This window comes from Mytilus trossulus, chromosome 8 (genome assembly GCF_036588685.1).
Source record: "Mytilus trossulus isolate FHL-02 chromosome 8, PNRI_Mtr1.1.1.hap1, whole genome shotgun sequence".
NCBI lineage: Eukaryota > Metazoa > Mollusca > Bivalvia > Mytilida > Mytilidae > Mytilus > Mytilus trossulus.
In genome coordinates, this window is record NC_086380.1 from 235,970 (window position 1) to 307,950 (window position 71,981).

Genomic DNA, 71,981 nt, shown 5'->3' on the forward strand with positions numbered 1-71,981 from the left:
ATAAGAGTATATTGACCTATAATGGTTTACTTTTATAAATTGTTATTTGGATAGAGAGTTGTCTCATTAGCACTCTCATCACAATGTACCTATATCTACATCATATAAAATGTATAATTGAAACCTATAGTTATGATTAAGGATCTGAGTGAACTCAAATGATCGGAATAACTGTCTAGGCTGTGCTTGTGCATAAAACATAAAACTATGAAGTTAAAGAGAGCTAATATTGGTATGTCTTTATATCTGATGAGCTGGATTAATTTTGATTCTCAAATGCCATTTGAAGGGAACCTTCTTATTATTTTTTTTGGTTTCTTGGAGGAATATTTCACAGTATTTAATGTTGTACGATTTAAAGTAGAGATGAAAAAAATTACTGTGTTAGTTTGATAAAAGCAATTTGACCATGTTCATTTTATTCATATTACGAGTACGTAAAATGTTACAGCTTTAATATCACTTTACAGCTGAAAGTATTCTAAAGAGTTTTTACTTTTAGTACACGACCTATAAAGGTCGTGAGCTTGTAGGTTTCGAAATAATAAGTGTTCTCTGAGACTAGATAAACAGTTCACTGATAGTGTTAATAATTTACTGTGTTTAATACGATGAACGTGTTTTTCCTGAAGATTGTTTTTATTGACTGTTCTCGGACTTGTATAGGAATTGACCTAACAGACGCTTGTTTAACAGAATATAGAATGTTGAATCAAAATATCACAATGTAACTATAAACACTTGAAAACATTATTGACAGAAGAATTCATTGGAGATAATTTCAGTTTGATGCGTTTTTTAAAATAACATTACATCAAATAATCGCTGAAGACATTATGGTTCTGTTTAGTAAGATTTTATTACACAACGATTTAAGTTGATATTGGAATGCAAAGACAAGAGCAAGGTAAACGGTTTGGCAATAAAATCCCATCAAACTGAAACATAAATTTCAATTACCAAATGTCAATAATGTAAAAGAAACTGCATATTATTTTTTCTTAAACGGGTTCATCTGTTTTTTATTATAATTCATTCTGAATAATCTTAAGTTTTCGTTGTAACTGTCTATCTTGTCTCGTTACATTATTCTTATAACACTCTAGCTACAAAGAGAAGTTGCTTAAGCTTTGTCCGTCCGTATAATTAGCCTGTTTCATAAGATAGTTCTAATATATTCAATATTTCACTGGATTTTTTTGCCTTTTAGCGAAAAACGCATCGATTTGCATTATGTTAACTCTTGGATATTGTATGCAATCATACAAACGTATTGAAACAGATTAAACCAGCAGGTGTAGACACGTGCGATGTAAATAAATACAGACACCAAAAGAAAAAAATAATTACATGCAGAAGACAAGATATGATGATATTAGGGAAATAAAATATAAAAACATAGAATTGAATATGATAGAGAATATTAAAATACTTTAAACAACACGTTTGATAATTTAATGATTTTGAAGCGTTTTTCTTTATTTAATTTCAGCAGGAACGCTAAAAGCCAAATATTTGAAAGCTGAGGATGTACTAGTATCGAAACAGTTGAAGAGCCATATGTACCTTAAAAAAAAGCCAAATCCATTCATCTAGGGTCAACTTTGTCTGAGTAAGTTGAAAACTTAATAATTTTGAAATTTATAAACGGACAATTTTAGAAAAGTTTGTAAACAAGTATCCGTCAATCAACCTTAAAGGACAGTAACTTTATTTTGAAAATCTCCTTTAACATTATTTAACAGAACAGAAAGAAGTGACATGAAATGAGACAGTCAGTGGAGAATCAAGAAGAAGTATGGCGTCTGCAGTCTATACATGGAATAAATAAAGAAGACAAGAAAAGCTTATATCAGTTTTTACAACTGTATCGATTAGTTTTATGTCCTTTATAGAATAGCATACATGGATTTCATGACAACCTATATTCCATTCAATCCCTTTTCAATATTTACAAGCAATTTAGTAGTCATGTCTCTTCTCTATTTTGAGTGGAATCTATATTACACTCGGTAATGGTATAAGACCTTGATTTAGTCGTGTTTGCTTCGTGCATACTACAATACAAAAGTACTACACTCGAACGTCCGACGGTCTTATTGTAACAATTGTATGTGATTTTTTCTTGTGGTACACACATTATTTCGAGGTTGATCACAACACATTCATATCTTTCTTTAGTTTTATCCTACTCAATAAGAACGTTAATTATTATAAGAGTACATCATATAAAAAAGAAGATGTGATATGATTGCCAATAAGACAACTCTCCACAAAGGACAGCAATGACACAGAAATTAACAACTATAGGTTACCGGACGGCCTTCAACAAAAAGCAAAGCCTATACCGCATAGTCAGTATATATAATAAGAGGCCCCGACATAACAATGTAAAACAATTTAAACCGGAAAACTATTGGCCTAATTAAATGTACAAAAAATGAACGACAAACAAATATATTACACATAAACAAACGACAACCACTAAATTACAGGCTCTGACTAAGGACAGGCACATACATAGAGAAGGTGGCGGGGTTACATATGTTAGCGGGATACCAACCCTCCCCTAGCATGGGGCAGTTGTATAACAGTACAACATCAGTTTGTTTTAAGTCAAACTGGTTTCACACTGCTTTAATTAAAGTGTCATCAATTGTTGGCATTCAATTGATAGGAAGACTTACACCATCTCCGATACAAATATATTTTTGATGGTTTTATAACTGAAACCTATAGCGATGATAATGGATCTGAGTGAACTCGGTTGATCGGAATAACTGTCTAGGTCGTGCTTGTGCATAAAGCGTAAACTAATGAAGTTATAGAGAGATGTCTTCTTTTTTAAATATTTGTATGTCATTATATCTGATGAGCTGGATTTATTTTGATTTTAGTTTTCTTGAATGAATACTTCAAACTTTTAAATGTTGTAAGATTTGAAGTAAAGGTGAAAATCAAAATGACTGTGTTGATTTGATAAAAGCAATTTGACCATGTTCATCCTAAAAACGATACGCTTTATGTTACTAGTACGTACACTATTACTGATTTAATATCATTTTATTCTAAAATTGTTTTTATTTTCAGTGCAAAAACTATAAAGATCGTGAATTTGTAGGATTCGAAATAATGAGTTTTCTCTTGGACTTAATAAACAGTTCACTGATATTCTAATTAATTTACTGTGTTTACCCCGAAGAACATGTTTGTTCTGAAGATTGTATTATTATTGACTTCACAGAAGCTTGTTTAACAGAATCTAGAATTTGTAAGGACTCACAATTACATGAACCAACCAGTAGAACTACAGAATTTAAAAACAATATTGACAACAGAGTTTATTGGAGATAATTTCAATTTGATGGTTTTTAATTTCATTATATCAAATGGTCGCTTAGAACATTATGGTTCCTTTCAGTAAGATTTAATTACAAAACAATTTAAGATGAATTCGGAATGTAACATAAGAACAACATCCAGGAAAAGGATGTGTCAAATAAAGAAAACCATCAAAATAAAACTCAAATATCAATTAGCAAATGCTGTTGATAATTTAACAGAAACAGCATATTCTTTTTATTTTTTGTATGGGATTTATCTGTAAAATCTTACGTTATCGTAATTGGTGTCTACCTTATTGCTAAAATAAGATTATTGCTATCCTATTAGTTTAAACATATTTAGTAATAGTAGATTTGGGAATAAGTTATTGCAACTTATATAAATTCCTTTCCACTTTGCCTTAGCAAGTGCTGCCTTGTAGCTGCATTAGCCTGCTATTTTACGAAATCTTTAAGGCTGTCTTTTTTTATGTGCAAAAGATATGGCTCTCTCTTAACACGGGTCAGCAATTTATCATCCCCTTCCTACCGACTATGATCGTTTCCCCAAGACCATACTCGCAATTGGTATCCAGGGAGAACAGAAAATGCAGGCCCTGAGATTTCACTTCCCGGAATGGGGATCGAACCATGAACCTCAAACGAAAACTGTTTAGTTGTTATTTTTAAAACAATTATTATAAGCACTTTAATGTAAATTAAAATGTGTTGCAACAAGATAGAAGTACATTTGTATATTTGTATTATGAATCCGACAAAAACTTTTTCGAAAATCTGATAGCTATGATTACTTTTAATCATTGATGGAGTAGTTACAAAACGTAGAATTGCTTGATTTTTCCCCCTTTTTACCATATTTAGCAAAGTGAAAGTCTGCGGAACGGCATTGAAAAAAGAATATCTCTTATAAAGTCGTTGATTTATTTATATTGATTGCTGATATGTATAATGTCTCACCATTTTAAAATATCTTTCATAATTAAAAGGGAAGTCGACAAAACATAACTCTATCTATCATTTTGATGTGTAAAGCAGTTGGCACAAAGCATCTATTATTTTACCACCTTTTAACCATAAGACCAAAAATGGCAACAAGTAAAAACTGAACCTATACTGTCATGCATGTTCTGATTAACTATAGTTGTTTATCTCATTTCACATTGTATGCGTCTTTTTCGGTTCGTGTGTTTTAGTATAAAACTCAACAACAATTATACAACATCTAATTGAACAACATGAAATATTACATCACATCATCGCTGTACTTTAACAATGGTAACAAAATGTCACAAGTCAAACACAATTATGTTTCATTATGTAACTTTCTACAAATGACTATTTGCGTAGAAAGATGGGATACATTCTATGTGTAGTTAACCTCCTTAAAAATACATAAACTTTAAATGATGGAAAAGACCAATTGACAAAATAACTGAGATACAAATAGATACTTCTTTTTCCTATCGAGCGATGGAGAGACTATTTCCGATACTCAGATACTCAGATGAACATTAGAACGTATGAGTCAATAATATAGTGACCGTGGCGATACTTCTGTCTCCGACCGAGCGATGGAGAGACTATTTCCGATACTCAGATACTCAGATGAACATTAGAACGTATTAGTCAATAACATAGTGACACCACCACAAATCTATCGTTCATAGGGATTGATTTTCAAATGCATATTTTAACTAATTAGTATATCTATACAGGCTGAGCTATGAACATTAAGTAGCAGTCCAGCTAAGAATCATGCAAAGGGTGATACATCCATAGTGAAGGATATCCATCTACTATAGTTTAATTGATTCAACTTGAGGCAAAAATAATATAAATGGCAATTTGCACACAAAAAATCAAGCTGTTGCTATGGAAACGGCTGTTCTTAGCAACAAGGTGTTTAATGGCCTTAAATACCCAAAATTTGTATATTTTTTCTAATTGGAAAAAGTGCAATACTGATGAACTGTATGAAAAGTATATACCAGATCCTTCAATCTATAATGTTCAACTTAAATAGGAAACATTTGAAAAGATGGATGCAAGAAGGGAAACTTGGTTACCATGACAACCAAATTAACAAATATTTTCAAGTTGGAAAATTGTCAAAAATTTGAAATTTTCAAATTCTATTATCTCCCTAGACCCTGATGATAGAATTGATGTGTTTGATCATACTATTTCAGTTGACTCTTGTCTAAAATATATCAAAAATAAAAATATGTAGCCTAGTACAGAATTTTTGTAAAAATGTTGATCATGTCGTCACGTTTTTTACAATATTTATGCACTTTTTTCTCAAAAATGATATAAATAAGCTTTCTATAGACAACCTTATTTACTTTTTATTGCTAGTTTAATGTGAATAATGTTTTTGAACCATTTTAAAAGATAGTCTGTTGCATTTTGAATCAAAAGCATATATATTTTTTGTGAATATGGACTTTTTAAGGTAAATACGATCCGGTTTTTTGAGAAGTTGATTTTCAGGTTCATGAAGACACTTAACTAAGTAGAATGGTACAAATTTATGTGGCTACACTTATTTAAAACAACCTTTTCTCAATAGATGAATTGAAAAAAGAGCATGTCTTTACATCTTAAGAATCAATTGCTGGAGGGGGGGGGGGGGGACTTTCCTGAAATAACTTAAATTCATCAGTACTTGGACGTGTCAGAAGCATCATTGTTTTTAATACAAAATGGAAAGATAACCAATTGTCATACAAGTGGCAGGTTAACTTATGCTTGCTATATAGCTAGGTTTTACTCAACATTCTCTTTGAATGATATCTGTATCATGCAAAAAAAGAAAGAGCAGATCCTTAACCCCCCCCCCCCCCCCAAAAAAAAAGGGGGGGGTCTAATTCAGAAAGCAGAATATATATTGTATACCGGTAAGCGGAGAAAAATTACACATTTTTTAATAAGATTAACTATATAATAGCAAAGTCAATTCATGACTTTCTTTGAGATATTATTTTGTCTGGGAGATGTAATTGATGCCCCCACAGATGCAAAAGTGTTATTCTAAAAATAACTTGAACATGTAATCCCTTATATCCTAAAAAATGACTCCCGCTGGTATCTCTCAGAAGATTAAAAATCAAACACTGACCACATGCACATCTTCAATATATATGAACAAACAGAAAACTTCCTAGATTTCAAACTTTAGGAGGAGTTAAGCTGAAAAACTATGTACCCATAAAGGGACGAACATGGGTATAACAATATGCCCCCCCCCCCAACGTTCAGTTGCAGGGGCATACACATATTTATTTTCCATGGTATACGCCATCTACCCAACACATGACGATTATCTGTTTCTGATTGTTAGTTTTTAGAACATCCAGTGGCAAATATTTCATGCGTGTTTCTGACAATTAATTTTAATGAAATATGTATGATAAAAGAACGACACTTAGTCTTTTTTTAACTGCAATATGTGCAAGCTGACAAGTTGAAAGACTCCACAAGAAGAAAAGTACCTAGACCAAAGTATTTTTCTGACTCCTAACAAACATTATTTAGTACTTATATTTGCTTCTACTCTAAAAATTTCAAATACTCTGTCTTGTCCCAGCTGGAGATGGAGGTAAGTAAGTACCCGACAACTCTCAAAATTATACACCTTCTATTACCTTTGGTCTCTAGATGTGAGGTGTCTCATACCACCTCTTCTTTTTTTTCGTAACATATATTTCAACTCATAACACTTAAGATGCTGACCAAATATAGAATTCTGTTAAGTAGCGACGAAATTATTATTAGAGTAATCATGGCCATAAGGAAGACTAACAGAAGACGGATTTACAAACGTATGGACAACGTTTAGAGCACCTTGCCAAGGGTATGATTTTTGAAAAATGCACAAAACATGAGGTGAATTTTGAGGTTTAGACAGAAGTTTATTCATGCTGTTTGGGTCAAATTACAATTTAGTTAAATATTTGACACAGAAATCTAAAAAAAACATTACTTATTGTTAGATCTGCAACTTCAAAACAAAGTCGATACCTATATTTTAGCATTGCACAAGCTTGTGTTTTTCCCTGACTGTTTAAAACATCTATATCTGTCCACTAGATTCATTGGATGTGTTATGTAAGTGTACTGACTGATATTTTAGTCTTTCATACATATTTTTGTACTTATTGTTATTGGCTATAGTCTAGCTCTTAGCAAGTGAGTATTCTCAGATCTGTACTGATAAATACTGATTGGCAATAGATATAATTATATTTTTTAAACTGTACACACTGTACCAGTGACCAGACTTCGACCGTTTACTTTCAGTATCAAACAAATCTCTATTTTGTTGGTGATGAGTAGGCAGATGCTTTATCTTTCAGAAATGACATGATATTTGGAAACTAATTTTTTCGGCTTAAGATTTATATGACCATATCATTATTTGTTTGGTTCCACTATGTTCCTAAAATTTGAAAGTGCTATTGATGAAATTGAGTGAAATATTCTGACTAAAATAAAGATATTTCAGTTTTCTTGCTTTGACATTAGCGGTCTGATAATTGTATCAATACAATTTGTATGGTATTCAAAAATAATTGTGACATATTTGTGTTGTTGAGTTGCTGTCTCCCTAGTGTATACTTCAGTTGTTAGGATTATCTCTTTTTCTTTTCTACTTTAATACCTTCTTCATGTTCTTGGTACCTTGTAAAACTGATGAGTTATCAGTATTAAGGTTGTTGGGAATAACATTGTTAAAAAAGGGAGCCACATTTTTTTGTATTAAACCAAATACATGTATCACTCATCTATTCAAACCATTGCCTTTCTCAATTGGCTTTGTTGTTTCATGATAGATGTGCTTGTGTTGTTTGTTTTCTGTTTCATTGACTTATACATTACAACCCACATCTCCTTTCTTTCATATTGACTTGATTTTTTTATTAGTTGTTAGTGGCTTTGAACTAGCCGTCAGATAACTGCAAGTACTCTCAGATCTGTTCATTGTGTCTTTTTGTGTCTGGATGTATAATTACCCGGCCACGTTCACTTGTATTTATGTCTATCTGATGAGTTAAGCCTTTTTCGACTGATTTTTATAGTTGGTTCTTATGTTGTACTGTCATACAACTGTCCCAGGCTGGGGGAGGGTTGAGATCCCGCTAACACGTTTAACCCCGCCACATTATTTGTGTATGTACCTGTCAGGAGCCTGTAATTCAGTGGTTGTCGTTGGTTTATGTGTTACATATTTGTTTTTCGTTCATTTTTTTTTACATAAATAAGGCCGTTAGTTTCCTGGTTTGAATTGTTTTACATTGTCTTATTGGGGCCTTTTATAGCTGACTATGCGGTATGGGCTTAGTTCATTTTTGAAGGCCGTATGGTGACCTATAGTTGTTAATGTTTGTGTCATTTTGGTCTTTTGTAGATAGTTGTCTCATTGGCAATCATACCACATCTTTTTTTTTATATTGAAATAACAGCAAATGCCAAATGGTGACAATAGCACCTTTGGTCAGTTATGTAAGGGGGTAAGGAACAGCCAAGTACATTAGCTATAGCTTACAGCTGGTATTGTAATTGACTTTTCTAAAAACCCATTGCAGTATACAAAAGTCATGTACAAAAGATTATTCAAAACAAGAGGAAATGAAAATATGTCTTCTCAAAAGATTTATTATTCATTTATAAAGTTAATATTTTGATATATTTTCAAAACAATGTGAGCAAAAATCTTTAAACATTTAACATTATATATTTATATATCTATATATATTATATTCAAATATCAGACAAGTAAACTTTCAGCTTCATATTTTTTTTGTAATGTTTGCTTTGTATCTATAAGAATTTATTCTTTTAATTCTTATTCTGTGTTCTTAAGCTTCATTCAAGCAATCCCTCAATGTTCTGTGTACTGTAAAATGTACATCATTTGTAAATTGTTTGTAGATAAAGACAAGCAAGAACTTTCTCCAACAAATCACTTCTTCCTCTCACATGAACCAACATTGTGTGTGTGTGAAACCTGAAATAAAAGACAGAATTTCCTATTATAAAAGAATAAAGTCAGTGCATAATGTATTTATGTAACTCCCCTTTAAGATATATGAAAGTAATCATGAATGGGAAAACAAATATATCTTGATCAAATGTAAAGAGTAGTAGATTAGAAACCTTGGTTAGCAAAGATGTTACCTAATGAAAACTGAAGAAATGTATTAACTGCTCTCAATCTCATACATACATGTAAATACATACAATCTCCAAATTTAGAGAGAAAGTTGAGAAAATCAAGTGATGCTTGAAATCCAAGGATAGATGTACAATATTTTACATTACAAAATTCCTAACATGCTTTTTAAAGTTCATTGCAAACATGAACAATGTATAAACCAGTTTTGTTTTTTTTTAAATATTAAGATAAATGTATATGCTTTAATGAAACAATTTCACTGTATACATTCATGACATTGTAGGTACCTGTACACATGAATTGCTGAAAAATTGACCATCAGTTATAATCCATTTAAAATACAAGTTTTCATTTTGTTTAACAATGTTAAAAGATCAGGATGATTTTCAATCAGTAAACACAATAATTTGTAATTATAACATTTATTACATAACAATTAATAGAATTTATAACATACATGACATATGGGGAGGTGGCTTTTAGTATTTAGTCATTAAAAAAATGTCATTTGAGTGGTCATGGTATAAATTTAATAAAATTTCAATCAAACAGTTGTAAATCTCTCCAACAAAGAAAGGTAATTTAAATTAGCCAGATTTTTTTCTTTCCCACAACTTTTAAAAATAGCATCAATTTTGTTGCTATGTTAGATGGGTAGCAGTTTATTTTTTTAATTTAATGACAGGTTCTGAATTTCATATCCATGCACAACTGATGTACATTATTAGGTATTATCAGACCTGTAACACTGTTACAGAATAAACACCTCACTTGATTTAAATATTTTTTCAAAAGGGGTAGAAGGTTCCTTTGTAGCTATTTTATTTGTTTGTTTACATTTATTTAAAAAGGAAAAGTTGGATGAGGGGCATTTGATACAATACATGTCATGCATGTTGTTGTCAGAAGGGGTAACCCAAATATGCAAAACTTCAAGAAAATGATTTAAAACTTTGACACTTTGATATGATTATACATGTAATGTACATATATATAAATTTATTGTACATGTAACTGGTAACTGATAAATTTTTCTTAAATAAATTATTTGATAAATTGTAGCTTATCCATGCTGTAGAAAAACATGTAGTTCATTACATGTACATTTTATACCTAGTTATTTCTTTAGAATAAATGCAAGTAACTGTTAGTGTTACCAGAGACATATAATACATGTATTATATGTCTCTGGTGTTACTTTACATTTTATTTTATTATATTATGGCATGTATGGTCTGAAATATAGTTTGGAGATGAGTGAGGTTTTGGCAATTATAAGATTATTAGGCTATACCCCATTTACAAAGTCAGGCTAAATCATATACATGTACAAATGTACATGAACATTTTAGTCACATTTTGCCAATTTACCTTTTTTTTGTGTGTGATCATGGTGCTGGTCAACTCCCACAAAGTTTTAAGAGGTACATGTAGTTTCTAGTACTTGTTTTGAGATGAAATATAGAAAATGGAGGGGTTGGGTAATGATTTACAGTGTATAACACATTTGTTTTAGTTACTGTATGTAACACTAAGTTACATCATTATTATTAGACCTTTTACTGCACTCTAATATCATTTGAATTCATTATCTCAATATAAATCTATCCTCCATAAAAAAGAATATTTAAATTAAATTAAGTTAGTATTACTATTACTTACTATATATAGCTATTACTCCATAGTCTAGGGATCTTTTATGTTTTTGTCATGCCTGGTACAGTCAAAAGACAGTCAAGGGAAAAGCCACACATACAAAAATGTCTTTATAAGTTATCAAGATACATGCTTCATTGCTTGCTCATGCAGTCATGGACATTGACAATGATATTGTCTATGTAATCTTGGTACTTCTTTACAATGTATGAGTTGCTGTCTTATTGTCTGACAAGCTGGTCTACGTTGGGATGTCTTTTATCATGATACAGTTCTGATAAATTGAAAACTACAACAGGAATTCTCAAGCTTCTTTACTGGCATCGGACTCGGTAGCATGGTATACACATCAACAAGGCAACATGACATGCCACTGGAAAAGTTGTGAAAGGACTCGCCTCTGTCTAAAATTGTTCTAAAATATTTCCACATCATGCACAGTATCTTCTTAAAGAAGATATGGACTCACGTAACAGGGAAAACAGAATAAAACTGTGTAATATCTAATGAAACACAGCAGATGCAAAATCTTTGCAAACAGGAAATGAGTAATTGTAAACATTGCAGTTCAGGGGTGAATTAAGAAAATATAGTCTTTATACTATTTATTCCTTGTAATTAAATAGGAAGCACTCTGTATTTTCATAAAAAGATAGAAAATGGTACAGCTATGTTTAATTCTATTAAAATAACGACTTTGGATGTTTTTTCAGTCACATGGCAACTGTTGTTATGTAAGAGAAAGTAATGTTTCTTTAAAGGAGTTATCTCCCTTAGACAATTTTAAATAAAAAAGAAAACAAATTTACTCAAAATCAGGACTAGGCTACATATTTTATTTTTTGATATTTTTTAAAGAAAATTATTCTCTTTAGGTTGCATATAAACATTTTCCTTAAAACATCCGGTCTTAGGAGAAAATAGTGAAATTCTTATACTGCAATAAGAGGGGAAAGTTCATATTTGTCCAATATTCAATAAAGCACCAAGAAAAATATACTGTGTTCAATGGTTTAATATTACAAATTTAGCTCTTACTTCACAATATCTTTCAACACAAAAAGTATTGTGGATTTCTGTGATACAGTGTGTATCACTATTTCATCATTTTGCATGATTCTTAGCCAGACTGCTACTTAATAAGACCTTTTACTGCTAAAAGCTGATGTTTGTAGTGTGAACATATGTCTCAACTCTATCTCCAATAAGTCCTTAAATATTCCGAACATCGCCTGGACTTAGAAACGTGTGATTATGGTAGATATAACTCCAACCCTTAGCATTTACATCGCATTATCTGCGTTCAGTTTGTTTTGCTGATGTACGGTCCAATAACAAAATCCTAACAATTACATTGTATTATCTTGTGCATCGCCTCAATATAGAAACATGTGATTGTGGTGCTTATAACATCAACTTTTAGCAATTACATTGTGACATTCAGTGTTCTTCTACACAGTTTAGTTTTAATTAGCTGCTCAAGCGTATAACATCAACCCAAACAGTTACATTGTATTTATTTCAAAACAGTAACAACTCATGCGTGTTATCTAACAAGTTATTATGATTGTAAAGAACGATATGTTGACACACAATGAGACTTAATTACCCATAGGCTTTGTATAGATCTTAATTACGCTTTACAGTGCTGTTAATATTAAACATCAATGTTTGTTGTCAGAGTTGATTCCGTATTTCCGGATCAGAAGTATATATTCTTATCTTTTACATTTCAGAGACGAACTTTCAATAATGCATTCGTTAAGCTAATAAACAACAAATCAAATAGTTATTTGGTATCTGACAATTGTAATTTAAGAATGTTAACAAGTTCTGTAAAGACATTTCTCAAGAGAAATATAAATTGTCAGACTTGACATGTCGTGCTCAAATGAATCCAAGGGTTAATATTGAACCCATCAAACTGGTTATTCCATGATTTTGTGTTGGTAAATCGACAGTACAGAGCAACAGTTTGTGTTGTATCTCTAAACATGGAGTAGCATTTTATTTTTTATATCGATACATGTAAATTGTTGAAGTTTTGATGTTATTTGTCCTTTTGTATCATTTACTGTTTAGTCTGGGTTATTTTTTTTATGATAAGTGCCTCTGTACTTATACATCCCGTCATTGAGTTTTTGTTCAATTATTATTTTGTATTCTTGTCTTTCATTTTTGGCTATGTGCTTTGTGTTTACCCATTTTTGTGTTTCTTTTATACATATGACGTGGTTCTGTACTTAACATTCCGTTATTGTGTCATTATGCAATTGTAAATTTTCGTATTCTTGTTTTTCATTTTTGCTGATATGCTTTGTAGATATGCCTTTTTGTGCTTTTTTGTTAAGTATTTGTTTATTTTCATAGAAATTAAGATTATAAAACAATGTTGAAATAAATCGAAACGGAAAGTCCCTAATCAAATGGCTGAATCAAAAGCTCAACACTTGAAAAGGAACGGGTAACAACTAATATATTCCTGACTTGGTACAAGCATTTTCTTATGTAGAAAATGGTGGGTTTAACCTGGTATTATAGCAAGTCAAACCTCTCACTTGTATAACAGTCGCATCAAGTTCTATTATAATGACAACGATGCGTAAACAAAAACATAGATATAATATAGGTAAAAATGACAAAAAGGGAATTAATAACCATGGTTGCTGACATCATTGAATACCCGCGGATTAGTAACCAAGGTTAATAAAATACTCCACGACCCGGAGGGCATTAGTAACCAAGTTTTTTGAATGCATGGAAGACCCGAAGATAAATACCCAAGGTTGTTGACCCGAAGAGAAGTAATAACTAAGGCTTTAAAATATAGCACGATCCGAACAGGATTCGAAGACATGCCTGTTGACACCGTGATCAGTCCAAATGGCATAAGTAGCCATGCTTGTTGACATTTTACACGACCTGAGGAATTAAATAGTCGTGCGTGAAATATATTTTCATAAATGCGTTATCAAAGTACTGCTGAAGGAGAAAACTCCTATACTATCCTAAGAAATCTATCATAATATGCCTGCCATTCAAAGGCAGTTAATGGAAAACAATACTAGTTTCTCATTTTGTAAACGCTTTTGTTAATTGATGAGTCACATAATGATGTGGGACTTTCCGTTTTGAGTTTTCCGCGGAGTACTGTATTTTTGGGATTTTAAATTTTATCTAACGCCATCATGAGTTGGTTGACCGTTATGGAATATGTATGTATCAGATGACCAAATTCCTTTTTTCCTCAATTATGACAATCACATCGTAGCAGGATATGCTTATCTTTCTAAAGCATATGCAGTCACCCTTTGTTTGTTGGTTTGGTACATGTTGCTCAGTATTGAGTTTCTTTTATTTTGAAGTGTTTTGTAGAATGTTGGGTTTTTTCGTCGTTTATTTAACTTTTGTCACGGTGTTGTGGGTTTTTGCCCGACCTTTTTTAGTGTACCTACTTTTCTTAATACAGTGCATAAGACAATATTGATTTGCAAGTCAGAGTCATAAACATGTAATATAGACTAATACTATTAGTGATGTAATTTTACTTCATGTTATTAAATAGGATTGTCATCTGGCAATAAAGTAACTTTGCCTTCCTTATTAACTTCGTGGTTTTGTTCACTTCCGCCACAAATACTAATTCAGCTATCTGCTTGGATGCCATCTCACTAACACTAAAACCAACACACATTCCAGGGACAGGATAATAAAAAACTTCCAGGTTCAAATAATAGAGTAGAATTGAGGTAAAGCTTGTCCATTTCCTTTGATCAAATCTTTAACTTTACTAATGATGACTTCGTATAAACCTTTTTCAATTTTCTCAGTTGCAGCAGCATTATGTTTTATTTTCTCTTGAATCAATAATTGGTCCAATATAACCTTATCAAGACCTTTACTTTTTGCAATGTCATAAACTTTGGCTAACACCGAACAACAAGCTATAAAGGGCCCCCAAAAAGACCAGTGTAAAACCATTCAAACGGGACAACCAACTGTCTAATCTATAAAAAACGAGAAACCAAAAACAATTATAAACCATACCAATAAACTAAAATTAATGAACATCAGATTCCTCGCTGTGTTTTATTGGTTCTTCCTTTTTTTATTACCAAGAATAAATTACTTTTCAATTTGACAGTGTTGCTCCAGTGCAGTATCTTTGAAGTATACCCAAAAAGATATTTCAGTGAGATAAGACAGCATTTATAAGTAAATTTTATTAATATAACGTAACAATGAAACAACATGACAAATACTAACGATACTTGTACATTTAATTATTGCTTCGACACGATAAAGGCCTGTTAAGCCTTGGAGATCATTATACAACAAATCATTTTATCAAGCTATTCACTACTGGTTCTACGTGTTCTAGTTTTATGCAGCTAAGTATCATCATGTATACTATTGTAAAGGTTATGATGGTTTAATCATTCCAGATCTGGTTTACTATTTGTACTATACGTAAATATGCTATATAACTGTAGTTACTAAGCTCATCAGCAGTAATGTATAAGGAATTATATATAAATGACTTCTCAATTGATCATTCACATTTATACCTTCTCAAAGAGTTTACCTTTCAAGGTTAGTTATTACTTGTTCGGTTTGTATTTTGTTTAATGCTTAGTCCTTCCTAATAACTCCCGAGAATACCGATTAAGACATTATGTCGCGCCCTTTCATGTCTGTAAACCGTGACAGAACTGGACAAAACATGGCTAGACACGTCCCTGTTACAGCCAGTACGAAACTCCAGCCTATAGAGCAATCGTAGGCCTGGTACATTATGGACTTAGATCCACAGTATTGTCTTATAAACGATGATCCAAATCCTAGTGGATAAATAAATAATCCTGCAATCATTACCAGAACTGAAATAGAGAAAACAGTAGCACATTATCAATATGGAATAGGACAAGATAATTGACAATGCAAAATCTAAATTTGATCACAGACATAAGCATTAAATTGACATGTTTCCTTGTCTGTTTTAAATTTTCGTTGTTTCTAGACTCTATGTTCCATACAAAATATAAATGTGATCACAGACATAAGCATTAAGTTAACATGTGTCCTTGTCTGTTTTAAGTTTTCGTTGTTTCTATACTTATTTCATCCATTTCTCAATAGGTTTTATTGGCTTTCTTTTAGTTGTTGTACAATTGTAGTTTTCCTGCTTTTGTTTTTTTCTTTTATTTGAATGGGGTTTAATATGATGTCTTTTTTTCTGTGTGTTCGTTAATATGAAGATAAGCAGATCCTAAATCCAGAAACAAAAATACAAACATAAAAGTGAACACTCGAGGATTCCAATCTTGGTAATTTGGTTGCTTGCCACTGGAGTTTATTTAACTTCAGTTAAATTCGAATCAAGAGCAGAACGTTTGTTCTAATTCATTAACAATCTGAGATCCTGTCATTGTTATATATGTTTTTTTTTATTGCTTGTTTTGACTTAATTAAAATTTCCTTCCAAAAATTTGGAAACGAATAATTTCACACAAGATAGAATTTCTTATTTCCGGTTGGAAGCAATGCATCATCTACCGTTTCCGTTTTTTTGTTTAGAATAATTGATAGTCTCTGGATGTGTTTGTTTCTGTTTATTTGTTGTATTGTTATTAAATTAGCAAAATTTTCATAGGTAATATATTTCTCCATGTTTTAACTGTTTTAACAATCGCAATGACTAATCATTAAAGAAATTATCGAAGGAACTATTTTAAGCCCTTTTGTTCAACCAACTCGAACCACACATTTCTTACACCACCAACCCCTCAAACCGACACCCAGATTTAAATGACTTTCAAGCTATTTTACCGGTTCAATGTGTTTTAATCCAAATGATAGAGACTAGGTGCAAGTCGTCAATATATGAATCAAACTTTGCTGCATGTATCTGGGGTATCTATTATTTCGAGTTCTATAGGATGGAGGCGTTCAACAAGTCACATGTATCTGGGGAATCTTTTATTTCAAGTTCAATTGGATAGATACGATCAACAAGTCACATGTATCTGGGGTATCCTTTTTTCGAGTTCTATTGAATAGAAGCGTTCAATAAAGTCTCAAAGTCTGAGTCATTATCTATATAGCAGATTGTAAAGATCAAGATAATGCTATTGAAAATTCTTTTTTTACTATTTGATGTTCATGCAATTTGTAGATGAAAATAAATCACGAAAATTGTATACTGATAACGTATCACAAACATTGTCAGTAAAACGTTATCTGTGTGATACAAGATATATAAACTATCAGATATGTTTTACATAAAACTAAATATCTTGTAAATACTGATACGGGTTACACCATTCAAACGTATGTATGTTTTCAAACGTTATAAATTTAACGATCGTAAGAGGGTTACTGATGAGGGCGAACAAACTGTAACTGAGTGATGCAGTATGTATGTTTTGTTTTATTCACATAACTGCCATTCTCTGTTGCAAGGTTTTGCATGTCAACTTGTATTTGTTTTTGTTGTTGTTGTTGTTTTAACAAATAATCTGTAGTAGCCCAGACACTATGTTCTGTTTGAGCCATTTTGATCTTTCTGACACGCGATACATTTTAACTATCTGAACAAAACATTGTCAAAATGGATAGCAGAAAAAGCATGAATTACTGTTAACGTAGGGTAAGCATATCTGCCATGAGCATCTGAATAGGTATTGTCTTATTTGCATAAAATCAAACTTAAAGAGGCGGGAATACCAATGGGACAATGAACTCTCAAACATTGTGTCAAGTGTCAATATTCTTTTTCGCAAGTCAATGTAAACACGATTCTCAATATTAAGTAATATGTAACTGTGGTGAATATGTAAATATTGCATGTTATGTAATACCAATCTATTATCATTTTCTTATGATTAACCACTCAAACAGACAAATAAATCAATCATAGAAGACATGCAATATTCCAATATGAAAAATATACCTAATTATAGAAACCTAGATTACATAAAACTAAGAGTTAACAACCTTTCCAACTTTTGTTTACCGATTAAAAAAAATCGTTTATCAAATACTGAACTTGAACGCTTATATTGTGGATTTACTTGTTCTTCGGTTCCTTTCTCTATGTTTTAAACTTTAATTGGGTGAGAAAAACAAATCAAATGTTGTGGAAAAAATGTTGAATGTTTTTTTTTCTTTATGTATGAGAGATTTAAGTGTGTTTGTCACATATTTTTTATAAATCATTATTAATTTTAGAATAAAACAAATAATATATACTGTAACAGATCGCCAAAACTAAACAGTTGATTTGCTTGACGTATGTCGGATGTATAAATGTGCAGCCATGTCTAGTCGGAATTGGGACTCAAACTCGATGCCGTTTGGGATGGGTTCAATAATCTTTATAAGAATAAGGAGATGCGGTGTGAGACAACAGAGTTCATTTGAAGTGAATATAAGCAATTATGGGTCACTGTGCGGCATTCAACCATGATAAACACGCAGACCGTATAGTTGGCTATAAAAGGTCACGACGTGAAAAATATAAAATATTGCAAACGAGACAGTAATGGCGTAAATCATAACAATCTCAGAAAAGTCTTACATTATAACTAGCTTGTATTCGTCCGGTTGATTTACTTAATTGGCGATAAATTAAACTTTCCTTTTGCAGACTATAAACTAACTTAAAAAAAAAGTTTATGAACTGTGTATAATAACGTTATTTTATATCTTTAGGTGCTTGAAATTCAATTGCTAATTACTATTGATAGAACTCTTTTATATTTTTAAGAACTCCAATTATTAAAACTCATTTATCAAATAGTACAGTCCATTGTAAACCAAATAAATAGATTCTTGTAAAAACACTGTAATGACATTGATTAACTAATAGATTTAGGTCGTAATAATGGAATAGGGGAATATGATATAAAGTATCCATACGCAAAACAAAACAATGCAACGTTCACTTGTATTCTGATATCTAATTTGTGATCAAAGTATTTAATCATTCCATTAAAACGCAGCGAACTGTTACACACAAACGTTGGGTTTTAAAACAGAGATGACAGAGACCCCCAAAAGATTATCCCCTCCAAATGTCCTCCTCCGAACTCAAATTGCAGGAAAATTTTATTTTTTAGCATAGAACTATAAATCTGAAATAAAAAAGGTTCATTCTGTTTACTGAAGTTAAGGTCGCACACCAACTAACCTCACATACTCAATCAGCGCCTTCTTTTCAAACACAACACTATTGAGTGTAAAACAAACAGATGATAAGACAATAACCATTGTTCATCTAAATTAAGTGCTATTTTCTCGCGAAAAAAGGTATAATTATAGTTCATCTTTGTTTTTTATCTTCAGAGTCAAGTTGAAAAGATGCCTATCATATTATTTTCAAAAATCCCAAATTCAAGGCATTGTTAATCTATTTATCATAAATCTACCTCACATGTTATTGTGTTATTAAGCACATACCTCGTGTGCGTTTTTTTGTGTCAGTAAATATCATGACTACCTCACGTGTGTCAGTGAGTATCTACCTCACGTGTAAATTGTGTCAGTGAGTATCTACTTCAAGTGTTAATTGTTTAGTGAACCTACCTCACTTGCAAAAAGTGTCAGTTAGTTTCTACCTCACGCGTAAAATGTGTCAGTAAATATCTACTGCACGAACCAATTGTGTCAGTGAGTATCCACCTTACATGTAAAGTGTGTCAGTAAGTATAAACTTAAAGTGTAAATAATGTCAGTGAGTATTAACATTACGTGCAAATTTTGTGAGTGAGTATCTGTTTGATGTGTAAATTGTGTCAGTAAGGTTCAATTTGAAGTGTCCAATCTTAATAAGATACCGGTAATTATGTATGCTTTTGCATTTTCAACTTAACAAATGGTACAATTTTACAACACTTTGCCATGAAAACCTACCCTTGGCACTGATTACAGTAACATTACATAAGGTTTATTTCAACATATAGTTAAGTAATTGGTGTTACAATTAAGTTACAAAAAACGTAGACAATTCGCTGTAGCAAATTGTTGTGTTAACGATATCGTGAAAAAATTATTACATTAATGAAATTGTTATCTCATGCGTTGTGTAACATCTTCTAGATATTATTTATTTTTCTTGCAATCCAATAAACTAGATAAATATTGACATGTATATACAATATCAAATGGCAGTTATTTGACCTTATTAAGATCAACCGATGTTTCTCTGACTTTCTCATCAATCTTCCTTTAAAGCAGAGTTAATATCATGAGTAATTGTTTTGGGTTATGTTTACTCAATCCACACGATTACAATATTTGTCATGGGTGTTTAAAACGATGATGTGTAACTGGTACCATGTGAATTGTCTAACAGACCTGTTTTACTTTAATGTAACATTCAATTGAAAAGTTGTTGCCTAGGCATCGAATAGACTTTGGATCTAGAGACTGAGTGATAACTCAGTTAAAAGTAATTTGAATGATCACTTATAACGTATTTTCGAAAATGTACTCTTCTTTAATAAGTCCGATAGTAGAGTATTGTGCTGCTTATGGGAACAAAGAAAATGCATGTGTATTAAATCTCTTTAGCACAAATCACGTATAGGTTTCTACACATTCAATAATTCGGCAATCAGCTGTGACCATTGTAGCAATATACAAACCATAACAGTAACGGTTTTGCAACCTTTCTGTTTCAAACTGGCCATGGTTTTTTGTTGTTGGGTTACAAATTTGGTTTCCTTTAATTATTTATTCTAAATACATAAGGCCACTAGTTTTCTAGTTTGAGTTGTTTTTCATTTGTCATTTTTTGAGAATTTCATAGCTGACAGCGCGGTTTGGGCTTTGCTCATTGTTCAAGGCCATACCGCCATATGTTTGTTAACTACTGTGTCATTTGGTTGGTTAATTGGCAACAATACCATTTTAACTTTGTTTATATATACCCTTCCATATCTGTAACCATTCTGACAACCTTCAGCTAGAACATATGACTATAAACGTTACTGAGAACTAACCTAACAAATTACCTGCTACAAACTGTTACAGTCCTAACAACTTACCTGCTACAACCTGTACATATCCTGCCATAACTGTAACAGTCCTAACAACTTACCTGCTACAAGCTGTACATATCCCGCCATAACTGTAACAGTCCTATCAACTTACCTGCCACAAACTGTACATAACCTGCAATTACTGTAACAGCCCTAACAACTTACCTGCTACAAACTGTACATATACCGCCATAACTGTAACAGTCCTAACAACTTACCTGCTACAAACTGTACATATCCTGCCATTACTGTAACAGCCCTAACAACTTACCTGCTACAGACTGGACGTATCCTGCCATAACTGTAACAGCCCTAACAACTTACCTGCTACAAACTGTACATATCCCGCCATAACTGTAACAGTCCTTACAACATCACATGGTATACACGATGTACATACAGCTAAGAATGCTCCACATGAAAGTAGAACACATCCTGCACCATATAAAACACACGCCGCCTGCCATGCTCCAGACGGTAAGTTTCCCAAATTGAAATATCCACCATAAAACTCACATTCTTGTTTTAAGTTTCCTCCGGGAAATACTGTTCTTGATAAACACAAACTTATCATTCCAAACGTATCTAACAGATTGGAACCAACAAGCCACACAGGCTGAACGAATGCATACGTGGTTAAAGCGGAAACCAGAACTGACAGAAAAGCCCAGATTATTAGAACCGGTGATATCATGTCCTTAGTAAGATCATCGTTGGCTTGTTAAATCATCGAACAATTATTCCATAGTCTGTAAAGTTAATTGAGCAATCATTACATCACTTATAAAGTATAATGAGCAATTAGTATATAGTCTATAAAGTGAATACATGAATCAAATGTTGTATGTACAATATCATAATGTGAATGTGCCATATTTGTCATTGTTAAATTAATCAAACAAAGCAAAGTGTTGATTCCCCAATCATCCCACGTGGTGATTTCCCAATCATACCACGTTGTGATTCCCCAATCATCCCACGTGGTCATTTCCCAATCATACCACGTGTCGATTCCCCAATCATACTAAGGATCGATATAATTGTTGCATTTTTCTCAGTAATCTCGAGTCTAGCTGTTGATTCACATAATATGTAGTCTGTATTCGATAATCAACGAGGAATAGATGATAGCATTAATAGAATCTAAAAAGAAGATCGCTATTTCAGGCTCATGTTTTCTACTTTAAATACAGGGACATCGTATAAAGTACGGATTATTAAAGAATGATAAATGTTTTACTTATGCATAAGAATGTAATCATCTTGTTTGGTAATTCAGCAATCTGATTGACAGATTGAGTTATAATGGAGATAGATGGCATGCTATGCTTTATAATTCAATTATTCTGGAAAAAAACGAAGTCTGTGTTATCAGGCATTCTTAAATTAAAAGTTCGATAAAGTCTCCCAGCGATTGTTTAGACTGCATGGTTCTGTAAATAGAGGTCGCGAGCTTTCTAGCGACTAATGTCTAGCATCGATAAGTTTGGCACGCATAATCTTCAGACGTTATCAAACCAAATGACATTTTAAAACAGAGGGGTCTATGAACTCGTTTTTAAGTTAGATAAGTTTGAATGATAAAAATCAGTCGAAAACTGCATCTTTTCCCAATACGTCATAGTTTGACATCGCTAAAATAATAATTAACATTAGCAACGTCATTACCTCCCCTGTAACTGTATTGTATGCCCTTAATTATCACATTACGTTAATATATTCTCGTCCTGAATATGCATTTGAATTGCCGCCGGACACAAACTTCACAGCCATTCATCATTATCATTTAGCGATCGCCTGTAATTGGCAATAACATATTAAATATCGTTGACTTTTTCTTCAATTCTAAGATTTCATTTGATATATCGGGCTTTTCCCCTACAATTTGATTTGTCTCTAGGACTTTTATATTTAAGCCTTTTCTTTATGTGTAATTTGATTTAAATTGCAAGTCCTTCACATTTGGTATTGTAAATTAGAGTTGGTTTGCACATAATAGTGCTAAGTAAATTGACTTTGATAATTTCCAGCTATATTATGCAGGATAATTATACGTCCCTGGGAGAATGCAATAACTACCTATAAACAGTAATTGCATTTACATGAATACCAGTAAAACAGTCAAGAAGTGTCCCCGAGGTCATCTATCTACAAGTAATTCTTTATTAGTATTGATTGGCGCATTGATAAAGTTTCTTGTTGGCATCTTTAGAGTTAATTTGATTTGTCTAGAGATCTGTAAATCTTCAACCAAATTAAGTCAACTATATAGATATAAACTTGAAAATGGAAATGGAGAATGTGTCAAAGATACAACAACCCGACTATAGAGCAGAAGGTCATCAACAGGTTTTCAGTGTAACGAGAAATTCCCGCACAGGGAGACGTTCTGCAACTGGCAAATATATATACCAGTTTAGTGATAATGAACGCCATACGAAACTCCGAATTGTACACAAGAAATTAAAAGTCAAAATAATACTAGACAAAAAAAGGCCAGAGGCTCCTGACTTTTGACAGGCGCAAAAATGCATCGGGGTTTAACATGTTTGTGAGATCTCAACCCTTCCCTATACTTCTAGCCAATGCAGAAAAGTAAACGCATACTAATACACACATTAAAATTCAGTTCATGATTAGTCCGGGTCTGATGTCAGAAGATGTAACCAAAGAAAATAAACAAAATGACAATAACACATAAATAAAATCAGACTACTAGCATTTACCTGACATGACAGCTCCAGACTTCAATTAAACTGATTGCAAAATGATGTCTTCATCATATGAATATCAGGCACAATCCTTCATGTGAGGGGTTTAGTATCATACCATCATAACATATATGAGAAGAATATAACCCGTGTCATACCAACAACTGGTTTTTATATAAATGGTTTTAGTTCCGATGCAAAGACCATATAAGTGAATAAATATCAAGGCCAAAATATGCAATCTTTAATGACCTGACAACAGTATCGTAGCTATATCCCTTCTTAATAAATCTATTTAAAGGTTTTGTTAGCTTCTGAGGTGAATACTGATATTTTTGTGCTTTATAAAGAATATTTTAAGAAAATTTTGGATGTGAAATACCTAAACGTATAAGAAGTCTGCATGTTGATATATGTGTACGAATGATGTCTTTATACTGATGATAAAATTTAGTAAATGTTTTGACTAGTTTGTGATATCGAAAACCCTGGTGTAATAATTTTTCAGTAATTTCTCTCGTTAAAATCTAAAACATTGTTAAATACTTGAGCGAACTGTACAAGATGAGATATATAAACACCTTACTTGTCCGTACTGTATACATATAAACTTGCCCGTAACAAATTTATTACTTTTTCGATCTTCTCAAATGATTGTCTTGTCGGTTCAAATTCATAGTTATTAAGTCGCTTATATACATACAAACTTGTTCGTAAGACACATTGTTATGATTCGGTCGTCTCATAACAAATTACTGTCCGAAGAAAAAAAAATATTTTGACTGTTCATAAGACTCTTCTATACACTTAAACTGTTGATGGTTATGAATAATTATTTTAAGTAAAAAAACAAATGCAGTGAAGACCCATTGGAGGCCTTCGTCTGTTATATTCTCTGTGATTGGGTTGTTGTTTCTTTGACCAGGAAAATATATAGATATTCTATTCCGAGCTTTGACATAATCCCAATTTCATTTTTATGCTCTTTACTGTTTTATGATTCGGTCATCGATTCAATTGTAAGTCCCTGTTTAATTAAATGTTTAAAGATTTATCCTACTGACTATTGGTCACTGATGCGTAATTTTAATAAAGTTTCGGCTTTTAAACAGTCTTTTATTTGAGAAAGATTGGGTGCTTATACAAAAGAAGGAAGAAAGATACGAGAGTGACAGTCAAACTCATAAATCAAAAATAAACTGACAACGTCATGGCTAAAAATGAAAAGGACACACAAAAAATAAAAATAAGCTGCCCGGAAATAGGAGCACTTACTGTTATAGTTTTCCGATTATTTTATTATCCAGAAAAGACAAATGTAAACGGACGATTTTTCCTAACCGTTTTATGATATTGTATATCATTGATACTTTATTCACTATGTATGTTTAACTCCCTCAAGAGAAATATTTCGTGGTATGTCAATTGAATGTAAAGATCTAGAAAAATTATAAAGTCTGTGTTCTAGTTGTTTACACTTTACAATGTTATTGTTTCTTTGCGAAACAAAGCGAAAGAAATGTCCTAATCACTCAACTATAGAATACAATAATTGTTTTATGTAATTAGCAATATCTACTTTTAATTGTCTTCGTGTAAACATTTCGAACGTAGTTAAAAAGTCTATCTTACTCTAAATGATTAGAGTACAAGAAAAGCAATTAAAACGGTTTTGAGTAATTAAGTTGTTGACGGAAAGCCAATATATAATATGTCAACATTGACATATGTATGTGGTATAAAGATATGAAGAAATTTAGTTAATATAAATGTTACTTTTACTATCGACTATATGTAGTTGTATATCGTTTGTTTTCTATGTTTAGAGCCTGAATATTCGCATCAACCCTTCCATTTCCCTTATATACGAATTACCTTACTGAAGGAAAACTACATCATGAAAATGAAATTCGATACATATATGTACCCTACACGTATAATAATACTAAAATGTCAACGATACCAGACTAATAATGTACTGTAGAAAGCCTTATAGTCTACAAACACTCATCATCCTCTGATCAAAACAATTGAAAGGAAAGTTTAAATACGGAAGTAAAGAGCAATGAAGTCCATTACTTAAAAGTTAAACTTAACCAAGAAATAGAAAAATCTAAAAGCTTCGAATAATTCAAATTATAAATTAAAATTTTTCTTGAATTGGTTGTTATAATTATATTCCATGTAATCAAATAAGAGCCACCTATTGAGCTAGTAATACCCTATATGGTTTCCCTAGCCTGTATTGAGAATTGACTTAATCTTCGTCCTCTAATAAACTATCTGTTTTATATCAAGCACAATCAACAGACATTTTTGGTATTTGTTTTGCTTTGCTTTTCTTTTTTCTTTCTTCTACAGAATAAATCAACAGCCGAAAAGTATAAGGGAAAGAAAATGATAAATGTATAACAGAATTAGATTTGATATATTTTATTAATTTTTGATTGATATAGGAAACATGATTTACAACAATTATATATAAATAACGGATATATTTGAAATAAACATAAAGCAAAAAAACCTTGTGCACTTGAACTTAAGCAGGTTATTTTATATTAGTAAACAGCTAACGTTGTAGACAACTCTTGAAAGAAGAAAGACATACGTGTTTAATTTGTTATAAATATCCTACCTTGTATAGACAGATATAACTGATCCATTGATGCTGTGAACAAAACCTTCAATATGTTTTACCAAATAATCATTATATCCTTAAAGCGACAGAAGCGACTTTGAATGTTACTAACATGTTTTTAGAGCCTTTTAAATCCAGTTATACGTTTTAAATGAATGACGCGACTTTGAATGTAACTGACATGTTTTTAGAACCTTTAATATCCAGTAATAAGTTTTACAGGAGAATTGTAGCTGAAGACAAATCAATAAATCCGCGGGAAAAAAACATTTGTAGCAACATTTAGAAGTAAAGGATTCAATCATAGCCTTTTAAATGCTAAAAGATTTTCAATTAAATTTGATAAATTGATAATAGTCGTGTACAATTTGCATTTGAAACTTCTCAATCGACTTATTTATTGAGATGCAGGAAATAATCGAATAAAAAGGCGAAGAAATACAACGTTTCTTGACATTATTATCAATCATACAAGATGTGAAAACAGATGATATTTAATCGTTCAATACCCTTTACTTACAACATGTAAAATAACATTCATTCAATAGATGCCCTTTACTAACAACATGTGAAAACAGATAACATTCAAATAGTTCAATAGTTACCCTTAACTTACAAGATATAAAACAGATAACATTGTAATCGTTCAATAGACATAGTTATCCTTTACTTACTAGATGTAAGAACGGATAACATTCAAATCGTTCTTCAATAAACATAGGTACCCTTTACTTACAAGATGTAAAACAGATAACATTGTAATCGTTCAATAGACATAGTTACCCTTTACTTTAAATACAAGATATAAAAACAGATAACATTCAAATCGTTCGTCAATAGACATAGGTACCCTTTACTTACAAGAATGTAAAAACAGATAACATTGTAATCGTTTAATAGACATAGTTACCCTTTACTTACAAGATGAAATAACAAATAACATTCAAAAAGTTCAATAGTAACCCTTTATTCACAAGATGTAAGAACAGATAACATTAAAATCGTTCAATAGACATAGCTACCTTTTTTAAATACTTACAAGATGTAAAAACAGTTAAAATTCAAATCGTTCAATAGAAACTCTTTACTTACAAGATGTAAGAACAGATAACATTCAAATCGTTCAATAGACATAGCTACCCTTTTGAAATACTTACAATATGTAAAAACAGATAACAGTAGTATACCGCTGTTCAAAAACAGATAACATTCAAATCGTTCAATAGTTACCCTTTATTCACAAGATGTAAGAACAGTTGACATTCAAATCGGTCAATTGACATAGATACCCTTTACTTACAAGATGGAAAAACAGTTAAGATCCAAATCGTTCAATAGATACCGTTTACTTACAAGATGTAAAAAGCAGATAACCTTCAAATCGTTCAATAGTTACCCTTTACTTACAAGATGAAAAAAAACCAGATAACATTAAATTCGTTCAATAGGCATAGTTACCCTTTACTTACAAGATGTAAAAACAGATAGCATTCAAATAGTTCAATTGGTACCCTTTGCTTACAAGATGTAAAAACAGATAACATTCAAATCGTTCAATAGTTACCCTTTACTTACAAGATGAAAAAAAAACAGATTACATTAAATTCGTTCAAAAGGCATAGTCACCCTTTACTTACAACATGTAAAATCAGATAGCATTCAAATAGTTCAATAGTTACCCTTTACTTACAAGACATAAAAACAGATAACATTCAAATCGTTCAATAGTTACACTAAGTCTAATCAGTTATTAAACTTTTATCTAATTCAGATATTGCTGTCTTTTATGTCACACAAACCATAAACTAAACATGAAAACGATTATTATTTATATGCTATATAAGCAATCGTGTATAGTCACTTCAAAGATAAATTACCTCGCCTCAATACAAAATACGATTTTCCAATTTAACATGAACATTTAACTGACCATGCTAATTTAATGTCTCTATTAGGAATATCGGGAAATATGAAAAGGAGTCACTTAAAAATACTATGGATCGTTTTTGGATAGTGGATAAGTTTTTTGTATCAGTCAGTATCAAGAAAAATTCGTGCAATCTATAATACTAAATAAATAAAGTTGAAATTAGGTGCTGCGTTTTCTTCTTTCACATAAAATCCACGAATTTTATTGGATACAACAAAGGGGTAATTACCTGCGTAGTTTATTATGTGTTCATTCCAAGATCTCATGGTGGGTATTTGGGGTTTAAATCGAAGTTCGGATTGGCCGTCTTTCACAACGTTCGGACTACAAAATGTACGTGCCATTATTATTTGCGTTATCGGTGTTGTCGGTTATTTATTCGACTTTTTCTCTCTCTGAAACCTCTTTTCTCTTTTCTACCATTATAGAGATACAAAAGTACTGTGATGGCGTCGATGACTTTTCATGCTGATGAGGGTCTACTAGTTTTTTAGTTTTACAAGTTTAATATTTTTTCATTGATTGATTGGTTCTTAACATCCAGTAGCAAATATTTCATGCATGTTCCGGACAATTTAAGATTTAATTGTAGGGTTATATATTGTTGCTATCATGTGCGCTATGTGACACCAGATGAGATCGGACCTTGCATTTTCATATAACCAATTTTCTTACTTTCTATTCTACTGACCATCAGTTTTCTATTTCTGTTTTTTCCATATCTTTATTCATAAAATCGCTCTATATTGTCTAATATTTTGTGATAAGAATCAGATCAATGGAGATATGACATATTCCCTGTAGTTATCCGATTTAATGGTTGAACAAATGTCACGTGACATTGATTTGTGTGATCAGCATATTACACAGTTAACAAGTATAAGATTCCACAAACTGATTACATTTGGAATCAAAGGGAATGGTCCTGAATGCAATAAACATGTTTCTCCCGCCTTTTATTCTCAATAACAAGTTTAACATGAGAATTAAATGGTATCGGAAGGAGGATCAATAAATCCTCAGGAAACCCATTTGTTAAAATATCTGGGCGAGAAAAGATAAAATCAAAGTCAAATGCGAAAGGATGTCCACTTCATTTGACAAGCAAGCACTTATCAAGTGAAACTTTGTAAAACATTATTACATTTTAGTTGCATTAAAACATGGATAAATGATGGTATCAAAGATACATAAATGTTCAGTTTGCAAACACCATATAAATGATAAAGATACATCATTATGAAACGGACATGCACAAATAATTCTGATGATGTTTTTATATTTACGGTCGTCTTTGGTTTCAACATGAACAAAAAGAAATTGATCTAACTTTGAATAACAAAATCGTTGTAGTGTTTTAACAGTTCCTTCAAACCGTCCTTCGTTTCGTTAACATTTTACGACTGGAACTGATTTTAAGTTTTAAACAACTTAATACACAGAATTTGTAAGATTTTATGTTTTATCAACTTAATACACAGAATTTGTAAGATTGTATGTTTTAAACAACTTAATACACAGAATTTGTAAGATTTTATGTTTTAAACAACTTAAGACACCGAATTTGTAAGATTTTAAGTTTTAAACAACTTAATACACAGAATTTGTAAGATTTTATGTTTTAACAACTTAATACACAGAATTTGCAAGATTTTATGTTTTAACAACTTAATACACAGAATTTGTAAGATTTTATCTTTTAAACAACTTAATACACATAATTTGTAAGATTTTATGTTTTAAACAACTTAATACACAGAATTTGTAAGATTTTATGTTTTAACAACTTAATACACAGAATTTGTAAGATCTTATGTTTTAAACAACTTAATACACAGAATTTGTAAGATTTTAAGTTTTCAACAACTTAATATATAGAATTTGTAAGACTTTATGAAAAGATGGAGAAGTTACCGAAGTAAGAACCAATAGCAATATGTATAATGGATCACGATTAAAATTTTTGCAATATTAAAGCAACGTACGGACCAATCAGAGAGTTGTTACAAGGGTTTGTAACGCAAAGAAATCGTGAAACTCTCTTTGAGGATGTTCGGTTGTCATGTATTGGGAGTTTTGTCAGATTTTCGAATTCCTCTTGTTTATCCATTTGAATGCCTTAAAAACAATTGTCCATTGACCCCGATTTTACTTTTTATAAATCTTTTACATGTATAAAGATAAGCCATCTGTAAAAGTCTCAATTCTACCCAGACGTGGCTGCGTACATCCATCGCAACCACCTTGACAAAAGATTTACTACTCATTGAAAGAAGAACAAAATGACAAAATTTTCGGAGATACAGTCATTATACAAAAGTGATTTCCCTCTCAAAAAGTGTCCTATCATTTCAACTAAAATCAATACTTTCAAAACAATATTACCAAGTAACTACATGACTGATTTATATCAAGTAAATACCATAAGTTGTAGAAATGTTCACAGTTTTATTGTTCATTGTTCATGATATTATTCATGCTCAATATAATTTTCTGACGTGGTGAATATTTCTGGAAAAGTTTTCTATGTATTCTAAGCATATTAAAATCATTAAAATTTGCATTTTAATGTTAAACCCATCAGGAAACGAAAACGACCCACACGAAAATAATGACCAAATAAAAAATAAAGCTTAAGACATTTCTACATCTTATGGTATCTAATTTATAAATATGTTGATTTTAGTTTACATGATGGGACATTTTCGAGTGGAAACTCACTATTGTCCAATGAATGATATACTCCAATATGCAGGCCCTGCTAGAAAGAAGCTTTAGAGAAATTGAAAGTTCAACACGAGGATATCGAAAGAATTTGTTTTGTCGTAAGGTTGAAATCGCAACCAATCCGGAGAGTCAATATTTTTTTTAATTTAATTCAGGATGTAACTTAAGAATTTATATATTTAGTCAATGAGCCAGTAGTATCCCTAATATTTAGTTTAAGGGGATACTTACTTACTTGAAAACAATCAACAGTCCGCAGTACAGCTGCAAATGAAGTAGCTTCTTGTTTTGTATGCTAGATTCGCGTTTCGTATACGAAAACTAAAAGCATCGAAATGCCAAAAATAAGTGATGGCCATGGTCCAAACCTTGCCATACAAATCTGGCCGGTATTATATTTTATACTTAAAACTTCTCCATAAAAAACTTTAAAAAAAAAGAACGAATGATTTTGTATTTGTTTACTTTACTCTTTTGATAGTTAATGTAAGACAAATAATCATTAACGTACGTTTTTTTAATTGGAACTTAATATTTTATTCCATTAAGGATATTGAGACTTGAAAGTTCTATTATAAGGCTACCATTTCTCAGAATTGTAATCAATTTCATCAAATAACACCTCATCCATAATATGAACTGAAAATAGCTAATTTTCTATGTTAAAACACTGTATTATTGGTTAAATAGTAAAGATGTGGCTTCTATTAGAATACTTAATCTTTACTCATCGTCCTTTATCAATTTCAGTGCTCAGTGGAAACACACTTATGCTCGATTAGTAAACAAACATTTTCGTACGACTCTTATTGGATACGAATAAAATTTCCGTGTTTGGAGAAATAATAAAAAAAAAATGTTGTCTGCTCTTTGGTTAGGATGTTGTAAATTCTCATTATTATTTATCTACAAAAAAGGGGCAATTTAATACCATTACTTAATAAACATAATTGTCATCTTAAGCGCTAACTTTATAAAATCTAAAAACAATTGTGTTTTTTAATGGATCGATTTTCCTTAATTAATACTCCAACACCCCATGTATGTAAATCACTTCTAAAAACTACAAAACTGTGCTATAGATATTAACTTATTTGTATATGTTTTTTTTTCTAAATTATTGGTATTTAGAGGACAATTTTCTAAACAACATATCTATGTAGTGAATGTAACAAAGGTTTGTTAGATGGAAGCATGGTATGATTGACAATGAGACTACTATCCTAAGACCTGATGACAACTAAACAACTACAGGTCAACGCTCGGCCGTCAACATTGAGCCATACCAGTAGCGTAATACAATCTGTAAAAAGCCCCGGGATACAAATGTGAATCTTTCAAAAGAAAAGGTAACGACCTGATTTAAGGTACAAGTGTTCTAGTAATAGCAATATACAGCTAACATCTATAGCTATAAGATATAAAGCGATAACACACACTTTGTATGGAATAGAAAGATAAATAAAGAATGTAACAGGGTTAAACGTGATTATGAACGATCATTTCTCTTGTTATTTTGTGCAGATGTTTTGTTCTAGCGTAGACTTCATTCCATTTTCGGCAAGTTAGTCCTTTCGTTATAATTTTGTCTAAAAATTTCAATGTTGATTTTACCCCGTCTTCGACCAATGAATGTGTTTGACCTAATTTCAAGATTGATTTTACCCCGTCTTCGATCAATGAATGTGTTTGTCCTAATTCCAATGTTGATTTTACCCAGTCTTCGATCAATGAATGTGTTTGACCTAATTTCAATGTTGATTTTACCCCTTTTTCGATCAATGAATGTGTTTGACCTAATTCCAATGTTGATTTTACCCCGTCTTCGATCAATGAATGTGTTTGACCTAATTTCAATGTTGATTTTACCCCGTCTTTGATCGATGAATGTGTTTGACCTAATTTCAATGTTGATTTTACCCCGTCTTCGATCAATGAATGTGTTTGACCTAATTTCAATGTTGATTTTACCCCGTCTTCGATCAATGAATGTGTTTGACCTAATTTCAATGGTGATTTTACCCCGTCTTCGATCAATGAATTTGTTTGACCTAATTTCAATGCACCACTTGACAAATACTGCATAGGAAAATTTGTTAGATCACTGTTTGCTGTCTAAAATGTTATTGTTTTGTGATTATTGTTTGAAACATCGTTTGCCTTTTAAATCTGAATGGTTCTTATGTTGACTTGTTCATATTATTTATCGTTTATTAAACAGTGTTTTAAATACACGGAATATTGACAGGTTACTGTTTGTTGATTGATGAGGAATACAATGAGTATCGTCTTTGGATTTGATAAGGACACTTTAATTGACTGATAGCAATACCACTGCTGGAGTTCAACCAATTGATTTTACAATTAAAAATTGTTAGACCGGATGTAGTTTATTGAATGGAAATCTAAAACGTAATAACGACAGCGTCATAATTCTTTTTCAAAAAGTAGTTAGGGGATATTGTATGAATTTCAAACTATAACTTTGTTTAGTATTTCAACCTGGTTTGCACTTTTTTCAATGGTTCACTGTTTTACCGAACAAATACAAATTTCTTAGACTACATAAACTTGATGATAGAAAAGACATAATTGTATAATGCCATGAGTTAAGGTCAGTAAATGTAAATTACTCCTTAAATGCCTGTCATCGACATATAATACAAACAGAAACTGTCTCAAGTAAACTTAGTGTGTCATTATCTATGAAAGCGAACGACGTGGCATGCTGTCATTATGTTATTCGATGATTTAAACAACTGTATCTAGTATATAAATATGTATATACAAAGTTGTGACTAAAAAGCTATAAACTGTTTACCTTATTCTGAAACTGAAACATTGATTTCTAAGATTATTGTTCTCTTTCAAAAAATGAAATCATTACAAACGTTTTTCTTTACTGAAACACATTAATTTGGTATTGTTTATACAATATCAATTCAACTTATAAAGTCGTCATATTGTACTGATTCGTAAAAAATAGCAACCCCCACTTGATATGATAATCAGCCCTCTCCAAATAAGGAACATGGTAATATTAGTATTTTGTCAATTTGATGACAGAATATTAATTGTGTTTGTTAATTATGTTCATACCAGGGTTTTTTCAATGTAACATATATGTAACTCCTCTTTTGTTCGCGTTTAAGTTTCTTCCCTGTATCGTTTTGCGACAAAAAATAGTGATATACAAATTATTTTGTTTTCTTATTTCGTGTTTACAAGCATACGTATATTGAAATATAACTTAATGTTTATTAGAGAATGTAAAGACGAATTAATATTTGTCATTTGATTAAGAACACTGCATGTATCTTTCAAGGATATTAGATTGTTTAGCAAATAATTTCACAATTATCGATTTGGGAACATATTCTCTCTGTCAATTCATTCCGAAATCTAGATTGTGTAAATTAAATTATCTACGAACTCTATCAGGGACCATTAGCCTCTATTGGAACTTCATATGCATTCTGTCGACAATTAAGAGTAATTAGGTCTTTCCACTTTTCTGTGGAAAGACCTATTGTTTTTCTTCTGATTATTAGGTCTTTCCACTTTTCTGTGGAAAGACCTATTGTTTTTCTTCTGATTATTTTTTTTTTCTTCCGCCTAATTTTGTTCTTGCGATAAACATTTGTTTCGCAATATGTCGCTTAGATATTTTGTATATGATATCGAACAGTTTATGCGCTTTTGAAATTTACCCTGCGTAAACGAATACTTTTCTTTGTAGGAGTTATCTCCCCAAACACTGTTTTCCTTGTTATCGCATCTCCTTCGCAACCGTTAAAGATTATGACAAATTTATTTTACAAAATTGCTCGTTATATCCTTCGCATGATTTGTCCTATTTTGACCGAAGCAATATGACCGCTCCATATGAGAGTTATTTCCCCTTATGCATCTGATATAAGTGATATGAATTTCTATCTTATAAACCATAAGTGATAGAGACCTAGGATCTTTTGATTTGAGGTCCTTGGTCCCAAAAAATGAAAATTAGGTCAAGGTCAAAGGTCAAGGTCATATTCTAATTTTTGAATTTGGCTTATTTTCACTTATATCCAAAGACTGTATAAGATATCAACAAATTATTTTTACTAAATTGTTAGTTGCGAAATGTCGTAAGATGTAAATTTTGATTGCAAGCGTACGTTGAATGTAAAAGGGAGTTTTCTTCCCTCTTGTATTTAAAAATACGCGTTTGGTGATATAACTCATTAACTAAATATAATTAAGGCCTATGGTCTTTTGATTTGAGGTCCTTGGTTTATGACCTTGAAATTGATCTCAAGGTCATAGCTTAATTTGACGTTCTAGATTTTGACCTTTGCTTTTATTCTATATGTATACATGATAAAGATATACAACTTTTAGAAAAAGGTATCAAACCATTTAACCTTGAAAAAAACAACCGGAAGTGACTTTTTGTAAACCGGAAGTAGCTATTTTTTGTACTTTATTAATATAAAAGTATATAGAACCAGATATTTTTGGAATTAGTGTCAAGTAAATATTCAAATAAAATCGGAAGTAACATTTTTCAAACCGGAAGTAACAAATTATCTCCCTTATTTCAGAAAAAATGTATGGAAACAATATATTTTTGGAATCAGCTTACTAGAAGCTATCATTTGACGATTGAAATGACATTTTAAACTTAGTTTCACAACTTTTCATATCAAAATACATTGTTTTGATGGAAAGACCTTCAATTGTTCTCTGAACAATTGGTTTTTAATTTTTTTTTTTTTTTCTTCCGCCTAATTTTGTTCTTGCGATAAACATTTGTTTCGCAATATGTCGCTTAGATATTTTGTATATGATATCGAACAGTTTATGCGCTTTTGAAATTTACCCTGTGTAAACGAATACTTTTCTTTGTAGGAGTTATCTCCCCAAACACTGTTTTCCTTGTTAGCGCATCTCCTTCGCAACCGTTAAAGATTATGACAAATTTATTTTACAAAATTGCTCGTTATATCCTTGGCATGATTTGTCCTATTTTGACCGAAGCGATATGACCGCTCCATATGAGAGTTATTTCCCCTTATGCATCTGATATAAGTGATATGAATTTCTATCTTATAAATCATAAGTGATAGAGACCTAGGATCTTTTGATTTGAGGTCCTTGGTCCCAAAAAATAAAAATTAGGTCAAGGTCAAAGGTCAAGGTCATATTCTAATATTTGAATTTGGCTTATTTTCACTTATATCCAAAGACTGTATAAGATATCAACAAATTATTTTTACTAAATTGTTAGTTGCGACATGTCGTAAGATGTAAATTTTGATTGCAAGCGTACGTTGAATGTAAAAGGGAGTTTTCTCCCCTTTTGTATTTATAAATACGCGTTTGGTGATATAACTCATTAACTAAATATAATTAAGACCTATGGTCTTTTGATTTGAGGTCCTTGGTTTATGACCTTGAAATTGATCTCAAGGTCATAGCTTAATTTGGCGTTCTAGATTTTGACCTTTGCTTTTATTCTATATGTATACATGATAAAGATATACAACTTTTAGAAAAAGTTATCAAAACATTTAACCTTGAAAAAAACAACCGGAAGTGACCTTTTGTAAACCGGAAGTAGCTATTTTTTTGTACTTTATTAATATAAAAGTATATAGAACCAGATATTTTTGGAATTAGTGTCAAGTAAATATTCAAATATAATCGGAAGTAACATTTTTCAAACCGGAAGTAACAAATTATCTCCCTTATTTAAAAAAAAGGTATGGAAACAATATATTTTTGGAATCAGCTTACTAGGAGCTATCATTTAATGATTGAAATGACATTTTAAACTTAGTTTCACAACTTTTCATATCAAAATACATTGTTTTGATGGAAAGACCTTCAATTGTTCTCTGAACAATTGGTTTTAAATTTATATTAGAACCGTTCGTTTCATTCGATTTAATGAGCTAGTTCTAGTCTAATCATGCGTTAGAAGGAATTTCGGGTCCTTTTAGCTTAAAAGCCTTTAACTTATTGTGACACAGAAAGTGACTTAAGAAATTTGTATGCGATGATACATGCAAACAGATTAGCACAGATTTAGATAGTTGTGTAGGTATTATGTGATATGAATGAGTACAGATACCAAAAACAACAAATATAAAAACAATGGAAGAAAATATGAAATTCAAAATAGGACATCAAGCATAGAAGACTTAAAGCAATGTTTGTATTTACGAATTTGACACAATAGTTTGGAATTTTGAAGTTGAAGTTGTTTGGCTTATATATATTACAATTTTGATTGAGTGTCACTGGTGGGTCTTGTGTGGACGGGCGCCCGTTTTGTGTATTACATTATAATTTAATTTTGGATGTAACGCGTCTTCTCAATGGCTGACATTATTTTGGTATGAGTCCATAGACATAATTTAGTCATGTCACCGTGACGTCACCAACGTTTTTTCATGGTTTTCTACGGTTTAAAAAGGAATTGATGATTAAAATATAAGAAATGACTGTAATATGTTTTCTGTCTATTCGAAATAAAATAAAAAATGTGGTGCACACTGTTAATTAACCCGCTAAGCGCGTTTTGTTTATGTTATTTCTTCATAGACAGAAAAAATATTACAGTCATTCCTTAAATAAAATAACTATAAGCATGTCAAAACGTACTATTGTAGTTTTTATGTGTGTATTTAGATAAAAACAGTAGTATACCGCTGTGCAAACTGGTTTAATCGATAGAAACAAACAAATACGGGTTGCAAACTAAAACTGAGAGAACCGCATTAGATAGAAGATGAGACCAACGAGACAACATTAAAATGTAACACCAACAGAAGCGAAATAAGCATTAAACAAAAGCCGATGAGAAAAACAAATATAACATCAAAACATAATACTAGTACATGAATTTGGGATGGAAAAGTAGCCTTCCCCTCCTGACCAGCGGCATATGATTGCCAGCTGATTCAACTTACCCTTCCGGAGGATCTGAATTTAATGACCAGCGATATCGGTTTAACCTTTAAAGCAGACAGCTTATCCCTGCAGAGCACGATGATCTGATTTCATGCTGAATGAGCTTACCTTACGGGGCAACCGGTATTTAAATACAAGCGGTATCAACGAAACCTTCCGGAGCACCAGTATCTGAATCAAAAGCGGTATCATCATACCCTTCCGGAACACTAATATCTGATATCACTTTCCGTTATTTTAAACACTCAGTACTGTTTTTTTTAGGGTGTACATAATGTCGTCTTTGACATTCTATAGTTTTCCTTTATTTATGTCTTGTTTCAGATCACCCTTGAAAATGATCACCGTTAAACACTGTACTGTGTCTACTCTTTCAGAAAAACCAAATTATCCATGTATTCCGGTCTTCTTCCGATTAATTATTTTAACCCACCTTCGGCAAAGGTCAAAACATATACATCTATGAGAATATGATTTTTTTTTTAAATCTCCATCAATCAACCTGATTTAATGGGATAGAAAGTAGTGACTTGAAATGGGACAGTTGTCATAGGGTGAAACTTTGCATATTTAATTCTTATCTCAGATCAGTATTTAATTGCCTTCATTAATTTCCTATAGTAAAAGAGTGTTAAGTATTTGTAAATTTATTGCTTTAGTGAACTTTAGCAGACTGTCTGATTGACCGTTAATTTTAATGTATGATGCAGCTGTGTTTTAACTGTAATCATTTCTAATGAGAAGCGTATAATTTATGTCTCTGTTTGTTTATATTCTGTCCCTATAGTTGTGTGGTCTGGGAATGAATGACGATTTTATGTGTGAGAAAGTCATGAAAGTAGCAAAGGCCTTTGCGATGATAAAAGTGAGTGAATGTAAAGTTTTAGGGGAATTGAAGAGAGTTAGTGAAAGAGAATGGATGTCTCTGGATTAACAATGTAATTTAATGAAAGTATATATATAGTGAACTTGTTTATAATAAATATGTATATATGAACATCAATCTTAAAAGCCAGTGCCTTAGAACAGCTCCGTGACATTATGGTGGCCAGCGGCGGGATAGATTTATTTTGGATTTTAATTTAACATTTTGGACTTAACTTTTAACTCTTCAAAATGCTACCTAAAGGAGGAAGGAATATATCGGAAGAGATTGCAACAATAACAATAAACTTGAAGCTAGCCTGCTTCCTTAGCGAAAGGGAAGGCAGAAGAAATATATGGCGTATGGATCCTCCTATGTACATGTATGTGACAGTAGAGATTTCAGAAATTCGTCTATCGCGACGTCTGTTCTGAATGATGTGGAATTTACTACTGAATATGGAATTTTGGAAATTCGTCTGTCGCGACGTCTGTTCAGAATGAAGCTTATGTCAGATATTGTAAAGGAAAGAGGAAATGAATCCTGTTGTGGAAATAAAAATTCGGAAATTCGTCTGTCGCGACGTCTGTTTTGAATGAAGGTTATTTCAGATGATGAAAAAGAAAATGTGGAAATAGAAATGTTGGAAATTCGTCTGTTGCGACGTCTGTATCAAATGATGTGAAAATTAGTGCTGAATATTCTTGTCTCGCCAAGATTGTTTCAGATGTTCTAATGTAAAGTGATATAACATGTTATTCAAATCCTAAGTTTTTGTGTCGCCAAAATCAGAAGATGACGAGTAAATGGTAAAAGTGTCTTAAATGTTAGTTGATATGGAATCAACAGTCAGTGTTTTGGAAAATAAGTGTGATTTTGTGTATAATGTTTATGTAGCTAGAAATTGTTTGTATTCGTGTATTATAGGTCTGGATTAGATATTCTGTGTGAATTTTCATGCAACGTAGATCTATGAAATTTTATTGTGTTAATAAAAATGTTTAACGTTTTGAGGTTGTTTGGCGTCATTGGGCTTCAAGACAGTTAAAAACTTTCGATCAAGCCTTTTGAAAGTAATATGTAAACTTAAAGAACAGCATACCATCCTGAGACTGAGGGCTTATTGGAACGTTTAACAGAACATTAATTGCAATGTTATTAATGGATGTTAGTGGACACCAGCGTGATTGGGATACCTTTATTCCTTTTGTTTTGTTCGCTTACAGAACTTTGTTTCACGAGAGTATGCAAGAGACTCCGTTTTTCGTAATAATTTGCCGTGATCCCGTACTACCAGTAGATGCAGTGATGTGTCCGCCAATTACGAACTGTACAGGTACATGTTAATCGTATCAAACAATTTGTTGATCCTGATGATGGGCCCATTACAGCTGACGGAGATTCGAACATTGATTCAGTTGAAAATAATGACAATACAATGGTTAAAATTTTAGATACAATGAGATCACGAAATGAGTCAAAGAGATTAGAAAAAAAACATTATTTTGTACAGTATGAGAATGGTGAAACCAAGTGGGTAAAAGAGAATGATATTAAAGATTTTGCTATTATAAATGATTTTCATATTTTGAATGAGAATGCATAGACTTTGAATTTGTTTAAATGTGTTTTATATATATAAAAAAAAAAGATATAACAATTTAGAAAAAAAAAATATTATTGTGCATGTATATAAATTCATGATGTATGAGTAACAGTGTGTTTGTGTGTCGGGACGCCACAGTTAATTGGGGAGGTATGTCATAGGGTGAAACTTTGCATATTTAATTCTTATCTCAGATCAGTATTTAATTGCCTTCATTAATTTCCTATAGTAAAAGAGTGTTAAGTATTTGTAAATTTATTGCTTTAGTGAACTTTAGCAGACTGTCTGATTGACCGTTAAATTTAATGTATGATGCAGCTGTGTTTTAACTGTAATCATTTCTAATTAGAAGCGTATAATTTATGTCTCTGTTTGTTTATATTCTGTCCCTATAGTTGTGTGGTCTGGTAATGAATGACGATTTTATGTGTGAGAAAGTCATGAAAGTAGCAAAGGCCTTTGCGATGATAAAAGTGAGTGAATGTAAAGTTTTAGGGGAATTGAAGAGAGTTAGTGAAAGAGAATGGATGTCTCTGGATTAACAATGTAATTTAATGAAAGTATATATATAGTGAACTTGTTTATAATAAATATGTATATATGAACATCAATCTTAAAAGCCAGTGCCTTAGAACAGCTCCGTGACATTATGGTGGCCAGCGGCGGGATAGATTTATTTTGGATTTTAATTTAACATTTTGGACTTAACTTTTAACTCTTCAAAATGCTACCTAAAGGAGGAAGGAATATATCGGAAGAGATTGCAACAATAACAATAAACTTGAAGCTAGCCTGCTTCCTTAGCGAAAGGGAAGGCAGAAGAAATATATGGCGTATGGATCCTCCTATGTACATGTATGTGAAAGTAGAGATTTCAGAAATTCGTCTATCGCGACGTCTGTTCTGAATGATGTGGAATTTACTACTGAATATGGAATTTCGGAAATTCGTCTGTCGCGACGTCTGTTCAGAATGAAGCTTATGTCAGATATTGTAAAGGAAAGAGGAAATGAATCCTGTTGTGGAAATAAAAATTCGGAAATTCGTCTGTCGCGACGTCTGTTTTGAATGAAGGTTATTTCAGATGATGAAAAAGAAAATGTGGAAATAGAAATGTTGGAAATTCGTCTGTTGCGACGTCTGTTCCAAATGATGTGAAAATTAGTGCTGAATATTCTTGTCTCGCCAAGATTGTTTCAGATGTTCTAATGTAAAGTGATATTACATGTTATTCAAATCCTAAGTTTTTGTGTCGCCAAAATCAGAAGATGACGAGTAAATGTGAAAAGTGTCTTAAATGTTAGTTGATATGGAATCAACAGTCAGTGTTTTGGAAAATAAGTGTGATTTTGTGTATAATGTTTATGTAGCTAGAAATTGTTTGTATTCGTGTATTATAGGTCTGGATTAGATATTCTGTGTGAATTTTCATGCAACGTAGATCTATGAAATTTTATTGTGTTAATAAAAATGTTTAACGTTTTGAGGTTGTTTGGCGTCATTGGGCTCCAAGACAGTTAAAAACTTTCGATCAAGCCTTTTGAAAGTAATATGTAAACTTAAAGAACAGCATACCATCCTGAGACTGAGTGCTTATTGGAACGTTTAACAGAACATTAATTGCAATGTTATTAATGGATGTTAGTGGACACCAGCGTGATTGGGATACCTTTATTCCTTTTGTTTTGTTCGCTTACAGAACTTTGTTTCACGAGAGTATGCAAGAGACTCCGTTTTTCGTAATAATTTGCCGTGATCCCGTACTACCAGTAGATGCAGTGATGTGTCCGCCAATTACGAACTGTACAGGTACATGTTAATCGTATCAAACAATTTGTTGATCCTGATGATGGGCCCATTACAGCTGACGGAGATTCGAACATTGATTCAGTTGAAAATAATGACAATACAATGGTTAAAATTTAAGATACAATGAGATCACGAAATGAGTCAAAGAGATTAGAAAAAAAACATTACTTTGTACAGTATGAGAATGGTGAAACCAAGTGGGTAAAAGAGAATGATATTAAAGATTTTGCTATTTTAAATGATTTTCATATTTTGAATGAGAATGCATAGACTTTGAATTTGTTTAAATGTGTTTTATATATATAAAAAAAAAAGATATAACAATTTAGAAAAAAAAAATATTATTGTGCATGTATATAAATTCATGATGTATGAGTAACAGTGTGTTTGTGTGTCGGGACGCCACAGTTAATTGGGGAGGTATGTCATAGGGTGAAACTTTGCATATTTAATTCTTATCTCAGATCAGTATTTAATTGCCTTCATTAATTTCCTATAGTAAAAGAGTGTTAAGTATTTGTAAATTTATTGCTTTAGTGAACTTTAGCAGACTGTCTGATTGACCGTTAAATTTAATGTATGATGCAGCTGTGTTTTAACTGTAATCATTTCTAATTAGAAGCGTATAATTTATGTCTCTGTTTGTTTATATTCTGTCCCTATAGTTGTGTGGTCTGGGAATGAATGACGATTTTATGTGTGAGAAAGTCATGAAAGTAGCAAAGGCCTTTGCGATGATAAAAGTGAGTGAATGTAAAGTTTTAGGGGAATTGAAGAGTGTAATGGCCTGACCACTAAGTATAACCGACGATTGGGCTCAGGCAGAAAAGACTATCAGGTGCTGATACTTCAGTATTTTTGTGATTTTACTTTTTAATCAAGAGTTAATCTAACAAATGGTAAAAAGCTGAAAAACAAATAAAATACAATTTTACAATGTGTTGAATTAATGTTTCTAGTGCATGAAATGTCCAAAATAATTGATAGCACAGTACGTTGAATCCGAGAAAATGTTGTACTTTCAAGAACGGTTACATATCCAGTTTTTCACGGAGAAAAGGTTCAATTATACGGAAGGCAATTTGAAGGCTTTAATTACAATGTTTATAATAAACTCACTCTGTGGTTAGCCACGAATTGTGTCCAAGATGACGTCTCAACGAAATGTTCCTGGTGATCGTAATGACCTTGCAGTTTTCCTGTAACGGATACGTGAGAGTGAGGGAAAGGTAGCGACGGTACGATGTTTTAACGTTAAAGATGAATAATCCTCTTAGACTGGAACACATAAATAGATTAAGAATATAATCAAACGAACTATATAAATTACGGAACGGTGTAACAGAATACTCCCCGTCTGATGTCTATCTGATATCACTATTCCATAATTTTTTTCGAATATGAATACAAGATTTACACAAATGAATTAATCCCAATATAAATTGAATATATACAGGTGAAATGTCCACCATTTCGTGTGAGAAATAACAGATCTCAGCGACTTTTCACTATAACGGTTCCTGAATAAGTACGTTCCACGGGAAACTGGGTAGGCACAGTTTCTTGTCCTTTAGAAGAAGGGTGTCTCGGACGGCATTGTTTTGTTCTGTAGGATGTTCCATTACTGCTGTATCGATAATGGGAACTGTTTTTTCCACCGTTGTTAGACGGCGATAACGATCGAAGATGGTCCTCCGGTAAGTATAACAAGTTTTCGTAGTTGGTTGTCTTCCGATTTGGCGAAATGACACATCTTTGTGAGTATCAGACGAAATTAGGCGTTTCGTCATAACGTTTAATCCTGCAGATCTAGTCGCTCTATCTGTAGTGTTGCGTCCTCTATATTTGATTTTGTCGTAGTAATGTCCAAGAAAAGGTGTTTCTCTGTGACGATGTCCAGATAAGACTACTGGTTCCTTTTCACTAAAATTCAAGTCAGAGTTGACAATACTGCTTCCTCCTCGTAGTAGACGTTGCTCATGCAATGGCAGATTGATATTGGCAATGTGTCCTTCTATCGGAATAGGCTTGTGAATGCTATTGATTTCCTCTCCATGTACTTGAGGTTCTGTTGATTTCGGAATGAAACGTTTTTTATCTATAGATTTTTCTATAGAAGTCACAGATTTTGCTTTTAGTGACACGAGTGCTGTCCCTTTAGAGGAATTTGTGCGTTTACCAGGCTTGGAACTAGGTTCTGTACATTCAATGAATTGTACGGAATACGACTTCGCAGGCTTGGCATTCGAATGAACGTATTGGTCGTTAGCCTGAACAACAATTGGATTATTGTCCTTGATGATGGCTATTTCCGGTCTTGAGGCAAGACGTTGTTTTGATTCCGTAATTGAAACGTTGGTTATCTTTGTGTTGACTTCAATAGGAACAGTTTGCTTGTCAATGTATGTATTTCCAATTATGACCCAACCAAGTCTCAACTTTTGGGCAAATGGAGTTCGGGATGGTCCTAGGCGTTGGTCAAGGACGTGGTGTGCCTCTATAAGGTCCCTTCCAATTAGGAGTAGAATTTGACAACGTTCCTCTATTGGTGGAATGCTTCCTCTGAGTTTTTTCAGATGAGGATGATGCATTGCAACTTCAGGAGTAGGAATTTCGTCTCGATTATTGGGAATATTATTACATTCAATTAATGTAGGCAGATCAAATTGTACGTCACTATGTACAGATTTTATGACGAAATCTTTTCCTCTTTTCCCGGAGGTAGCTATTCTGCCGGAGCATGTTGTTAGAGAGTAGTTTTCAGGTTTTTCCCGAACGTTGAACAGACTGAAGAATTCAGGCGAGGCAAGAGACCGGTTGCTTTGGTCGTCAATAATGGCGTACATTCTGATAATTTTGTCTGTCTTGTCCTTGTGGTACACGTCCACAGGTAATATCTTGGCATAAGATTTCTCGCTCTTATGATCTTTGTAGATCTCTGTGCAGATCGAACTCACAGAGGTTAACTTTGTTTCAGCGGACTCTGTCTGCTCCCCGCCGTAGACTTGTGTAAGCTCCCCGCCGTAGGCTGGTCTGGGTGAGCTAAACTGGGAACCTTCAGATTGTTGTGGTCTAGTGATGTGAGTGCTGTGGTATGTCGTTCACTTCCACATTCGTTACAACTGATACTTGCGGTGCAGTTCCGACTTCTGTGTGTGGTTGACTCACAACACTTGTAGCACACATTGTTTTGTCTTAACAGTTCCTTGCGTTCCTCGATCGGTTTGGCTCGGAATGCTCGGCATTCATTCAAGGTATGCATTGTCTTGTGTAGGATACACAGATCTTGTTGTTGACTGCTGTCTTCAGTTTGCTGTTCAACAGCTGTCTTATGAACGTTGACTTTAGAGTACGTCTGAGATGTGAACCTTGGCATAGATTCTTTTGTATTTGGTGTTACTTTTGAGCCAAAGATGAACCCAGGATCGTTCTTAATTTTGCTAATTTCCCTGATGAAGGCAGAGAATTCTGTGAAAGGTGGAAAGGCAACTTCATATTTAGACTTGTATCTTAAAGCCCTTGTAATCCACTTTTCTTGGAGTCCGTATGGCAGTTTTTCTACAATAGGATTTATTCCGGACGAAGAGTCGAAATAAGCAAGCAAACATCCCAGCTTGGGGTTTTCCTTGTGATATTCGATTTCTGAAAGAATATCAGACAAGTCATAAAGACGTGCGTTATCTTTGTTCGTCAAGGTAGGGAAGTTGACGAGTTTTCTCATGAGAGAGGCTTCCAACATTTCTAGAGCACCATACCGCTCGTCAAGCCTCTGCCATAATCTCTGTATTCCTATGGTAGGATTATTAGCGTTCGACGCTCTTATGCTAATGGCGTGTTTAGCAGACTCTGGACCGAGCCACTTGATCAGTCAATCGATCTGTTCTGAGTCAGAGACTTGTAACTCATCAGTCACGTTCTTGAAGCTTGCTTTCCAAGTATGAAAGGACTCTGCCCGATCGTTAAAGCTTGTTAATCGGGAGAAAAGCAAGTCCTTGTGTAAAAGGAATCTAGTTATCTCTGATGTAAGGTTGGTTTGTTGCTGGTGTGCAACAGGGATCTCTTCTATTACGCCTTGTTTTTGGTGTGAAACAGGGATCTCTTCTATAAAGTCTTGTTTTATGCGTAAGACAGGGATCGCTTCTTTAACACCCTGTTTTTGACGTTCAGTAGGGCTCTTATCTGAAAAGCCTAGTTTTTGTATGCCGGTTACTAATCCCAGATCTGGGATAAAGGTAACTTCCGATGACTTATTATTGGAAGGCAAGACAGCAGATGTCTGTGACAGCAAGTTCGGTGCCACGGATGGCACGAACGCTGGTGCGTCGTGACTCAGCTCAATCTTAACAGGAATTTGTTTTTTCCTTTGAGGTTCTGTTACTTCCTTTACAACAGTTAATACAGGAAGTTTATTGACGAAATCTTGCACGCTCTGGAGCGGGTCTTCCTTTTCGTCAGGGAGATCGCTATACGATTGGCTATCATCGTATTCCAGGATACGAGCCTCGGCTTCTGCGGCTGCAGCTTCTCTCTGTGCTTCGAGAAGGTTAAACTTGGCTTTAAGCTCGGCCTTTTCCCGGCTTACTCGTGCGGCTTCTTGTTTCATTTCAGCCTTCCTGCGCATAGCCTCTTGTTCTAATTGCAGTTTTCTGTGAGCGGCCTCCTGTTCTAGTTGAACTTTACATTGAGCGACTTCTTGCTCCATTTCTGCCTTTTTACGTGTGGCTTCCTGTTCCATTTCAATTTGTCTGAACAGGGCTTGTTCCTCTAACATTGCTTCCTGTTGTAGGATAATGGCATGTTTCTCTACAAAGGCTATTTTAGACTTAGCAGCCTCTGCCTTGGCACGCTTTCTCCGTGCTAGGCTTGACATGTCTGACACGTTAGAGCTACCACTGCGTGAGGTTTTCTTACCTTTTGAGGTCTTTGTTTTAGTGGATTTGGACTTTGTTAGAGCAAGGCGATGCTCGTGTAGTTTTTCCATGACCAGTTCCACTTTGGACAGACGAAAATCTAAAGAGAGTTTACACGCGTCTATTTCTTTTTGACTCTCCAGTGTTCTGGTCCTTTTCAGAAAGTCAAGGTACTCATCTGTGAGCCTACGATAGTTATTACAGGCTTTAACTAGTTTGTCCTGAGCTGTAAGGAGTTGCTGGAGCTCGTTAGGAGGCGTTGTTACTTCCAATAACTGGGATTCAATGTCTGTCCAGAGAGCCTCTAGTTCCTGACAGAACTTGTCACGTTTTTCGGTGAAAGCTCCTTGTCCTTTTTCCGTGAGGTCACGAACTCGCCTAGCCTCGGCAATTTCATCTGACTGAGATGTATTAGACGGATTTTCCAATAGTCCAGGGACATCTCTTTCTTGGGGCTGTACCTCTTCTTGTTGTTCCTCATGACTGGGATCCATGTTGACTCAACGTTGTTAGGTTGCTGTCGAGTATACGCAAGATATGTAGCGTTGTCGTTCCTTGTCTGGATATGTAAAGACAGGTTGTCGTCAATTTACTGTACGTCAAGGGATGACGCGTATGTGCAGGGATCAACAGGTAGGTTGCTATGTAGCGGTGGAGTGGCGTTATCTGTGAGACACAACAGGCAAGTTGTAGACTTTTTACTGTAATGGCCTGACCACTAAGTATAACCGACGATTGGGCTCAGGCAGAAAAGACTATCAGGTGCTGATACTTTAATCAAGAGTCAATCTAACAAATGGTAAAAAGCTGAAAAACAAATAAAATACAATTTTACAATGTGTTGAATTAATGTTTCTAGTGCATGAAATGTCCAAAATAATTGATAGCACAGTCCGTTGAATCCGAGAAAATGTTGTACTTTCAAGAACGGTTACATATCCAGTTTTTCACGGAGAAAAGGTTCAATTATACGGAAGGCAATTTGAAGGCTTTAATTACAATGTTTATAATAAACTCACTCTGTGGTTAGCCACGAATTGTGTCCAAGATGACGTCTCAACGAAATGTTCCTGGTGATCGTAATGACCTTGCAGTTTTCCTGTAACGGATACGTGAGAGTGCGGGAAAGGTAGCGACGGTACGATGTTTTAACGTTAAAGATGAATAATCCTCCAAGACTGGAACACATAAATAGATTAAGAATATAGTCAAACGAACTATATAAATTACGGAACGGTGTAACAGAATAAAGAGAGTTAGTGAAAGAGAATGGATGTCTCTGGATTAACAATGTAATTTAATGTAAGTATATATATAGTGAACTTGTTTATAATAAATATGTATATATGAACATCAATCTTAAAAGCCAGTGCCTTAGAACAGCTCCGTGACACAGTCTGTAGAGAATTATGTCGTCTACATTTTATTCATGGATAAAATAACGAAAACAAGAAATGCATCTATCAAAGTATACGATTGTATCAGTTATTATTATGTCTACAATAGAATAGTACTCATGCTTTTCAAGAATATGAAAACTAAAACGACGGCATGATTAGGGCAACGATGAGACGATCCCTGTTCAGTATTTTTAAGACATCTTCATTTAGGAATAACAAGCATCTATCGTATATTTGTTTCCGTGGCAATCATACCACATCTCCTTATAATGCCCCCGCCGTAGGTATTTAAGGCATTAAGTGTTACGAAGTCCGTTTGTGTTTTTGTGTGTTCATCTTTCCTTTAATCTTTCAGTCCGTCTGTTCTTCCTCTTTTCCTTTCCGGAAATTAACTAAAGTTTGTCGCAACCAATTATACGCAATGTTATAAACTTCATGAGTTTTCTTGAATGCATATTTTATAATATTACATGTTGTACGATTTGATGTAAATTGAGGTAAATTTATCTGTTAAAAGCAATATGCTTCATCCTAAAAAAATATACGCTTGCTATTACATAAACGCTGATAGCTTTCATATCACTTTACAACTAAAAAGTATTAAAAAAAGTAATGTTTTTTTTAAGAAATAAAAATTGAAACCTTTTAGGATTCAGATTACCGAGTTTTCCAATGAACTTAATAAACAGTTCACTGATTGAATAAAAATTAAATTAATTTACTGATTTCACAACGAGGAAAATGTTTGTTCACGAAATTATATTGTTATTGACTTAAAAAACGCTTGATTAACAAAAATCTACAATGTAGCATTTATAAGGATTTAAAATTACACAAAGTAACAACCAGTACTACGGAACCTGAAATCATTATTGACAACAGAGTATATTTGAGATAATTCTGATTTGATGGTTTAGACTTTCATTGCATCAAATACTCGCTCAAGACATCATGGTTCAATTTTGTAAAATTTGATGACAAAACAATACGACTTGATTAATATCGTGTTTGCTAAGTGCATATTCCGATACAGCATTATGACACTCGAACGTGTTATGGTCCCATTGTAATATTTTTGTGTGATTTTTCACGGAAGTGCACACATTATTTCGACGTTTAATAAATTCATTCATTATTTTCTTTAGTTTTATCCTACTCAATAAGAACGTTACCTATAGTAACAGTACATCATATAAAAAGGAAGTTGTAATATGATTGTCAATGAGACTACTCTTCACAAAAGACCAAAATGGCAAAGATATTAACAACTATAGGTCATCGTACGGTCTTCAACAATAAGCAAAGCCAACAGCGCATATCCAGTTTAACAGTCCCCGAAAAAAATGTTAAACAATTCAAACGAGAAAACTAACGGCCTAAAGTATGTGCAAAACATTAACGAAAAAGAAATATGTTATACATTCAAAAACGAAAACCACTAAATTACAGGCTCGTCACATAGAGAATGTTGCTGTTAGTTGCAATGCTCAAACTAATATTGATGATAATCAATTGAAGGATTATCAAACATGTAAAGGAGTGACTTTGTGATGTGATAATTTCAGAATCCTGTGAGTTAAGCTTATTATTTTCATGTTACATGCATGCATCATCTATTATGTGTGCTCCTGGTACGTATACTCTTAACAGTGTATTATAGTATGTTCAATATCTTAATATAGCCTTTTATGCTTCTTGTTAAGCGTATAATTTGAAACTTGAACAAGTACATTGAATTGTTCCTTGAGCATCACCTCGACTTAGTAACATGTTAATCTGATGCCTTTACCATCAAACCTTAACAGTTACATGTTATTGTGTGTGTTGATCTGTTGATGTAAGGGCGTAAACCCAAACAATTACATTGTATTGTTTCTTGTTCATCGCCCCAATATAGAAACATGTTATTATGTTGCCTATAACATCAACCCTTGATAATCTCATTTTATTATTTCTTGTTCATCGCCCAAAGTATAGAAACATGTTATATATTGCCTATAACATCAACCTTGATAATGTCATTGTATTATTTTTTGTCCATCCCCCGAATATAGAAACATGTTATTATGTCACTCTTGATAATCTTCTTGTATTATTGTATGATTATCTCTTCAGTTTAGCTTTAACGTGCTACTAGGGGTATAACGTCAACCATTTAAACTTATATTACAACACTATATGTTTAATTTCACAATTTAATCTTAACGTGTATCTTGGGGAGTATAACATCGACCCAAACAGTTACATTGTATTATTTGTAAAACAGTAAGAACTCACGCATGTGATCTGACAAGTTATAATGATTGTAAAGAACAACTGGTTGACACACAATGAGACACAATTACCAATAGGCTTTGTATAGATCTTAATTACTCTTCGCAGTGCTGTTAGTATAAACATCAATGTTTGTTGTTAGAGTTGATTCGATATTTCCGCATCAGAAGTATATATTCTTATCTTTGACATTTCAGAGACGGACTTTCAATTAGGCATTCTTTGAGCTAATAAACAACAAATCAAATAGTTATTTGGTATCTGACAATTGTAATTTAAGAATGTTAAAAAGTTCTGTAAAGACATTTCTCTAGAGAAATATAAATTGTCAGACTTGATATGTAGTGCTTAAATGAATACAAGGGTTAATGATGAACCCAATAAACTGGTAAGTCCGGTATTCTCTTTTGTATATCGATAGAACAGATCAATATTTTGTTTTGTATGTATTGACAGAACAGAGCAATATTTTGTTTTGTATATATCGATAGACCAGAGCAATATTTTGTTTTGTATATTTTGATAGAACAGAGCAAAATGTCCATTGATTGGAATAATTAATATTCTCATTCGTAATTTTTTATATTGTGGTTCACACATTCTATAAGTAACCGGTGAAAAAAAGAGCGAGTGGAGGGATTTAATTATTAATAAATGGTAATTTGTAAAGAAAACTATTATAGGTAAAAGTACGAAAACGGAGCCTTGGCTAAAAACGAAAAACTAGATTTAAAGGGCCCTATGAAATCTACTGTAAAACCATTCAAACGGAAAACCCAATTGTCTAATCTATATAGAAAACAAGTAACAAGAACACTTCAACAAAACGAACACTACTGTACACCAGATTCCTCGCTATGTTTTATTGTTTCTGTTTTTCTTTTTATTACCACAAAAAGATGAAGATTACTTTTAATTTGACAGTGTTGCTGCAGTGCTGTTTCTTTGAAGCATACACACTTCCTTTTTTTAAAGATATTTCAGTGAAATAAAACATCATTTATAAGATAATTTTATTAATAAAACAAAACAAGGAAACAATTTGACAAATACCAACGATAATTGTTCATTAATTATTGCTTTGACATGATAAAGGCATATCAAGCCTTGGAGATCATTATACAACAAATCATTCTCTAACAATCGTATATACTACTCACTACTTATTCTGCATGCAGGTTCTTGTTTTATACAGCTAAGTATCATCAAGTTTATTACAAGGTAACAGTGGTTTTATCATTCCAGATTTTTTTTACTATTTGTACTAGACGTTAATATACTATATAACTTTGGTTGTTAAGTTCATCAGCAGTAATGTATTGTCAATTAAATATATTGGGCTTCTCAATTTTTGTACATGTATACCTTTTCTAAGAGCTTACATCCATTTCATAATTAGTCAGTTTTAAGTTCGGTTCGGTTCGTCTTATGCTATGCTTTTGTATTTTTATACTGAATATATTGAAATGAGGAAAAAACAAACAAATATTTCAGAAAAAAAAGTTGAATGTAAAACAATTATATTTTTTGAAATATAATATTTTATTTCAATTTGAATTGTAAGTCATTATTCTAAATAAATATAAAAAAAGGTTATGTACAGATGCCTATTAACCTCAACTGTTGACTTGCTTAAAGTGTGTTGGGTTTATACAAACGCAGCCACGTCTTGTAGGAATAGGGACGTTAGATTTGATGCCGGTAGGGATGATGCCGACAATCTTTATAAAAAATAATGAGATGTGGTATAGTTGCCAATCATGAGACGACTTTCTACTAGAATTCAAATGAAGTAAATATATGATCAGATCATATATGTTCGTACGTCATATAAATTCGTACTATCCATGGCTTTTCCAATGGAAATTGTTACGTCACAATGTATTATCAATAGAAGAAAAACCCATGAGACAATGATGCGCAATCATATGGGTCATTGTACGGCCTTCGACAATGAGAAAAAGTTCCCGACGTGAAAAAAAATCAAACAAGAAAACTAATGGCCTAATTCATTACAATCTCACAAAAGTAATAAATCATTACAAGCTTGTATTAAACGAAAACTGAGAAGAAATCAATAAATTGATCATATCTGTTTTAAAACTATTATAGTTCATTATTTCATCATTTTAGTAGTCCGGTTTGTTTAATGAATTGGCGATAATTTTAACTTTATCACAATGTATTATCAATAGAAGAAAAACCCATGAGACAATGATGCGCAATCATATGGGTCATTGTACGGCCTTCGACAATGAGAAAAAGTTCCCGACGTGAAAATAAATCAAACAAGAAAACTAATGGCCTAATTCATTACAATCTCACAAAAGTAATAAATCATTACAAGCTTGTATTAAACGAAAACTGAGAAGAAATCAATAAATTGATCATATCTGTTTTAAAACTATTATAGTTCATTATTTCATCATTTTAGTAGTCCGGTTTGTTTAATGAATTGGCGATAATTTTAACTGTTATCCTTTTGCCGACTATAACCTGACTTTATGAACTGTGTTATAACATTATATTATATCTTTAGGGGCTTGAGGTTCAATTGCTAATAACGATTGATAACGCTATTTTATGTTTCAAAGAACTCTTTTATATTTTATTGGACTCTAAATATTCAAATTCCGTTATCAAATAGTACAGTCAATTATAAATTAGCAAAGCCCATACCGCATAGTCACCTTAAGAAGTTCCCGTAATGACAAATGTAAAACAATTCAAACGAGAAAACTTACAGCCTAATCAATGTCCAACAAATGACAAATGAATGAAAAATAATACGTAACACATTAAACAACCAATGAATTACAGGCTCCTGACTTGGGACTGACACATACATATAGAAAGTGGTTGGATAAGCAATTATCCATATCCTTATCTAGGACAGTGATGTAGCAGTATAACATAAGAACGAAGGTTACTAATTACCGCACGTTTTAATTGTTTCATTCAGTATCTACCTCACGCGAAAAAATTGTCAGTCAGTATCTACCTCACATGTAAAATAAATCATTACATTCTTCCTCACGTGAACATACCTCTTAAGTAAGTGTAAAATATGATATTGAGCATCTGCTTCACGTGTTAATTATGTCAGTGAGTATCAACCTCTAGTGTAAATTATGTCATTAGGTATCAACCTCACGTGGTAATTTTGTCAGTGAGTAACAATATCGTGTTTAAAGTATGTCACTAAGTTTCAATCAGTAAATATCTACAGCAGCACATGTAAATAACTTATTATTATAGTAAATATCTATCTCACGCACAAAGTGTGTCATCACTTACGAATGAATTGTGTCTGTAAGAATCTTCTTAACGTTGATTGAGTAAACATATAATTCTCTCTTTTAATTGTAATTATTTCATAGCAATTACATTTGGTAATTTTTTATGTGGCTCGTTATAATCCTGGTACTTTTGATAACTATTCAACAATAATGTCCAATCTTAATAAGATATCGGTATTTTTGTATTTTTTTTTTATTTCCAATTTATAAAATTTTACAATGTTTTGACATAAAAACCTCCCCTTCGAACTGATTGCACAAATATAACATAATGTTTTTGTTAACCAATTGTAAATAAAATTAACGGTACCAATTTTCTTGCACCAGATGCGCATTTCGACAATACATGTCTCTGAGTTAAGTTATTGGTGTAACAATTAAGTTACAAATACAAAAAACGTGCGGAATTTGTTGTAGAAAGATGTTGAGTAAACGATATCTTGAAAAAAAGATGAAGTATACATAAATTGCATTAATAAAATTGTTATCTCATGTAAAGTATAAATCTAGATTACATAATACTGGGAGTATTGATGTAAATTTCTGAGTGCTGTTAACCGATTAAAAAATATTTATTAAAGACTGAACTTGAAAGCGTGTGTTTTGGCTTTACTTGTTCTTCGATTCCTTACAATAAATGTTTTTTTTGTTTTTTTTAATTTAAACTAATATTGGCGTGAAAAAAAGTTGAAAGTGAAAATATTGTATTGTTGTGAACATTTTAGGTCAATGCTTATTTATTAATTAAATAAAAATAAAAAAAGTTATATACATATGCCTATAAACATGATAAAGCTCAACGATTGACCTGCCTAAATTAAGGTGGATGTACACAGCCATTTCTTGTCGGAAAAGGGACTTTACAATCTATGCCTACTTCTTATCAGGGCCTGTTATAGCTGACTATGCGGTATGGGCTTTGCTCATTGTTGAAGGCCGTACGGTGACCTATAGTTGTTAATGCTTGTGTCATTTTGGTCTTTTATGGAAATTTGTCTCATTGGCAATCATACCACGTATTCTTTTTTTATATATACCATCTTTATAAACACTAAAGAGATACAGAATACGACAACATAGTTCAATTGAAGTGAATATAAGCAATGAGGGGTCACTGAACGGTCTTCAACAATAAGAAAAACGTAGACCGTAAGGTTGGCTATAAAATGTCCCGACGTGAAAAATATAAAACATTTCAAACGAGAATGACCTAAACCATAACAATCTCATAAAAGTAATAAATTATAACTGGCTTGTAAATGTTAAACAAAAAGTTTGCAAAAATCGATAAACTTATCCTGTTTGTTTTAAAATTATAACAGTTCATAATTGTATTAGTCCGGTTGATTAAATCAGTTGGCGATAAATCAAACTTTGATCCTTTTGTCTGGCTTGATGAACTGTTTAATAACGTTTTTTTATATATTTACGGGCTTCAAATTCGATTGCTAATTACAAATTGATTAAGCTCATTTAAATTTCAAAGGACACCAATTATTAAAAATTCCTTTATCAAAAAGTACAGGCCATTGTAATTCAAAAAAAATAGATTCCGGAAAAAACGCTGTTATGACATTGATTAACTAATAGATTTAGGTCTTTATACAAGAAAATGGAGTATGCTATAAAATATTCATAAGCCAAACAAAACAATACAACATTTAATTTTGTTTATGAAATCTAATTCATGGTCACGTATTTGACCATTCCATTAAAACTCAGTGAACTGATCATACACACAACGTTAGTATTTAAAATGAAGAAGAAATAGAGAGACTCCAAAAGGTTTAATCCGTTTAAATGTCTATCTCCGAACTCAAATCGCAGGATAATAGCGTTTCATTCATAAAACTAAAGTTAAAAACAAAATCTAAAACAAATTGCTTCGTTTTGCTGACTGAAGTTGTTCAGGTTGCAAACCTACTTACCTCAGATGCTCAATCAGCGCATTATTTTCAAACACAACGCTATAGAGTGTAAAACAAACAGATGATAAGGAAATAATTATTCGTCATTTGAATTAAGTGCAATGTTCTCACGAAAAAGATATAATCATATGTCATCTTTGTTTCATATCTTCGGAGTTATTTTGAGAAAATGCTTATAATATTCTTTCTCTTAAGTTTCAAAAATCCCAAATTCAAGACATTGTTTATCTATCTAATATAAATTTACCTGGCACGTTATTGTGTCATTAATCATCATCTACCTCAGGTGGAATTGTGTCAGTAAGTATCTACTGCACTTATAAAATAAAAAATAACAAAAATACTGAACTCGGAGGAAAAAACAAATGGAAAGTCCCTAAACAAATGATAAAATCAAAGGATAACACACATCAAACGAATAGACAACAACTGTCATATTCCTGACCTGGTAGAGGCATTTCCAAATATAGATAATGGTCGGTTTAACCTTGTTTTATAGCTCTAAACCTCTCACTTTTATGACAGTCGCATTAAATTCCATTTTTTGTACAACGATGCGTGTACAGAACAGACATTATCGGTAAAATAGTTTAAATATAATTAAAGCAGTCACTGTGTTACAATCTCAAGACAAACAAACATATACAAAAAACACAAAAAGCATCTATCAAATAAAAAAAAACACATTCCTTGTTTCGTGTGTTTGCGAACGTCACTAAAAAGAACTTTCGTCGCTCAATGTCCATACAAAACGATTAAAATTTCACATGAAGAATGGTATTATGCAGGGTTATGAAATTAAAATTTAGGTTAGAATTATAAACAGAAACAGACCATGATTAAAAGTTATCCAGCAGTTCTTTAAAATTGTTAAGAATCCATACAAGATATATTAGTCAGGATCTTCCTCACGTGGGAACTGGCTAAGTAAGTAACTATCGCATTCTTAAATAATGTCAGTTGTTTCTGCCGCACGTTTAAACTAATTGTTTCAAAAGTTTCTACCGCGTATTTAAAACTGTGTCACTAGGTTTCTACCACACGTCTATATTCTTTGTCAATTGTGTTCTCCAATTTTTTTATGTTGTAGTCCTGTGGTGTTGTGTTGTCATGTTGATGTTACTGTGGATTCATTTATTTTCGTGGGTATTAATTTTCGTGGATTAGGGAAAAATTGCCGATTCGTGGATATCTAATTTCGTTGTTTTGCCGAAGTCTGCATACAAGTCAATAGACAAATTGTTATTCGTTGAACCTTTTATTTCGTTGTTCACCAGTACCCACGAAAACCACAAAAATTGGTATCCAACGAATAATAATGAATCCACAGTATATTTCACATGGCCATGAAAGTGCGAGGTTTGGCATGCCACAAAAACCAGGTTCAACCCACCATTTTTTCCTTTTAAAATGTCCTGTACCAAGTCAGGAATATGGCCATTGTTAAATTATAGTTCGTTTCTGTATGTATTACATTTTAACGTTGTGTCGTTTGTTTTCTCTTATTTTTTAATGTAAATTCAAATTGCGATAAGACTTGTCACGGTACTTGTCTATCCCAAATTCATGTGTTTGTTTTTTATGTTATATATATGTTATATATGTTATTCTAGTGGGATTTTGTCTGATGCGCGGTCCGTTTCTATGTGTGTTACATTTCAGTGTTATGTTGTTGTTCTCCTCTTATATTTAATGCGTTTCCTTCGGTTTAAGTTTGTTACCCCGATTTTGTTTTTTGTCGATGAATTTATGAGTTTTAAACAGCGGTATACTACTGTTGCTTTTATCTATATTGTGTCAGTGAGTATCTACCTCAAGTGCAAATTTTTCAGCAAAGTATCTTCTTTACGTGCATATTACGTGTTTATATTAAATTCCTCTCTATTAATTATGTTTATTTGAATGCTATTAAGTTAGATTATTTTATATGTTACTCGTTATTCTACATTTTTTTTCAAATCGTAATAAATAACCGGTATGTATTTATGTTTTTGCATTTCCAATTAATCAAATGGTACAATTTTACAACACTTCGCCATAAAAAAACTTCCCCTTGGCACTGATTAAACAGACATAACATAATGTGTATGTTAACAGATGTTTAAGTTATCATGGTTACAATGATAACGGGCAATAAATATATATATTCCATTACCTATCAAATACAACCATATTTGCACTTTATTATGTATATCTTTGGAAAGAAGTATATTTGATATTAGTTGTATACGTCCTCGTTAGTAATACATCCTTGAACTAGTTGCAGTCACAATTTGCAATTGTTAAATTCATTTACACACATGACTACACATTTTTGATCGCATAAATTTCGGGTCCCAGCATGTTCTCCTTTTATTCAAAACATTGATACGTAACAAAATTTCAGTAGTTTTGATACCTCATGCTGATTTGTACATCAAAATTATTTGACCACAACAACCAAAACTGACCATATGCGAACTTTAATTTGTAAATCTGTATACCCACATAGTAAATCAGCCATATTTTTTTTATGTCAGGATTCAATGTATAATACAATGGACAACAATATTGCAATACAATAAGTAAAATATTTTGTTCGCATAAATAAAAGGGTGCCAGCATGTCCTCTTTTTACTCAAAATACTGATACGTAACAAAATTTCAGTAGTTTTGATACCTCATGCTGACTTGTACATCAAAATTATTTGACCGCATTGATCAAAACCAACCATATGTGCATTTTAATTTGTAAATCTCCCTTACAGAAAAAAAAGGCTTCTTGCAAATATTTGCGGCAATGTTGCTGCAAATATTTGCGGCTATATTGATTCAAATATTCATTTTTCGTATGCAAATTAATTTTCTTGCAAACAGTTGCTGCAACATTGCCGCAACATATTGCGGCAATATTGCTGCAAATGTTTGCGGGAAAAAAGTAGCTGTGATTGTTGCAGCAATATTGCGGAAAGTTCGTTAGCTGCAATGTTGCGGCAATATTGCAGGAAAATTAATTTCTTGCAATATTGCAGCAACATCGCAGCAAATCTTTCAACAATTTCAGTTGAAAAATTTGGAATAAAAAACTATAAAGCATTTAAAAAAAATTATGATTTAATAATTATTTTTTTTTATCTCTGTCCTCTATAGGTTGTCGTGTTACATCTGTGTAGCTTTTAGTTTTGTGCCTCTGTACTCACTGTCCTTAAAGTTGAATTTTCTGATTTCAAATACTGCAAAATAAAAGTTGAAGAATTTTAATAAGAAGACATAAAATAAATTAACTAAACATTATAAAGATATAAGTTATTACTATATATTGTAAATTCTGGACTTGTTGAATGAAAATAACTCTATATTAAGAGATGATTACTGATCATTTTTTTCAGAATTTGTTTCACTTAAAGGGTCAATGTCTAAAAGTGATCAAGTGCTTCTAGTTAAATTGTATATAGGTAACTTTAGAATACATTTAACCTCATGCCAGTATGTTGTTATTGTTTTTTTGAATATTTGTTTTTCATTGAACTATAACATAATTAGTCTTGTCTATTCTTTAAAATGTTAATTTTTGCGATTAGTTGTGTATATATGAAAGCAATACATTGTTGCCATTTGTTGACAAACCTCTTATTGGCAGTCAAATCACTGATCTCTAAATTTATACCAAACTGCTTTTATTAGAAGATTTTTTGTTTCAATTAAAGTAATGTAATTTCTAAAACATACAGTCTTAAAAAGATTTAAAAAAATATCTCCTGTCTTACACAATTTTGATAATATTCATGTGCATAAATCCATTGTCTTATACTTTTGCCAACTCTATTGAATTAAGAAGACCTTTTATTTATCACTATTTTGATCTGTTAAAGAGCATGCACTTATTCAAAATGGTGGACATTCAACTCCATTGTACTTACCAAAAGATGTTGTCCAAATTATGTGTAAACACCAATCGTCCTGAATCCACGAGTCATGTCAACTGAAGGCTATCATCTGCACTACCCAGTGTCAATAGAATCAATTGGAACTTTTGGATCTAACATGTCTAAATCCATCGTAAAATTCATATTACTTTGTTCCTGGTATAAGACATCTTTGTTTGTTGTATGCATGTTCATGTCCAGTTCAAATTTTGAATATATGTTGATCAAGGTTGCTTAGGGTATTGTTTCAATGTGACCCCTTTTAAATTTGCCCCTAATCATAAATATCAATTGCCTAAATCTTGAATATGTGTTATATATTATAATAAAAAAAATAATTATATATACATTTTTTTATCTTTGATATTATAAGTTATAATAGAAATATATACAAAGAAGAAATGCTCTGCCCTTAATTTGGCCTCAAACTCTGTGTACATTAATTTATGGTACTTCCTGTCTTTACCACTACACAGAGATAATGGAAACCAGATGGTCATGGAAAATTACATTTCTATCACCAGCTCATATTACCAATTGAGATAAGAAAGATAATTTGTGTATACAAAATTTTAAAATAATGTTACTAGAAATTAAACTCCAGGTGAGGCTAAATCATTTGATGGAAAATATTATAATTAAAAATATTGTTCATAGAAAAATGTCCCCAAAAAGTGACAAAAAGGCATAATAATACATATAGAACATAAATTATCATGACTCAATTATTTAGATTAAATTTGTTGAAATAAGTACCAAAGTATTCTTTCCTTACAAAATATCATATAATTGTGATAAATATGCAGTTTAGGAATTCTTTATAAGCATTAATTGTTATTTGAAGATTATTTAAAATAAATTATTCAAATATCCAGATATATCTGAGTAAAATAAAGTATAACCATAAAAAAATTAGATTATTTGAAGTATCAATAACGGAATGTTCAAAGAAACCATGTGTTGTGTATTATTTAAACTTTAAATCTTAAAAAAAGTCATACGTAATATTTTAAAATGCTTGAAATATTGGTGCATTACTATCATGTCTGACATTATTAAAGAAACTTTTCTTGCAAAGTTGTTGCAAATAGTCATTCCTTAAATAATAAAAGAAAAGGTTCCTGCAACTTTCTGGCAAACAATTTCTTTCTTGCAACATTGCAGCAAACTTGCTGCAATTTTCTTGCAAACAAACTTTGTTGCAGTAATATTGCGAGAATATTGCAGGTAGCTGCAACAACCTGCAACTTTCTTGCAAACACTTCTTGCAAACAAATTTGTTTGCCGCAATATTGCCGCTATATTGCAACAATATTGCAGCAAACTTTTCATTTCTGTAAGGGCTATATACCCGCAAAGTAAATAAGCCATATTTTTTATGTCAGGATTCAATGTATAATACAATTGACAGAATATTGCAATATAATAAGAACACATTTTTGTTCGCATACATTTAGGGTGCCAGCATGTCCTCTTTTTAATCAAAATACTTATACGTAACAAAATTTCAGTAGTTTTGATACCTCATGCTGACTTGTACATCAAAATTATTTGACCGCATTGACCAAAACCGACCATATTTGCAATTTAATTTGTAAATCTATATACCCGCAAAGTAAATAAGCCATATTTTTTATGTCAGGATTCAATGTAAAATACAATGGATAGCAATATTCCAATATAATAAGAACAAATTTTTATTCGCATAAATTTAGGGTGCTAGCATGTCCTCTTTTTACCCAAAATACTGATACGTAACCAAATTTCAGTAGTTTTGATACCTCATGCTGATTTGTACATCAAAATTATTTGTCCGCATTGACCAAAACCGACCATATGTGCATTTTAAATTGTAAATCTATATACCGGCATAGTAAATCAGCCATATTTTTTTATGTCAGGATTCAATGTATATTACAATGGACAGCAATATGGCAATATAATAAGAACAAGTTTTTGTTAGCATAAATTTAGGGTGCCAGTCGGTCCTCTTTTTACCCAAAATAATGATACGTAACACAATTTCAGTAGTTTTGATACCTCATGCTGACTTGTACAACAAAATTATTAGACCGCATTGACCAAAACTGACCAGATGTGCACTTCAATTTGTAAATCTATATACCTGCATAGTAAATCAGCCATATTTTCTTATGTCAGGATTCAATGTAAAATACAATGGACAGCAATATTGCAATATAAAAAGAACAAATTTTTGTTCGCATAAATTTAGGGTGCCAGCATGTCCTCTTTTTACTCAAAATACTGATACGTAACAAAATTTCAGTAGTTTTGATACCTCCAGCTGACTTGTACAACAAAATTATTTGACTGCATTACCAAAACTGACCATATGTAAACTTTAATTTGTAAATCTATATACCCGCATAGTAAATCAGCCATATTTTTTATGTCAGGATTCAATGTATATTACAATGGACAGCAATATGGCAATATAATAAGAACAAATTTTTGTTCGCATAAATTTAGGATGCCAGCATGTCCTCTTTTTACTCAAAATACTGATACGTAACAAAATTTCAGTAGTTTTCATACCTGAAGCTTACTTGTACAACAAAATTATTTGACTGCATTAACCAAAACTGACCATATGTGAACTTTAAATTGTAAATCTATATACCCGCATAGTAAATCAGCCATATTTCTCATGTTGGGATTCAATGTATAATTATAATCGACAGCAATATTGCAATATAATAACAACAAAGTTTTGTTTGCATAAATTTAGGATACCAGCATGTCCTCCTTTTATTCAAAATATTGATACGTAACAAAATTTCAGTAGTTTTCATACCTCAAGCTGACTTGTACAACAAAATTATTTGACCGCATTGATCAAAACTGACCATATGTGAACTTTAAATTGTAAATATATATACTCGCATAGTTAATCAGCCATAATTTTAATGTTGGGATTCAATGTATTATTATAATCGACAGCAATATTGCAATATAATAACAACAAAGTTTTGTTCGCATAAATTTAGGATACCAGCATGTCCTCCTTTTATTCAAAATATTGATACGTAACAAAATTTCAGTAATTTTGATACCTCATGCTGACTTTACAACAAAATTATTTGACTGCATTGACCAAAACTGACCATATGTGAACTTTAAATTGTAAATCTATATACCTTCATAGTTAATCAGCAATGTTTTTAATATGAGGAGTTTTTAGTAGGACCAAAATTTTACGGGAACCTATGTGATATCCAACAATGGAGGACAAATAGCGATATTCATAGGTGTATTCATTTGTAAATACTACCCTAGTTACAATGATAAAAAAGGTTCTCTTCTGGAATAGTATACTGTTTATCTATTATGTCGGTTGATTGATTTTGCTTATAGTTAAACCTCAAGTGGCAACTATTTCATTAAAGTGCGCATTGATTATAATTCTGGGACGTCCCATATCTCAATTAATCGACAAAGACAATCGATTTTGAGTTCATTAGTACAATGAAAATATCGGGAAAATTTTCCCGATTTTTTTTTATTAATATGAGGCAGCCATTACATGTACCTGTAAATGGGGACGAAGTCTGTATGAAGTATTTTTTTGTAACTTAAATATTTGTAAAAAAGAAACGGAAATACCGTAACGTTTCCGATTTTGGTTCTGTTGTTACGGATTTTAGTTGTGACGTTATTTAAGTTATGACGTTATATGCAATGTTAACAAAGAAACGCTATCATTAGGTAACGTTTTTTCATATCAAGGAATTATTAAAAATGAAATTGGTATTGCGTTCCGTCCTATTTTATACTAGACTGACAAATATATGACGCCCGACAAGCAGAAACGACCCTTATGGCAAAAATTATGAATTATCAGATTTTTTATAAATGAAACAGAAAATACTAATGCCAACAAATTGAAAACGATCGGTGAAAAACTAGTTTAGAAATTTCAATTTTGATTACACATGAAAATGTGTTCTAACGTAAAATTCAACGTAACGTTGGAATCATACACTTTAACGTCGATTTTAAGTTTGCTGCAATTTACTTGTTTAATTTTCTCCTGGTGCTTGACAAAATGTAACCTGATATTCCTTCCTAGCATATAGACGAACTTTTTAATATAAATGTTTTTAACAAACACGTGCAATTCCGGCTGCAGGAATAACAGGTTTTTTTTACTACAGGACGAGCCAACATATCTAACTATTATAAAGGACGATGAAGAGTATCTATTTCTTTTTTCACTTGTGCATTTTTTTTTTGGCAAAATTAATTCCTGATTTATCATGAGGGTCGATGAAATAATGGTACTTTCTGATACCATAGAATAGGTTTAAACAAAACAGATAAACTTGGTTTCTAGTTTCTCCATTGCTAAGTAGTTTAATCGTTCTCTTGCTTACACTTTTAAACGACTTCTTTTATTGATGGTGATTTTCGGAAGAATTCTGCTACATGAGATACAGTATCACAGTTAAATCGTCAGTATTTGTTTTAGTTTGATAAAATCTACCAAACGTTTAAAATGACAAAAGAACTAGGTTTATTTTTTTAATATCGTCTAGCATGCAGACCATCATAACTTTTCAAAATATTGTACCATATTTGAAATTCCCTAAAATGAAAATATATTTTTCGGAAGTCAATTTAAATTTTGAAATTTTCTTGTTTTTTTTATTACTGTTGGCGTGCTTTCGCTCTCCGTATCTAGAACGGGATTTATCTACGCCTTCTTATTTTAATTTACCCAATACATATATATCTTTGCCTTCTTTGGATGGTTCTCGCTTAGAGAGTATGTGCCTTATTATTCCATCCTGTTCAAATTGGTTGATACATATAACAAGACAACGACAATCTCTAGTTATTTTAGCCATATTCAAATGTTAAAGTTATTTCTACATGTATTATCTTCAATCTTATTGTTATTAATCAACAAAATCTGCATCTGCGTGTGCAATAACATCCGTTTCAGATATATTTCTTGCAATAAATATCTACGCATGTAAATGTTTACACAACAAACTAAAATGCACGTTAAACTAAGTGATTTAAACGAAAAATAACATTTGAAACTTTGTTAAATAACATTAAAAATATATCTTGAATGCGAAATCTCAATCTGTTCGTGTTCGTCATATATATCGACTCCTTTTTTAGTATTACTGTAAAAAAAAATCGCCTAGATATCCCTTATTAGAGAAATTTGATTCGAAGTCAATTTTATGCAAAAGTAAAATAGATTGTTTCTAACATCTAAAGTATAACATTTCAAGTTTGAAAAAATATGAAGAACAACAAGATCATTTGATGTGATCTAATTGTATTTTTTTTTCAGCTTGTGCTGCCTCAATTAGTCCTTGTCACATATTTAAAGATCATTTTATTATATTCAGCATCATCTTTTTCAAAAATTAACGCAACAGTGCTAAATTGCTTTTGTTTCTGATTCTGATTTTACATGGCGTTAAAAAAATACCATTGAAAGTTTATTATCGAATTGTTAACCTTATCTATCCGTGAATTTAGAGATTTACACGATGGGTTATACAGTCAGTGACTTCTGATCATTAAATAATAAACATCAATTTAAAAATTGTCTGCTCGTCGTTGTATAACCTTTCGTACTAGAGTTGCATAGTTATTTCAATAAAGTCACGGCCGACACTCGGCTATTCGAGAGATTCTTCGGTTAATCTATATTGAGTATGCGGCTATATCGGCGGTGGGTCTGTTAATCGGGTTGGCTATACGTCTGTTAAGAGTAAAACGCACAATTTAATGTTAAACTCTATCAAATATACAGATTTTTGGCACATTATAAGAATCAAATCAAAAAAGAAAAGTGTCTGACAAAATGATATCTATCATAATATTTTCCACCTTTAAAAACATTTCATAGTCTGCGCAGTTTTCAGTAAAAGTAAAAGGCGTCGCGCAAGTATGTAGTATTTATGATTACACAAATAGGAATTTTTTTAATAAAAGGCGAAACAAACAATTTTTAGATATAATTTAAAAGACACAACATACTTCTTTGGTTCTTAAATTTAAATTGACAATAGTGAATATTTCATAATTGTAATATAACGTGATGAGTAATACCACGTTTTAGTGAAAATTATTGGAATAAAGTCTGTTAATGGGTTGGACTTTCTTTGCATTTTATTGAAGAGTGTGTCACTACAATATAGCGTGATCTGGATTGGCAGCTGGAATATGCATGAATTTTTTATTAACGATTTCAACCAGCCTTAATGTTTGTGTCTGCTCAAAGTAGCATGTTCTCGAATCCGACTGAACGTGCCTTTCTAATACAACACAGGGTACATATAACGTTTTGTCGTTCTCATATGCACATGATATTTGTCACTGGACGTTTAACCCTAATTCGTCAGCATCATCCAATTGGTTCTTTTCCTCTGTTGTTAACAAATCATTCTATGTAAAGAAGTAAATGGAAAGAAGCAAATGCAGCTACATTTGTTTGTATTAAGTTTTAATTCATTTTATACCGTTTAGTTCCTTTTCTACATATGTGCAGAGGAGACTGTAGTTGTCCACATGTACCCTTCAAACATTTGTCACCAATATGATTTCATCGGAATCCGTTACTGTTTCAACACCCAGGGGGTTTCATGTCTTAATTCTTAAATAATTATTGTTTTTTTTCTCTCTTTTTTAGCAATGCATCACTCTTTATTGTCCTTATCTTTTATTTATATCTCCATCCAGATTTTCGTGTATACCATGAGGGTCCGGATTGGGGGCTGTTGTTTATTTCTGTATTCTTTAAATTGTTATGTTACTTTTCTCTACATTTTATTTATCTTACTCATTATTCTTTTTCTACCCTTTATATTTAGGCATCCAAATATATTTTATTTACTGATGTTTAGTTACATATTACGACGCTTATCTCTGATTTATTTACTGGTTACAAATGTAGATGAAAAATTGGTGTCATTCATGACAATTAAACAGAATCCACATGATATATACGACCATTCTCGAATAAAATCAATTTTACTTTAATTTAACACTTTTTGAAACCATTTTTATCAATTTTCATTATCTATTGCCTAAATTGTTAATAGTTCATGTGTTTTGTTTCCGTATATTTTATATTCCATTGCTCATGTTTTGTGTCCGTATATATAATATGTTCCATTTCTCAAGTGTTGTTTCCGTGTATTTTAGCCGCTGTTCTTGAGCCTACCAATTTAACACACCATAAAGTAATAAAATTATACTTTTATTGTAATTCATAACTCTTAACAGACCAATTAACAGACCGGGTTTTATACATCCGAGCCATTAACAGACCAGGTTTTAAATGAAGATTGATTTATGTCACCAAAATACAGATTTTCGTCTAGATTTTTCACACAATGATATCAATTTGGTTAACACACATAATGCCTGTCTTTTTTCGAAGTTCAAAATATTGCATGCAAGTAAATTCAACCGAAGTGTCATTTTGTGAACATTTTGGGTGTATAAAATGTGTATAAATTTATTGATGAGTAACTTGCCTTTTCGTTTTATAGATCGTACATAGAAGCTAGAAAAATAATAATTACACCACTGGATTCAGTACATTGAATAATTTTGTTAGACATAAATATTTTTTTATGATTAACATATATTTAAAAGGTTATACAATGAAACATGCCGTGTTTTCAATGATTTTCTCGATAACACCTGATTAACAGATTTTAGCCAACGCGATAAACAGACCCACCGCCAATATAGCCGCATACTCAATATAGATTAACCTACCAATCTCTCGGTTAGCAAAGTGTCGGCCGTGAAGGTTAACAACTCAATTTAAATTAAACAATATCCCGTATCTCATTTAATTCATAATCAAAGAAAGTTAATACAAAAGAAATTGAACTGTGACCACTAAATAGTAAACATATATTTGACAACATTGTAACAGTGATTAACCAGCTTAAACAATTTCGTGTATGCATCCAAAATTGTTAGTCATTTTTCGAATTAGCTCAAGCCTCTAGCATCTTTTATTTTCTAATGATAACCGATGATTTTCTTCCTTTCTTTGTTGTTTTGTTTCTTCATGGCCTACCACACAGACCATTTAAGAATAAAGGATATTTTTTTTCGAATGAAAGCAGAGCAAATATATTTTCTTTACTTCTAGAAAATGTAAAACAAAAATTAAGATATCCTGAATAAAATTGAGAATGGAAATGCAGAATCTGTCAAAAAGACAACAACCTGACCAAAGAACCGAATTGTAGGTTTATTATAGTTTTTGTGTCGTATGAGCCGAGATAATTCCAACCCCTTTCCACTTCAAAGATGAGAGACATGGACCTATATAGGCGATTTTTGTAGGGGATTTTAGTAAACTTCAAAAGCGTGTAAAATAAGTGAAGCTATGAGCTACTGCTTACTGATGAAACCCCGCCGAAATATTTCGACGAACAGGAAGTTGTTCAGTGATGAATCTGAAAAATAATCACACGATAAAATTTACTTATATAAACCATGAAATCCTTGTAATGTAGTTCCTGAGAAATATGCGACGAAAATAGTGATGGGACAAACGGACGGACTGACGGATCGTTGGACTAACGGACAGACAGCGGTAAACAGTATACCCCCACTTTTTTTTTAAGTGAGTGATATAATAATGAACTGATATTTGTTTCGTACTTAAAGTTTTAAACACATTGCAACATTTTTGATATATTTTCTGATAAAATAATGGTAGAATGTTTTCATTTGATCAAATTAATTTATTGTTTTATGTACAGTAGTAAATATTGCGGATTATTAAAGCGTGGCAAAATAAAAAGACGAATACTTTCAGACAGACTTTCTTCTCTGTCGTACTTGATTTCTTTTAAATGCTCTCGTGTGAACAAGATTTTCCGCATTTGGCATGCATAATGTTGCGCCAAATATTAAATTATTTTCTTGGGTTCTTCATACAATAACTTGCTGTACCAAAAGTATAAAAGAAATTAGCTGCGGAAAATAACTTTTACGTGTATTATATTGCATCATTACATATCATGGTACTATGTCATAATGAGACTTGGTGATGTGTGGGATTTTTTTATATTGTTTATAAATAATTCCTCTAAAGACAATAAGCATATACAGTGTATTTCCAAACAAGCATTTGAAAAGTTTTGATAGAATTTTAAAAATTTAAATCCTGCTATGTTTAAATTGTGAATCGTAAATACGGCATTATTTTACAGAAGTAATGTACTATAAGAATACACTTTTCAATTCGCATGGATAACGCTTTGTTTAGAAAAATATCTCAATTTCAACGTGCAATTTATCGTGTAATTATACCTTACATATGTTACAAACAATTCTATTGGATAACAACTTATCACGTGACATGGAATAATTCGGTTAATTTTCATTTAATTGCAAGGGAAAACAAATAACCCTTAAAATTTACACCACCGGTGAATAACCCTAATATTATTCACCGGCGAATAACCTTTTTAGTGTCTAGATTTGCACTCGAGTTACCTCCCATAAAAATGACGTCACAGACATAAATACACAAGATGGCAGCGTTCACGTTACACTGACAGCCCATCGAGAGACGAGGAAATAAGGCTTTGGAAATGAAAAGTGCCAGCAGCCAATGATATCTCTTATAAACGGTCCTTTTCAGGGCCATTAATATTTTACAAAAAGATTCTACCTTTGTTGTACATCCGAGAAATACGCTTTTGAAACCAACTCTGCTTAACCGAATACTTTCTCATATAAGAGTTATCTCCCCAAACACTGTTTTTCTTGTTATCTCTAAGGCTTCGCAACCGTATTAGAAACCAACAAATTTATTTTCCCAAATTGCTCGTTATATCCTCAGGATGTTCTGTTTTATTTTGACCGAAGCCGTATAGAGATTCCATATGAGAGTTATTTCCCCTTTTGTATTTGAAATTTTGAAATGTATTTAAAACTGGAAAACCATTAGTGTTAGAGGCCTAGGGTCTTTTTATTTGAGGTCCTTGGTCAAAAAATATAAAATGAGGTCAAGGTCAAAGGTCAAGGTCATGTTCAAAATTTTGATTTTGGCTTGTTATCTCTTATTTTCAGCAATCATATAAGATTTTGACAAAATATTTTAACACAATTGTGAGTTGCGACATGTCGTAACACGTAAATTTTAGTTAAAAGGGTACGTAAACATTTGATGCGAGTTTTTCCCACTTTTATATCTTATATTAGTTGTATAGTAATATTACTCATTAACAATATACAGTAGAGGCCTAGGGTCTTTTAATTCGTGCAATATCAAGCTTACTGTTTGTGTCATATATGGGCATATGTATGTAATCAGAATCTTCCATAGATTTTATATCCAGTATATAAAATGGTAAAATATAATTTCTTTTGGGTGTATCCATGGCAACAATCTGCATTTATTTGTTATAAAATATTGCAAAAAGGAGGGGAAAAGATGTCACATATTTCCCCAAAATTTGGCTAAAAGTAGAATTTCAATCACTTGAAGTAATACCTTTTCTGAAACTGTGTTCATATATCATTCAGCTAATCCAATGAAAATTATATGTCTTTCTACTGTTATTGGGTACTTCGTCCCCATATTATTGATCTTTCTACTGTTATCGAGATTTGCAAAACAATAATGCTATATTGTTTTGAAAAAGTGATGTGAAATAAATCTAGAAAAAAAGAGAATTTGTGATCAATGGTTTTTTTTCTATTAATGTTATGTTAAATGTTAAAAAAGGTAATGTAACTCTTGTGATCACGTGCAACAAATCTGAAACTATAACTTTATTTTCAAATTCAGTTAAATATGAGCGTTACAAAGTTCACCCTGTTAAACAAGTGTAAATAGGGGAAAAAGAATAAAATCAAACAAGTTATGGGAACAACCATTGAAATTAAAAAGGGGAGGGGGTTATTTTTTTTTTCTTTTCTAAGTTTTCAACGCTTTCAATCAATTTTTTTATTCAAAATTTTAACACTGTATAAGGTAAAGGGAAAATCTGGATTCAGAATTTTTTGTTTGTAATCTGCATGACCACAATACTTGTGTTGGTCAACAAGGGAATATTTTTAAAGGAAAAAAGCATAACCCTTTTCGGAAGTGAAAGCAAAAACGATAAACTTGGGTGTTTTAGAAAATTAACCGTCTCTCTCTGTCTCTCTCTATCTGACTTAATTGTATGTAATAAATTTAGGCAAAGATTTAGAACTGGAGGCTAGTAATGTGTCTGTTGAGTACAGGTACTTTTGTGCGAATCCATCCTAAATATGCCCTTAACTTTATTTATAGATCAGCTAAATTATATACATGTAGATTGTTTTGTTCATTTACATACGAATTTAAACACCTAAATGTAAATCAAGAAAATAAATCTATAAATTTGCATCATATATATTGTGGATTCTATAATGACGATTTAACAGTACACGTCATGCTTGGAAGATAAACGCGAAGTTGTCACTCAACGTCCAGTGGCTTATATTTCATGAATGTTCAGGACTGTAGGCAAAACGCAATTATACGCTAAAAAACGGTGTCATAGGAGAACTTACTCCGGTGTATCATATAACAGCATATGGCATAGTATGAAGATTATATGTTTTTCTTCATTTTATTATTTTTGTGTTGCAAATATCAAATGAAGGAAGTATTTGGTGTTTTTTTTAATTTTCTGTATAAAAGGAAGAAGAATCATTTTGCTTTGATATTTTCTGAGGTTAAACAACGCAACATTGTAATTTTGAAGAGTGGGGGAGTGGGTTGGAGCACTTTTTGTTTTGTT

At 32.0% G+C, this 71,981-nt stretch overlaps 1 protein-coding gene across 1 annotated transcript; it reads right to left on the bottom strand.

Moving 5' to 3' along the window:
- Positions 1-15,448: 15,448 nt before the first annotated feature.
- On the bottom strand, positions 15,449-21,981 carry LOC134681567 (LHFPL tetraspan subfamily member 2a protein-like). Its single transcript, XM_063541214.1, has 2 exons — positions 21,546-21,981; positions 15,449-16,058 (listed from the first exon to the last, which is right to left on the bottom strand). Exons 1-2 carry the CDS (start codon positions 21,913-21,915, stop codon positions 15,844-15,846), a joined length of 585 nt encoding a protein of 194 aa, XP_063397284.1. The 5' UTR covers positions 21,916-21,981; the 3' UTR covers positions 15,449-15,843.
- Positions 21,982-71,981: the final 50,000 nt, after the last annotated feature.

Coding starts and splice junctions, on each gene's coding strand:
- LOC134681567 (XM_063541214.1), bottom strand. CDS start 21,915: ATGATATCACCGGTTCTAATAATCTGGGCTTTTCTGTCAGTTCTGGTT. Junction 16,059..21,545: donor ATATGTACAGTTTGTAGCAG/GTAAGTTGTTAG, acceptor TCTCTATTTCAG/TTCTGGTAATGATTGCAGGA.